Here is a 71,025-nt window from a genome sequence, read left to right on the forward strand (position 1 = left end):
CTAAACAAGAGGGCGTTTAATCCATGAGATTTTTAAACCAAGATAACATGTAATACAGGAGGTGATTTCCATCAGTCTAAATTCCCTTGTTGCTTTCCAACAGCTGTTTTCCCTCAATCCTTGACCCCATAGATTGCTGATCAATCAAATTCTATTTGATTGGATTTCTTAAGTTACATAGAACCATTTCAATGATCATGAGCCTTGTTGACCAAAAATGGATTCCATTCGAGTCTCATTGAGTTGACACAACTAAGATGTCTTTTTGGATGGGTGGCTCACGCCAATTCACATTTTAATAAGTGGCTTTCCAAGAATCCTACTCATATTGTTGTAAGAGACGCATAAAATTTTGTTGGCTTCTAATTGTACGAGCTAAAACAAAAATATGACAAATGACAAATCCATCTAAGTTAAAAGTGGAATCTACATGCATCCGAAATGAACATTACACACTCCAATCATTTACACATTGCTACTAATGGCATGCAGAAAACACAACACACGTTTCCTAACTTCCATCTAACACCTCCATTTAGTCACTTTACTATAGGGAAAGGCAATCAATGATCCCACTCAATCATCTTCAAATACTGCCCATCGCTATCTGAACCACTAATACTAGAAACAACAATTTTTACTATCCTTTTTCACAATTCACAATGACTGACATGACAAATTACACGTAAATTACATGTGGCCTACACTAACATCACTTTTATTAATACCAATCACAACATGCCACTTCATTGTTATGAAAAAAAGTTGTCAGAATCGTTATAACCATAGACTGCTGCAAATCTAACTTTATCACTTTATGCCACTGTTCCATTGCCATTATCAGCAGAGCAACCACTTATACCGCACCATATCCATTGCTATCTCACAAAATGAGCAGAGTTCTAGCAAAAGCAATTGGTACAATGTCTGAGACTTAAAAAAAAATTCATTAGTACCGCACAGTTGAAATAATACGAGGTAAATACCTCACAGAGCCATTTAACTCGGAGGCATAATGAATACAATTTGGCCACAATGCTAAAAACATGGAACTGTCACCATCTATTGTCCTACAATAAGCTGATAAGATTTACATACCCAGAACTCAGCACAGTGTACAACAAGACTCTTGAAACAGTGAGGAGTTCTAGAATCATGGATATTCTATAGTAAATACAGACTGCTATTCTCAATAAGCCATAAAGCCCAGGTGAAAAGAAGATGGGCAAAACTATATTGGATCATATTTTATACTCCAACATACAATCATGAATCAAACAGCTAATAGGAGGGTGAACGAACCGTCATGTTTTACTTTTGAACTTCCTTTGAGCTTTCAAATCCACCACAATCACAGTTATGTTGTCCTTACTTCCTTTTTGAATAGCACGGTTTGAGAGGAATTCTGCTGCTGCTTGAGCTGCAGGATCAATTCCCTCGCCTCTTTCAGTGGGAAGAGTAACACCATTCTTTTTGTGCCACAAAAGTATTCTTTTCCGAGCCAAGTCACATACCTCTTCATTTGTCATGACATCCCATAAACCATCACTAGCTAAAATAAGGCATTCATCTTCTTTTGACCGCGGAATAAACATCACCTCTGGTTCTGGAATTATCCACGGTTTCAAATATCTATCACCTGCAACCCACAACCAAGTCAGACAAACTACTTGTATTTTAATTGCTGAAGTTCTTTTTGATATGTAATTGCTAAAGTACTTAACTAAAAAGAATAAATTATCATCTCTGGAGTCTAAGTAGCATGAAAATCTCACAAGAGGAAAAATCATATTGTGTTATACTGCACATAATCTATCATTTTTTGGATGAAGGCTCCAACGGTAAAGTGAAAATGATAGGAATTACAAACTCTAAGGAAGAAGAAGCTAGTTTGAAATGATCTGCATAAGACCGTTACAATAAACAATTAAAGAAGTAAATTATTATGAGGTTTGATTTCAGAAAGGCATCAATGTCCTTCACAAATATCAATATTCTATTGTTCGAGTGTTCACAGGTCAACTTTAGGAGTTGAACCTGAGACCCCTGCCCTCATTGGAATATAAATTAATTATATAATATTGACAGAACCAGAATAAAATTATTTCAAATACCACAGAAAAAGACATCCGCTAATTTAGTTTCTAGTTTCTATGTGATTTCCAAATTTAAGGATATTAACACAGAAGACATGGTTTGTACAAATTAAAACTATATACTTGAGGAACGATGGTAGGCTTTTAAAAGTTTAAAAGAATAGTGTCTATCCACAATGTCTATCCAAAATAGAGTTCATCAGGATATAACAGATATTCCAAACTTTCTAAGGCACCTCCATGAGCACAAGAATCAGAAACTCTCATTGACAACTCAAAAGTTGCTTTCATAACACGGTGAAATAATTAAAGTGAACCAGTTATAAAAACTGCTTAAATATGATCTGCTAATTTCAGTTTCCCTTCATTTCCCTGTTTACAAATTAATTTAGGTTGAAATCAGACTAATCCAATCAGTATCCTGATTCAGCGGCATAGTGAAGCTTACATCTCAAGGTTAGCCCAAAAAATTTAGAGGAAGAATCTCCAGAGGTCATAACACCTCAGCACACAACTGCACTTAATTTTAATGCTGTAAACTACGTGAGCCACAAATTGGCACATACAAAATGCAATACATTCATAAACATAACTCCAGGTTGGCATGCAAAGACCATACAAATTATTTAAAATGTAACTAGTGATTAGCATCACGATGGGGCAACCAGCCTATAACAAAGCTTTTGACAAAAGAAACCCCTGGTGCGGGGGCAACCTCAAGGAAACTCAAAGATCAAAACATGCAATGAGATTGGATAAAGTCATGGTGAAGAAGCACACACCAATAGACCTTGACATTGCAAGAACTCCAAAAACACGATGCCCATTCCACTGTATGACCTTGCCTCCGGCTGCCTCAATTCTAGCATATTCATCTTCTCGATTTGGCTGAAACAATATCAACAAAAAAATTTATTAAATGATTATCAGTTTCCTAAAATCAATTATTACTATAGAAAGATGCAAAACTACTATTAGAGGTCTGTTACTTTATGATCAACTGACAATGCCATAGGTTCTTTTCCACGACACAGAACTGCTCTTGAATCTCCACAGTTTGCAACAATGATATGTGAGGAACAAATAATGGCAACCACAGCTGTAGAACCAACAGTTTCCGGTGCGACAGGCTCAAGACCAGTTTTTCCTCCAACTTCATCATCGACCTTAAGAAAACAATTGGTGAATGCTTTTTTCCACTGCTCTTGGCAATTGTCCTTGATACTTCCATCAGTTAGGCCTTTCTTAACAAATTCTATCTCCTCAGCCAAAGCCATATGGATACGATCACAACAATAGTTTGCAACCTGAACAAATTAGTACCTCATGGGAGTAAATTACTTGTCACGAAGACCGTTATGCATCATTTGACAGTAAGGAAAAGAAAAGGAGAGAGCTTATGTAAAGGAGGGAAACAAAATAAATAGTACCTGAGACCCTCCATGGCCATCATAGACTCCAAAGAAATGAACAGTCTGGTCAGGTAAACATCTAGTCATGCCATCAAATACACGGTCACCGATTAGCATTTGGATAGGAATCTTCAGAAAATGAGGCACAGTAGCAAAAGCATCTTCCATCTCAGGTCTTCTTCCACACATAGATGTAAATCCCCAAAGAGGCACAAACTCTATCTCAAAAACACTGCGGCCAGATGATGTTCCACTGGCCCCTCTTTCCAGACGCAGAGGTAACTGATGAACGACTGCAGATGGCTTTGGGTCAGAACCATCACCAGCTTCTTCATCAGGGCTCACAGGCACAGCAACAGGATCACTCACAATCTCTGTCTTAGTCTCATCATTTCGTTCTTCTGAATTGGGGGCCTTAGCAACAACATCAACATCACCACATATGTTCTTCTCAATGTCTATGGAAGTCGGTGTTCTTATATCAAGAGCAAAGATATCCTCTCCCTCTCCACATAAACTACTGGTCTCACTCGCCACTGAAAAAGAACAAGAGCTATCAAGAATCTGATCACCCTCCAACTCCAATGATAAGGTATCATCTTCCTCACTTCCACGGGCTATCACACCGTTATCATCAGCAGCGGCAGCCCAATTGGTTTCATTTTGAGATACGTTATCCAACACCTTAACTTCATTCACCAAATCACCACAAGTACAGTCCACCACCACATCACCAGCAGCAACAGAATCAGATAATAGACCAGCCGTGTCTGCCATTAGCTTAAGTGTACTACTGATATCTATGTGGGTAGCTATGGTCGGGTTATCACACACTGAGACTGAGTTACCTACTCTAAATGGCACCGTGACCGCCGGAGACATCTCCTCCATCAAAATCAAAACCCTTATCTAGGCAGCAGCAGTAGTACAAAAAGTTACCCCCCAAACCTTCACAGCCTGTCATTTTACAACTACTAATCCATTACCTTCTTTTCTTCTGATGAATAAGAATGATAATGGAATGTGAATGGCGAGTCTCAACACACCATTAATTCCCCCCATTGCCTAAAATTCAGGTTATGACTTATGATGCAAACTTTACCTTGCTTTGCTTTGCTTTGAGGGTCGAGCTAAAAAGGTTGTGATAGGGAAATGGGTAGTAAAAGTCAGATCTGGTCAACACATAACCAACAAGGGATCCCCAACTTCCGTATATAGAAATATAAACCTAAAATGGATAGCATAGACCTGTTTCAGTTGGGGCCTTATCAACTTCATCTCTGGACTCTTCTTTATCTACTTCCATCATCAACTACAATGAGAGAGAAACACCCAGAAACAAAAGAAAACAACTTTAATTGGACACACACACATACAAAGCCAAATAAATAAATAAAAACTGTGATAACGAAATTGCATTAAATTAATTAAATTTGAAACCAACCCCTTATCCCCCTAACACAAGAAAGATAGAGAAAAAAGGGTGTCATGAAAAAGAAACACAAAGTCCCAAGAATCACAGGAAAACCCTAGAAAAGATGGCACCTTTTTTCACTTATTACTTAGACTTCCCTGGATCTGAGGCAACCCACCTCAGCCTCTAGTAAAAGACCCAGCTCTCTCTCTCTCTCTATGGACTAATTAATCAATCATGACAAAGAAGGTGAAAGAAGAAGAAGAAGAAGAAGAAGAAGAAAGTCAGTAGTGAGTAGTGACTACCTAATTTGTCAACAGTAGAGTCTTCTCTTCTATCTCTTTCTTTCTTTTAGTTTCTTTATTTCTCTCTTACATAGACTTTTTGACATATGAAAACCATTGAAAAGAATAAAAGAATGAAGAAACAATAAAGATACATGGAAAAGGTTTGCTTACCATTAAAAAATAACATCTCAAAATGAAGTCTTTCTTTTTAATAGTAAATTTGTATTGATGTGGGTGTGGTTGTGGGTGTGGGCGTTGAAGTTCAACTTCAACTTCAAACTCAAACATGAAACTTGGAAGAGCAAGTAAGAAAGGGAGTGGAGAGAAGATAGATAAATAAATAAACACTATATTTATTACTTAAAAAGAAAATAAATAAATAAATAAAAAGAAAAAGGTAAGAGGAGAGAGAGAGTATGTGGGGGTGTGATGAGTTATGAGAAGGACAGATGTCAAATCTATAAGAGCATATTAAAGCATCTCCACCCATCTCATCTCATCTCATGCCCTTGCCCCTTCCTTTTCATTTTCCAATCCTAATAACTCCATCCAAAAATTACTTTTCTTACGTACACAACAGTGCACACTCTGCATTGCATTGCATTGCATTGCTTTTGGGTTTTGTTTCAATACATCATACTATTGAATTTCATAACTTTGAATTATTAGAAGGATAGTTGTTTTCCAAATGGAAAATTTTAGAGACGTAATCTTTTCCACACCCAAATCTACAATATTTAGCTTGTGAATGATACACTTAAATCTATTTTTCCGCAATTATCAATGGTTATCATATATGTATGTGATAATCGTGAATCATAGATTAACATGCGAGTATGTTATGAATTTGAAACAAACAAAATATAGTTGTGTTTGCACAAGGACTCTAATTATTTGCATATAATGCAAATCTTTGTAGCTTAAATGACATTTCTTCTCTATTTTCAATAGAGAAATCCATCATCCAAATTATGTCTCCCCCATTGTTATAAATATTAAATTATAAAAAAATAAAATTAAAAAAAAAAGTGTTTTTATTTCCAAAGAAAATTAAATCCAACTTATCACATAGTTTAATTTAATTGAAAAACCTTAGGTAGTTTAATTTAATTGAAAAACCTTAGGTGTTGTATGTAAGGAACTTTAACTAATTTTAGCTTAAATAAAATAGATGTGTAGATAAAATAAAAAAATAAAAAAAGTGGGATATATCCTACACATGTGAATTTTATTTATTTATTTATTGCAAATTTAAAGTGGGCCACCAATAAGACTCTAGATTTGCTAGGTTGATATATCACACTTTAATGAATTTAATTGATCACGTGCTTCTTGTATGTGGCAAAATTGTCCAATAAATTGGACTCAATCTAGAAGAGCGTTAGCTTCTTTATTTTGTTTTAATTTGTCTGTAAATGTCAACTTAATGAATTCAATTCCTCTATGAAGATGCATGACTACAATTGCACGTGCAAAGAAGAAAAATTTAGACTTTTGCAACCATTGGCTTGCTGTATGAACTTATTATGCATCCTTCATTACCATCCATCCTTAATTAAGAGGGAAAAAAAAGATAATGCGTGCATGTGCATGCGCATGTGTATTTAAACTGAATTTGGGTTATTAATTAAAACAGATTTGTTTATTGCTTTTCATTATCATCAATTTATTATATGGATAGTAATAGTAGTAGTCTCGTGACTTAATGGTATTTCTCTTTTCTAGAGTTTGGACCTTGGAGTTCCAACCTTGCAAGGGGAAAATTGTTTTATCGTTTGACAGAGATGAAAAAAGAAACAAACAAGCTAGAAAATGTTGTTTTTTTTTTTGTTTTTTTTTTTTTACTGAATTTCTTTTCTTTTTTACCAAGGTCCTCTTGTCATATATATATATATATATATATATTTGCTGACTACAAGGAAATGTTACCAAGAAAATGTTCCAACTAGGCATCCTCGTTCAATCTTCTCAAAAAAAAATAAAAAAGGACATCCTCGTTGAAGATGTATTCTCGATTCCAGCCAAAAGAGGATATAAATTTTAAATCCAAGCATTACAGTAAGATCCTCGTGACCAGGGACGGATCTACCTTGGGGCAGAAGGGGGCAATTGCCCCCCCCCCCCCCCCCCCCCCCCCCCCCACATTTAAAAAAAAAAAAAAAAAAACTAGTATAAAAAAATTAAGATTTGCCCTTATATATATATATATATATATATAGATATTGATCTACAAGAAAATAAATAAATAAATAAAATTCATGCCTCTTTAACTACAAAAACAAAATAAAAAAATAAATATGGACTAAACAAAAATCGCACACAAAATAAGCAACACTCATTTTGTATGTTATACTTTGTTGATGTGTTTTATAATATGAAATGTTTAAGAAATACTTATTTTGTATGTAGTATTTTGTTGAATATGAAATAGATGCTAATTTTTATTTTCATAATTTTTTTTTTCTGGTTTTAAGCTTTGCCCCCCTCAGGTATGAATTCTGGTTCCGTCCCTGCTCGTGACTCGTATACTCATTCTTGGAGTAGCTAGTAGATAGCCCACGGGTGACTTTGTTAGCATTTCTTCCTACAAAACCAAAGACCACAACTACAATCTCTCTTCCCTTAATAATTAATATCGAATGCATTTGATATATTCATCATTCCTCTCACAATGTGTTAATCCTATAACCATCACATAAAACTCACAAGCTATGCGAGAAATCAGAAAAGATAAACATATCTAATACATGGGATACCTCTTATTTTTGCATTGCATATTAACTTCATGTACAAACCATGGATGCCAGTGCAAAAGATTAGGAGAGAGAGAGAGAGCATGGCAATATAAAGATTCAAGACTCAAAATCCTCTGTATGTATTGTAAACTTTAAAAAGACATTCCACAGCTAGAATAATCTAAATTCAGAAAGTAATTAAATGACACATTCTAACACCTCACGAGTCTTATACCTTGCGGCAATATATTTAAATAGCTAGTTTGTCACTTGTGCCCATCAAGGGTTACAAACAGTTGCAGTGAATAATTTCTTAATTTAACACGTCTATTGAGTCTCTCCTGGTAACTTGGCATTAATTAAAATTTGACCAGAAACTGCCACTAGAGAAGGCAAGTATAACTCTGCCAACCTGGGCAGCCAGGATACAAGTTCCAGAACTCTCTGCTCTAAATTCTTAATTCTAATACACAAATTCTTTCAGCTAATTAAAGCCTCATTTTCCCTCCACTGGGCTCTTTAAGAAGTTCTTCAAATACTGCTGTACACTTAAATGGTGGTTATATGTAAAAATTGCCATGGCAGCCAAGCTACAACATATGCAAACATCCAGGTGGCAAGCAAACTTCCCACTTTGTCACCCCATGATTTTATTTTATGGTAACATGGGATCACCTGATGATGCAAGCATCTGCACCTCTGTGTCCTCGGCTGTCTGTTTAGTAGTATAATCTGTCCTAGAATTACCTGCAAATACTGGCTATCAATTTTCCATTCATTTAAATTACACAAAACTTGCTGGTTGTTATGAATATATCCTTTACTTGACGGAGGAGATTATAAAAGAAGATTCCTTACTAAATAGAGAATCAATAGATGGCCGTTTTGGTGACATACTTCTTTTGAAATCTGTAAAGGTTAAAAAGAGTTCAAAACATCATATTTCTTCCCTAATAAGGAGAAGCACAAAAATTGGAAAATTTCAGAAAGTATCCCAACAGTTTACCGTTACCACAAAGACATTTGGAGATAGCACAGACACATATCATTGCATGATATCTATGGCATTAAATAAATAGGTGCTCTGTGTTCCAAATATGCTTAATAATCATTTCAAAATCTCATCCTGTGATATGAGTATGACATTAACTATATTTCAAACTATAAATTCCACTCCTTGTATTAACATGAAAATTGGGGCACAGAGTGGATATTTGAACTCTGAACCAGAAGTACTTGCAAAAGGGCTTTTTTGGTCAGATTCCACTAATTATCACACTGTTTTCCCTGGATTCACCCAATGAGATCATGGGAATAGTTGCCTTGTTTTCCAGAAAAATTCCACTTGAACATAAGCATTTTATGGGAAGCATGAAACCTCCATTCTACCTTAAGTGGATTTCACCCATGCAAGTGCACTACCTAGGAACCCCTCCCAAAGGCATTATTTTGGCCATGATTGGGTTCAACCACTGTTGGGTTGGTTCCATGTCATAGTTGCACTCATTGATGTGACCTACTAAAAAATATAAATGCTACTAAACCCTAATGCCCAACAAAAGATTGTAGCCCCAATTCTCATACTAATGAGTCTTGTCCTATCATTCAGTTGTGAGACACAATTCATTAGATTTTGTTCCCCACACAGACAAAAAGGAGGACCAGCAATTCACTGGACCCACTTAACAGCCCAACTTAACCAACCCATTGAGGGAAGAACTGTTGGATAAACTATTCCTGTCTGAAAAGCATCTGTACACTCTACTCTCAATAATCTGTCCTCCCAAAACTGAACCTTTACACTGACATCTTTGTTCAGCACTGAAAAGAATCAGGGTTTGGACAGGTCATTCACGTTCAAAAACAACATTAATATGGACAATAAAATTGACCATAATGCCAGCACTGGTATAACACGAAATATGTACTTCATTTTATGCACATGGTGAATTATAGTTTTGAATTCCGTTCAGTTCCACCCAGAACAGCCGGAATTTTCCATTCCAATTAATTAACCAGTACAAATCACTCCTCTATTCCATCTCGTTCTAAATTTCGGCCCTTTCAGCTCCATTCCACCCATTTCGGTCCATTCCACTAAATTCCACCCGGTATGGTGATTATGGTGATTTTGATTAGTATATAAACGAATCAGTATTCTTTTCCTAAACTAATTTTTTTTATTACTTCACTCACATATGACATTTTATTATTATTTTCCTTTGACAATGTGTTTTTCTTGTTTACTTTACTCACATATGACATTGTTTTTTCTTCATTAATATATATTTTTTCTTTACTTATATATGACATGTATTCTTATATTATGTAATGATGATATTAAAAATGTACATTATTTGATTTTGAATTAATAATTTGATATGGTATAATATCATGGGATGCAAACTTAAGGTATATAAATTATTTAATATATATAACTTTAGCGGTAACCCCTGAAATGTTTGGCTGAAATAGACCAATACTGAAATATTTTTTTCCAATGGACAAACCATAACAGGTCTGAAATGGAATTCAGAACATTCTAAATACACAAATAAGTAGAAAAGAAAGAAAACTAAAGGAGGATGCATAAACAACTACGCTTGCAGATGCCTACTAAGAGAGGAATTCATGCATGTTGACTAATACAAGAAAAGTAAATGCTGCAATTATTCAGAGAAAGCCTGAAATCAAAAGTAAAAAATGCATACCAAAAGTTTGGTTAAGTCCTTTCACAGCGTCAAAATTCTTGTATGTATAGCCAACGAAGCTTAGATCTTTTGGGGTTAATAGCATCTGCATGACATAAGGAGTAAAACCATCAAACTTCATACTAATTCTAAGAATAAAACAGGCTTAAAATTCATATAATTAGCAGAATGGTGTCTGGAGAAACTGGCAAGTTCTTTTAATTACAATGCACCCTATAGCCAAAAGACAGGAATGCCTAAGATGTTGAATAACATTTTAGTCATATTATATGGCATCAATTAAAATTTTGGTAAAATTACAACCCTCTTTGATGTTTCACAAAATGACACTTCTTCCCAAACCTTAATCAAAATGATAACCAACCATAAACTTGAGGTTTGACCTAACTATGTGAAAAGAGCATTTGCATTTTTTGGACTACCTACCCCTTGGTTAAAAGAAATCTTCCTACTTTACGAGAAATTATACAGTCCTCATGGTGAACCACGTCACTTGTCCACCATTCCACTAAAAGACTCCCACTTGTTTAAAATTTTTGAATCTGTAATTAGTTTCTGTTTTAAAAAAAAATTCTGACTCAACAATTTTAAACAAGTGAGAGTCTTTTAGCAGAATGGTGGACCACGTCACTTGTCCACCATGAAGACCTTATAATTTCTCCTACTTTACCCTTTCTACATGGGTAGAATGACCATTTTCCCATGAGTAACAATTTTTAACCAAAAAGGCCCACAAACTATAAAATTCCTGAGATTACCCCAGGAATAAACACATTAATCTTGCAAGAAAGAAAGGGAGGATGTAATTTAGTCCATAGTTTGGAGGTGAGTGTCATTTCATGAAATCTTAAGAAAGGTGAAAGCAAGGAGGCAAATAATCAAAGCACCACACAGCATAATTGCAACAAACCTTCCGTGAGGGGCCTGAGCCAGTTCTTGCTTGGGCTGGAGGATCCAACTAAAAGCAAATTCAAAGTATCCAATTTGTTAGACAAGGAATCTATAAAGGGTCATAATAGACATATGAGTAATGAAGAAAGCATCTAGATACAACATACAATGAAATAGGGAAAACCTAAACATGTCAATGTTTAGTGGACCTTCAATTTGCACAATTACTAAAATGCATTTCCAGAGAGTTAACCTGTAACGTCCACCAGCATTCTCTTACTCTATTTTATGTGAAACCGCTGATCAATATTTTGAAGATAGGAAAATAGTAAGATATAAGATGTATGACCTAAATTTGTGCCAAATTAGAAGTTCCATGGGTAAGAAAATGGTGAGAGATCCCAAAAGTATAGACAATAATCAAGAAAAATCAAGAGAGTACGAAAGAAAAACCTTTCCATTCATTCCACTGTGAAAGAAATAATAGAAGCTCCATAATGCACACAAAGAGTAACTAATCTATGAATATCACCCTAGTTCATTGTATGAAAATAGCATGATAATTTCAAGAAAAGTGTAAGCTTGGTCATAATTTTGCAATTGATGCAAATTTGAGCTTTCACCCATTTATGAACACTGCTGCTTGTTGTGGTGACCGCAACACCATAATATCAACTAATTTATCAACCATTTATATTAATTAGAATTTCCCTTAAATGTTAACAAATAATAGTTAAGTGATTAAATTCATCATTTCCTATCAGATTAAGCTTTTGGGATTAGTGGTAGTTTATCATAATATTAGAGTAGGTAGTTCTAAGTTCACACCTTGTCTCCACTTTACCTCCCATTTAAAATAGATAAAAATTTTACATGTTGGACCTCATTTATTGAGGGAGAGTCTAGCCCACACGTGAGGAGTGTTAGACTAACGATTAAGTGCTTAAATTCACCTTCTCCTACTAGCTTCAGTTTTTTGGGAAAAGTTTTTTATCAACAACTCTTAAATCATAGTAAGAGAGAGTGACAGCCAGTAACTAAAGATAATCTGATGCTTTTGGTGGTGGAAATAGATTAAGTGGTATTAGTGGTAGCAAAGGAATGACAGCAGAAGCAACAATAATGGTATGGTGAAAAATTAGTAGCAGTAATAATAGTTGTGGTAGATGACTTATACTTCATCAAACTTCATAAAGTTCTGTGTATCTAGCTCCCCGTTGACTTCTGGCTTGAATGCTGCCTCCATTTCATAGAGTTTATCCCACACGACATCCTTGAACCAAGGATGAGCCTGATAAAACAGTTTTCAGAAGGCAGACAAGAAAGCTAATGGACTCTTTGTAACATTTTGGTGGACAAAAAAACCTTACTTTAATTTGGCGTGCCCCTCCAGTGCCGAGCCTTTGCTCAACATCACACAGCAACCTGCAAATAAGATCCTTGGCCTCTAGTGTCAACTTTGCATCTTCTGGGAATCTTAAGTGATTTCTCCAGTGAACAATCTAGCAGCAATTGACAATATAATATCAGTGAAGAACTATACGCCCATCCATTTAAATATACATGATTGAAAGACCTTACATATTAAAGTCAAACATGAGGAGATAGTTCGGAAAACTGGCAACAGCAGCAGAAGAAGAATAGCAGGGATATGGTAAAGATGTCAAAAGAAGAGGCTAAATAAAGATGGCGTCACATTTTTCCTTATGGCAGGTGAGCTGAGCTAACTAGTAAGGCAGCTGAGCCAAAATTTGATCTATGAAAGTTAACTATATTCTCTTGAGACAGATAGACATGAATAACATAACAATATATTTTGTGCAACATGTTATATCCTAAGACATTTCAAAACTGTGCCTACCCTACAAGAAGGAACTTTATAGTGTTGTTTAGTGTGGACTATTTGGACTGAACGGAATTTGCGGTCTTTTGAGGATGAGGGGAAAACTGTGGTTCAGTTATTAGAGTATTGCCAACGGACCCTCTTTGATTGGTCTCAATGTTGGGGTTATTCGGATTGTTCTACCCTTTTGGATTTTCTTTCAACCATTAGAATAGATTAGGGGCTGCTCCTGTCTTATTGTTCCTTTTTTTCTCTTTTCCTTTGTTCACTACCATGAACTCTTTGTGTTTCTCTTGCTACTCTTTTATTAATAATATTCTCTTCTTACTTATCAAAAAAAAGTAACTAAAAAGAAATTTCATTTGACATTAAACTCAATGAAGACTTATGAAAAGATCTCCATTTATTCCAACCCATGCCATGACTAAATATAGTAAAGGTTAAAGTGTCATAAATTAGTTCAAACTAATGACATGAAGAAGTTTCATGCCTACAGAAATTAAACTTCCATGTGAAGAGTTTTGAGCATGTTACCTTTCTGCAAGTGGTTATTGGATCGTCTGAATAAAAGGGAGGGTAACCAACAAGCATTTCATACATTATTGCTCCCAATGACCACCTGTTTCAAGTCCAAATAAATAAATACATGCAGTATCTCAGAAAAGGGCAAAAAAACGTAACATAATTCCCCTGTTTGTTTGTTTCAATAACATTCTGCTCATTCAATTAAAAAAAAGGGCAACATAATACTTGTAGAGTATATGTTAAGTCCAGTCCATGAGAGGATAAGGTTGGGGTTTCCTTGTGGTTTAGGAATCCCAATGATGAGAAAACTAATTCCATTAGGAGTATTAGTCCGACATTAATAAGAAAAAATTGCGGGGGTGCGATAGTCTCTATAAATAGTGGTGGTATATCTTTGTTGAGTACGTGTGTGAGACAGTGGGAGCTAGAAGACAAAGTGTTGTCTAGTGAGAGAGTTAAAGACTAAGCTCTGTCTAGTGTGCTATTGTGAAGACACTTGTGGGTTTTATTGGGGATTTGGATTAATTTATATTTGTGAGGTTTGTGAGAGTTTTAATGTAGTTATAATTCCTATTATTGTTGACATTAGCCGTGGATGTAGGCATAGAGTTTGTCAAACCACATTAAATCTTTTGTTGTGGGGCTTATTATTATTTTTATTTTGTTTTTTTTTTGTGTTTTTTTTTTTTTTACTACACTAAAGATAATACTTAATCCATGGCTAGATAAAACTTTGAAATGTAGAAGTTTGTGATAATTTGAGGGAGATAAGAGAAGACATGAGGGTCTTACATGGTTTGACCACACAGTCTACATTCATGGACCAGAGCCAAAGGCTACATTTTTCTCATTTACTTTTCTTGACTATATATTACAATGGAATCCATATTTATAATGAATGCTACACAATGTTCTTGAGCAATCAATCCATTGATTTATTAACCAATGCCATGATTTTCTATGACAATCAAGTTTTGATTTGGTCTTCAAGGAAATAGAAGGTAAATTGTAGTTTCCTAAAGGAAAAACTAGCAAGATGTCACAAAATTACATATCCATCTTGTAGGGGGAAAATTAAGATATCAGCAACCATAATAGTATTTTGCCATAACATATTGCACACGCAAACACAAAGATTTCTAGATGCTATCATTTTGTTAAAATTAAAAGGACTATATATGGGTAACAATGTTGCTTTATACAAGAAGAGCTAGGGCTTTTCTTGGTCCTATACTTTTTTTTTTTTTTTGATGAGTAACAAAACTTTATTACAAAAAAGACTTTGAGGTATACCCTGTATACAAAGAGAGAAAAAAAAAAAACAAAAAACAAAACAAAAACAGCATCAGCCTCTCAAATTACAGCACTCGAGCAAATCTAACAAGGACTTTTCTTGGACCTATACTGAAAAACTAATACAATCTATTCAATGCTCCCTCTTCCCCCCCCCCCCCCCCCCCCCCCTTCTCTTCAACAGATACATAAAATTGTATAAGAATCAGCAACCCAAAGAATTGTCTGCCTATTATATAAAATCATATATAGGAAGTAGATATAGAAGTACAACAATAAGAACAAGCCTTTGTCTCAAAATTTGCAATCAATTATGGATCCTCACTAGACTAGTCAGGATTGGCCATATGATTCTTTTCCTCCATTATATTATATTTGAATCCATACTTTTTATTACTTTTACTTATGTTTTTTTAGGTCTTCATCCACCTTTTATCAGTCCCTCATCTTTTCATCAATAGGGGCCATCTCTATCTTTAAGCAAATCCTTATTTTGAATCCTATCTTTTTCTTGTATTTCCACTTATCCATTTTAACATTATCATTTCAGCTATACCCATTTTATGAACATGTTGCTTCTTAATAGTCCAACTATAGCAATACAGTAGCTCAAATAAGATAATAGAAGTAGAACCTTTATTTTATTATTGTATATAAGAAGTAGCAATTGAAGTAGAAACTCTCTTATTTAATACTCCCTCCATCCCAATTTGTTTGTCCTATTTCAAAAATCCAATTTTTTTAGAGAACATCATTTATTGTCTTGTCTGCGGTATAAAATGTATAAATTTTCAAAACTACTCTTAAATAAATTTATCAAAAGTGGTTTTAAAAATAAAGTAGGAGCATGATAGAAACATTAGTAAATTAATGATTTTTAATTTTAGAAACAAGACTATTTTGGGATATCCTAAAATGGAATAAAGGACAAACAAATTGGGATAGAGGGAGTAAGTGTAATGTTTAAACATTAGCTATACGGTCAGAATTCATCACTGATTGTAAAGACAACTAAGATTTCTCCAAAACTGTCAGCCTCAACAAAAGGATGCTAATGACATTTTGAAGTTCAAGGTCACAACTTGCACATCAAGGACAAGAAAAACAGATAACTCATGGAGTCTGAAGAGAACAGAAATAAAGACTAAAAACTAAAATTAGATTTTTTTTAATTTAATTAAATTTAAAAATAAAATAAAAAACAAAAACAAAAACAAAACAAAACAAAACAAAACATTGGGAATTAGTACCACCAATGGAAAATTCTTCTCTTATCAAAAAAATAAATAAATAAACAACAAGGGAAACTGTGCAAGAATGATAAGATAGATAACATTAAGAATAGACTAACCAATCGCATTCCATTCCATATCCCTTCTTCAGCAATACTTCAGGAGCTATATAGTCCGGTGTTCCCACAGTTGAAAATGCCTTTCAAAACAAAGCATCAATTGTGAATAAAGAAGTTTTTATAATCTTAGCAACAACAGTAATGTACAAACCAAGTGAACTAGTAATTAAATGACCATGATATAGATACGTCACTGTTTGTTACAGTTTCAAAGTTATAATGATTGTAATGGTTATCCATGGTGATGTTATTTTGTTAATCCACTTCCAACACTAAAAACACTGACTTCAAAATTTTAAGAACATCAGGATGGCTGAGTGGGTAGGTTTGGATAGGTGTGGTGTGACTTATCAGAAAAATATGTCTGCAAGTGTGCCATTAGACCCAAAGAGACACACTCAAGTAGCAAATCAGACATGCACTGGAACGCCTAGCAGTGGACCATTGCCTCCATAACATATCACAGTCCAGTCAAAAGAGGAAGAAATAACAGAGCGTTTTCATCCAACAATTATCCACAAAGGCAAGCCCTTTTTAACTAATACTGTTTTAGCCCTCATACTTGTTGTACATATATAAACTGAAATTTACTTTAAAGATACATACCACAAAAGTGTCACTGAACTACTGAAGATGACTTACCAACTTCCTCCTGTTCATCTGCCAGTGTTGAAGCTGTTCACGGGGGCTCTTCCAAGTACTCCCATTAACCGCATCAGGAAAACATCCATCAATATCCATTGGTTCTGTCAAATTTTCATCATCCATGGTTCTATTTTCATGCAGTGCAGGTAAAGTAGTACAATCAAGAGGCTTACAAAGGCCAAAATCTGAGAGCTTCATGTGACCGTTTTTGTCCAGAAGAAGGTTGTCAGGCTTAATATCTCTGGAAAGACAGTGATGGTAAACTTATGAGAAATGTTAAAAGCATATTAAAAACATCAACCTAAATTACCACACTTCCGGCATCTAATACATTGATTTGATGACATCATCAACAGTAAGATACTCACCTGTGAATGTAATTGTGCTTGTGAATAGATTCTATGGCCAGGACGCTCTGAGCAATATAAAATCTAGCCACATTTTCTGTTAAGGTGTCTGCCCTCATCAGCAGAGTCATCATGTCCCCGCCAGGCAGATATTCCATAATCAAATACAAATACTCAGCATCCTGAAATGAGTAATAAAGTTTCACAATGCAATGGCTGGCTACTTCTGCCAGCAAGTTCCTCTCAGCTCTAACATGCTCCACCTATGACCAAAAGAAAAGGAGAGTGAATATTTAACAAATTTGACAAAAGGTACAAAAATATTAAATATATACATATCTTACATTTCTTAAATTGACAAATAACATAAACAGAACCGCTTCCCACATGCTAGTTCAAGTCTACACTCACAATAAACTACTGAAAATGGCTGAACTCTCTCATTTTAAAGAAAAATCACAAATGAACTAAGCAACAGCCAAAGCAATTCAAAATAGAGATGACATGTTATAGTGAGAATAAAACACATGAAGATGCATCTCATAATATTGAAAGTACCAACCATTAGTACAAATCTGTAAATAATATCTAAAAAGTGCATAGTGTGGGTCTCCAATATACAGGAACTTATATACTAGTATACTACATGGAAACAAAAGGTGATGACTAAAAGAAATCCCTTAAGTTAAGCATCAGCTGTAGGTTCTGTAGCAAATGTAATTTTGTATGTTCTCACCTGTCCTCTCTTAACCATTTCAGATTTCTTCAACTTTTTCATGGCATAAATATTGCCAGATTTCTTCTCCTGACACAATCGGACCTGTAGATTGAGAAAGTATTAGCAAAACATATGCTAAATAGCTGTTCATAACAAGTTTACATAAGGAAAAAAGAAGGTAGTTTCACAATGGCAGTTGCCCAAATGGTTAATTATATCAATTGTAAGATATTATGTATGATCCTGACCTCACCAAAGGCCCCCCTCCCAATGATGGTTAAAAGCTCAAAATCATCAACACATATCTTGTGCCTTTTAAGTCGCATAAATTCTGTCTCTTTTCGCTCTAAATCCTTGATCAGGTTGATCTGTTCTTCCTCGGGCACATCTGAGGTAGCTAATTTCCTCTCTAACACCCATCGTCTGCAATGGAAACAAAAACAAATACGGGTTATTACTTATAAAACTGAAACTTTGTTTCCCAATTTTTATTCTTTTTACTTTGCTAGGTTATCTCCAACCAATTTCAGTTGAGACCAATTCCTATGAATGCACAACTTCAATCATAAGCCACATACATTGCAGCAATCAAGAGAATTGAACCTTAGCTGTCTGGTCTTTATTTATTTATTTATTTTTAAATTCCCTTTTTGGATTGGTAAGTTACACAGTCACCCAGAGGGTTTTGAATCCACGGCTTCAACCTCCATCCATTCTTGTGGGAGAAGAAAGTGTCATTTGAGCTACAGCTCATTGGCATTATTATTATTGTTTTTTTTGGTAAATTTTAAATCTTTATAAGCTCACATTTTCTTAATCCATTGTCTCAGCCAATCAATGCATCCACACACATTTATTTAAGCCCAATCATTACGAGTAAATATTTCCCCAATTTATGGAGAGAGTAATGTTTGGGAAAGTGAAGCAGATTCTGAGATAATGGACAGTAACAAATTTCAGATTCAGTCTTGAGTGGCCTTTCTGATTCGGGAGTGACACTTTTTGGGAAAGTGTTTTAATTTTTGGTTTAAGATAAATCCATGACTTCATTAATGAATGATGTTCTCCATCTATTCTATTTCTAGTTGACATATAGTAATTAGACTCATTAACCGTATTAGACTAGACAAAAGACAACAGAAAGAACAAAGTCCAAAATTAAGCCAGCTGGTTTAGATTTAAGAGCTCCCTCTTAGAAATTGATATTCCAAATAATCATACACTTTAGAGTTTGATTCAAAACAAGACAAGAGGGGATGCACTCGCTCACTGCAGCAGCAAACACCCTCTTTGAGTCTCAGTTGTGTGAGTGAATCTGCTTGTTTCCAAAATCTAAAGCCCCAAGCATTGGATTCTTTACTCATCCTACATTTTCAGAGCCAGCAGACAAAGAAATTGAAAACAAAATTTTGAGAAACAAGATCTAAAGCCTAGCAATCTCAGTTTCACTTAAGCTAGTAGTAAAAATGCAATCAAAACTGCAAGACTTAAAGTTCAAAGGAATGCCTAATTCACTTTTCCTACTACATTTTCACCCTACGTACAGTCTTAATCAAAAAGGAAAAGGCCATAGCATAGACAATAGCTAAAATATTCACATATAAATTATAAGTTTACCTCTCTTTGCGCTCTTGAATGTTCTTCATCTGAGCTCTGTAGTGATTTTCTATGAACTGCTTGGCTGCCGCCACTTTCTCCATAGTCAAACTCGACCCTAACACCTCTTCTTCCTCCCCCCGATCCTCCATTCTCTCTCTCTCTATCTCTCTACAACTACCACTTTCTTTCAGTTTCTCACTCTAAAACCCTCTCTTCCACTATCTGTATCTGTGTTGTGTTGTGTTTAGAAGAAGAAGAAGAAGAAGAAGGCAGCTGCTGCTGCTGCTTATTAAGCTCTTTTTTCTTTTCTTTTTTATATTTATTTATTTAATTTTAATGTTTATTGCAACAAAACAACGAGGCGATGAGTAAAACTAATAAAAAACCCGATTGATTGTTTTGTTAGGGGGGTCGTCTTTATCCCCTGTGACCACGCCGTATACATAAACACACCTCATCATAACTTTATCGAATGCCACGTCGATTATTTGCCTTTTATTTCTGACGTGGCAGTATTCGCCGGCGGGAGTTTCTAGTTAGGTGAAAGTAGGGGATCGTGACTCCTTTTTTATTTTGTATTTTTAATTAAATTAATCAGTAAGTTTCGCTATGGTTGTCCGAGAGAGAGAGAGAAATATGTAGTTGACGCGCTGGATAGTGTGCGTGTGTAGCAATCAACGTTGCGGGGGGGAGTCAGTGTCAGTGTCAGATATTTAAATGACATTTTAACCACAATTGAAAAAAGTGGGAATACCCACGAGGTGGGTTCCACTATTTTTTTTGGGTGTAGTTGGGGGGGCGTGGTGTCCACTATCCTTGAACGGATTGTTGGGCTTGGGGGTATATTAAATTCTCTTGTCAGTGATTGGGTTGTCTCTCCCTCTCTCGACTCCAGTGTCTTTGAGGATATTATTATTAGTCTCTTTGCTCGCTCTCTCTCTCTCTCTCTCTCTCTCTCTCCTCTCTCTCTCTCTCTCTCTCTCTCACTCACACTTGCATTTACTATAGTGTGAAATTTATGCGGCATTTTATTAGGACTCTTTTGGGTGAGTTTGGTTCAGCTTTTTGAAAAAGTGCATAATGAAAAAGTGGAGTTTTGTAAAAGTGCATAATGAAAAAAGTGGAGTTTCAAAAAGCTGAGTGTTTGGTAAAAGCTGTTAAAAAGTGCATAATGTAAAAGCTGAGTGTTTGGTAAAAACTGTTAAAAGTGGCTTTTTGAGGGATAAATGACCAAAAAGGACAATGTATATATAAAGGATATTTCAAACTTTTGTTTTTTTTTTTTTTTTTTTGTGGATGTGAATTTATTTCATACTTATTATATAAATCATCTATTTAAATTGTAAATAATTTCCATCAACATGAAGCACAAAATAAAAATGTAAAAAGATGATAAAATATACACCAATAATCTAAGTTTAAATTGTACTACATAAAAATGTAAAAACATATAAAATACATATCAATAATCTAAGTTGTCTTTCTGTTTCAGCTCAGCTCCTTCGCTTAACGACCACTTTTGGTCCTTTTATAATGCAATTTTGATTTTTTTTTTTTTTTTTATAGGGAGTTGAGCCAATTTTAACTTAAAAAGTTCTTATTTTTACTAGTTTTTGTTATATTCTAATGTAGGTTAAAATTCTCCTTGACGCTCATTTAACAAATGCCATCTCTCTCTTTTTTTTTTAATAATTTAATAGTTTGTGAAAGGGTGAGTTGAATTCTAAATATCTCTATTAAAAATATCATGTGTCAATTAAGTTAAAAGACTATTAGTAGTTTGAAAAAATAAGTATAATAATTGACAACTGACAACGTTTAAAAGTAAATAAAATTTTCAAATAAAACAATGGAATTACAACAAGGATTACGATGGTGACTAAACAATGACGAATCCTTACAATAAGATGGGTATCCTAGTACTACTACCAAAAAGAAAATCTCAGTTTTAGTCTATAGATCAACTGAGAGTTAGCTAGTATGATTATATCAAAAACCAATAAACAACAAGAAGAATGAGCAATGAAATGACAGGTTCTTAACATATGAATCTACATACTTCATTAAGTAGAACTGAGGCATATTCATAGAGCATGTGGAGTCATATTTCGTGGAAATTCCCTTAAAACAGACAGTGGACCGACCAACTAATTATCCACTCAAGTTAACTAAAGAGGCATGTTTGGGCAATAGTATGATCTGCAAATGAATCGGATAGGTCCAATGGCTTTTTGGCATAATATATATTTATGTGGATGAAGGTATTAGACACTACTTTTAAGGGTGACTATAGTGACCGATCAATTGAAAATAAAGAATCCTCAAATCAATAGACACGTCATAATGAAGAAATCCATAAGTTGCCCAAGTTCCAAATTTCTAAATCAAGATTATATATGGTCTTTGATTTAGGGTCTAGTCCTCTATTGACCAACCCCTCGGGTTCACATCATCTTAATGTTTCCCATGACCCATTAATATTGTTTAACATAATGAAGTTTATGCATATTTTGGGGAATCAATTCAAAATCCAAGAAAAATCAAATAATATGAATTTGATATATATTTTTGGTCATGAGTGTCACAAGGGAACAAATTGATGTGTACTCTCTCTTCTTTTTGGCCTTTTAAAGTACAAAATTAAACTGTATAAAAATATAGAGAAAAGTACATATAACCATACTATTTTTACTTTTAAAAATTTGTATATATCAGATAATAATTGAATATTTGATTTTCCCTAACCCATTCCATAACATTATCCATTAACAAGACTCTAATTTCAAAAGGATTTATCAATAGGTGCATAATTTTGGGGATATCAAATTTTTTTTGGGGACTAAATAGAGTTGTATTTTTGTGTGTAAAATGTGGACATTAGTTATTATTTGTTAAAAAGGTATACAGGTATTTAAGAATAAACACATCACACAACTATTTTTATCTAGTTTGACATCACACAACGAGGCAAACTCTAGTTTGACATCACACAACTATTTTTATCTATCTAGTCAGTGGTACTGTGCATGGTGGGTGGGTTGGTCTTGGTCAGTTGGTCCTAGAACTTCTCAAAGGTGATGCATCACATTACACTCTTCTTCTTCTTGCAGTTGCAGATGCAGTACTACTGTACTGCTGTTGCTTTCTTCTTCTACCATTTTTCAATTTAAAAATGTCAGTTTAGCACGAGGTTTCCTAGCTGTCAGGTTGGTGCTGTAGTCTGTCTTTGAGATGAGATCTGTTGTTATATACATCTCAACTGCAGATCTAGGACAAAACATGCATAAAATCTTTGAAATTTTCAATTATTTCATAAAGTTTCAATTTAATCCATTTAATTATTAATTAGTCTTTTTGGACCAGTACCAAAGTAGCTTTAAAAGCAGAAAAATGTGTTGTTTTTAGGTTCACATTATAATTAATTGTTTGTTCCAAGTAGCCTCTACCTCTACCACATCCCACATGGTAAATTCAGCAAAGCATATGATGTGAGTAGGAAGAAATAATGCCACACTCATATCATATATATTAACCTGAGCCGACTAGTTTGTTGTTGTAGTAATTGTTTAGAAGCATTGGGGTCTGATCTGAAATTCAGAATCTCTCTTTATTTGAAACTTTCTACAAAACGTACAGCTAATTGTATTTGTGGGTGACTTTTCATTTGTTAAAATGTCAAAATTCATGTATTGATGCGCCAACTAAAAGTAACTTTTTCTTTAATTGGCGATTAAAAATTTCTTCATTTGTACAAAGGAAGCCAAGCAAGGGATGAAGTCTGTCTTTGACTTTAATGGACCTATTCCTTCAAAACTTCACATGCCAAATTAATGGTTTGATAAAGCAGCTCCATCAACAAGTTGGACTTAACATCCAATTTTTATTTTTGAAGTGAACGGTAGAAATTTTATTCAACAAACTATAAAAAGGTTACAATAAATCACTTAAAAATGTGATCCTCCCCACATTTTAGAAAAATCCAAACCCATTACAACAATTAATAAGTTTCAAACAAAACTAGTGTTGGTAGCATGTGTAAGACACACACTTGGTTTATTGGAAGAATTTTTTCTATTAGGTAATACTATAATCGTGGATTTTAGTTAACTTAACTAGTAAAATTTTTTATCATCAAATAAGATATTTGAGTTTTGATCCCTCCAACACCAAAAACCAATTGGTATATTAGTCTAATGATAAGATAAATCCAAACCCATTACAACAATTAATAAGTTTCAAACAAAACTAGTGTTGGTAGCATGTGTAAGGCACACACTTGGTTTATTGGAAGAATTTTTTCTATTAGGTAATACTATAATCGTGAGTTTTAGTTAGCTTAACTGGTAAAATCTTTTATCATCAAATAAGATATTTGAGTTTCAATCCCTTCAACACCAAAAACCAATTGGTATATTGGTCTAATGATAAGATAAAGAGCTCTTATCAAGAGTGAATGTCATAGGTTAAAACTCTCTCTAAAAAAAAAGTAATACTATAATATGTTGTATGATATTTGACGAGTAGCATATAAATGGTCATCCATTACTTGCAAACCATCTATTACAATGACGAGTAAGGGTATGGACGAGCGTATGTGCATTAACTCCATGCAGCAATAAATGACTAAGCAATAAATAGCGCAAAACCGTTACCATCGTCCAATAATGCGGAATTAAGGATTGGTTACGAACAGAAAATGTTCCATCCGCCAATAATTTGCAATCATTGAGCATTGATTACCCAGCTACAACATAATGGTATACTGAATATTAATTCAGCCTAAGGCTATATAAAGCCAAAAAAAAACAAGTAAAAGAGGAACAACTGCTATACAAATTACAATTTTTCCATAAAGAATAAGCTAACTTAAGCATCGAAGGGTCCTTAGCTGGCCCCAAACTGGTGCCCTTATCTATTGAGTGTTTTCTGTGACACAGGTTTTACAGGTTGTCCATCAATTGACGAGGGGCATATTGACGAGGCAAACTCCTACTTCATCAATATTTAACATGAAAAGAAATTTATATATATAATAATAGGTGAAGTTAAGAGAAATTCAAATTAGAATTCCAAATTAGAGTTCCAATTTTGCGCCATGTGTCCTAAATTATTTATTCTTAAAGAATTTTATATCTTAATTTTAGAATCAAATGTAGGACTACATCTTAAATATTCATTCAAGTGAGTTATTAAATACAAAAACCAAAGAGTATAGAAAAAATGAATCATAAAAAAAAAAAGAAAAAAAAAAGTGATTCACAATAATTTAAAAAATGGACAATTTACATTTTATACCTAATAATATCTTTACAAAATTTTATAAAGAGTTAACAAAATATAAAAATGACTATAGATAGTATTTAAATTATATATATAAGAATTATATAATACATCTTATTGTATATCTTTAAATGTATCTATGCATATGTATAGGTTTACAAGTTAGTTAATCTAATAGCAAAGACTTGCTATTAAAAGAGGAACTCATTTCCACATTAATATTCCAATAATGGTATAACAACCTCCATAAAATCACATATGACAATTTTGAAGGAAAGTACTGGTAAAAGTTTTGGTGTCTTAATGATTTTTTAACCATACAAATTTTCTTTTATTGATGTTTGTACTTCATAAAGAAAACTAAAACCCAATCATATAAATAAATAAAAATATACAAAATGCATGTTTGAAATTCTATCATCCATCATGATTGATTGACTAATTTGAGAGTCAATCATTACTTGAAGGAAACAACATGTGTGAGAAATCATTTGAGAGTCAATCCACGGCATTAATCTACAACATTGCAACTGTGAAAATGTGTGGGAGGGAAACAAAATCAAAGAGAAATTGTATTACATTAGTTGAAATAATAATTGAAATAAATTAGTACCACAAAAAGAAAGAATGTGGCAATAAAACTATAATAATAGCATCCTATCATTTGTATTGTGTTCAACTCCTCCATCATGTATTTTGTTAAAGCTTACGTTTGATGCTTCGTAAACTTTTTATTTCTTAGTTTCTTTTAATGCAAATTAACTTTCACCAACAAAAAAAAAAATGGTAAATTTGTTTGCCATTGCTATCCATCACTAAAATAAGCATCTATCATCATTTAGCCTTTTTTTTTTTTTAGAATATTGATTACATTAACTTGAGTCCTAGAAATTACAATTAAAAAAAAAAAAACATAAAAGCCTAATTCAAATAAGTAATAGTCTATTCTTTTACCTTCCATGGAGAAAACAAAGATAACATATCAATAATTACACAATAATCTAATAGAAAACTGCATAATTATCAAGCATAAGATAAAGAAAAATTTGTACGGGTCTATATATATATATTAAGACATGAAACCCACCTTTAAATGTAAAACATTTATCCCTAGGAGTAAATCATAGATACATGGCTCCACCTATCATTTCTCAAATTTACTTTTCTTTTTCATTATTTTAGACTCTCTTTTAACTTTATTATTCTTGTAAGGACATAATTTGGATCCTAAGCCCAAAAGGTAAAAGGATCTAAGTCCAAAGAGCCCAATACAATAAATTTATAAAGAGTAGGTTCGAAAACTAAGTTCTAATGAGTTAGGTAACAATTATAATAGATCCAGATCACAATAAAGTAAAGATAGATTGGTTTTATCTAAAGAAAATCATCATCGACACAATCCGAGAAGATCAGTTCTTGTATATATTTCTTGAATTTGGTTACAAGTACAGTTCTTGTTGCTACAGTGTTTTTCTCTCAATTTCCCGATCCCTTTTGCTTAGGGTCTTCTTTCTATTTTATATTATATCCCTCCTTTCAAAATCTCTACCCTCCACGTGTAGATTAGATTGTTGGTGTTGATCCTTGTTAGGGATGGCAATGGGGCGGGACGGGGCCGGAGGATGGGATCTTCGTCCCCGCCCCGCATAGTTGTTGCCCTTCCCCGTCCCTGCCCCGCCCCGGGGTGCAGGGCATACTACCTTGCCCCATCCCCGCCCCTTAGGGCCCCGCGGGGACCTACTCCGCCCCACCTCTAATACAATTTTATATATATAAATAAATTTTTTGCTACAATAGTATAAATCACAACAAAGCAAAATGTTTTAAAATCCAAGCATTTAAATAAACCAAGTACTTAAATAGTCTAATACATAAAAACATAATTCAAAATTTCTTATAACAAAATAAACATTGTCTTTGCATGAACAAAATCATCAAGGATAAGTGACCAGCCTTTTTTTTCCTTTCAACTGTGCTCCTTTAATAACTACAAACAAAAATACTAATTTTAGATAGAAAAAAAGAACCAAAATTCAAACCGAAAAAAACAGATTTAAGAAAGACTAAAACAAAATGAATGAGATGAACCTAAAAAGTAAAAAGCAACGTCTTGGACTTGGAGACTTGGAGTGGAGTTTGGCTTAAAATTGAAAAATGTGTATAGGCTATAGAGAAGCGAGAAGGGTCAGTGGCAATAGCAGTAGGTTTAGAATAAAAAATATTTTATCTAATGTCTTGTGTTTCACTTTAAATATTAGTGATTTAAGGTTTGCTAAATTTAAAATTATAGTCCTTCTTAGTGCGGGGCGGAGATAAAAATACTAAACCCATCACCGCCCTGTCTCGGGGTGCGGGGACAAAATTTTTCCCCATCCCCGCCCCACCACCTTTGCGGGGTGGGGAAAACCCGTGCGGGGTGGGTGGGGCGGAGCGGGTCAAAGCGAGGTGGGGCAAAATTGTCATCCCTAATCCTTGTTCCATCAACATCTTGCTGGAGTCTTCAAGGAGTAGTTATAAGGCTGAAAATTACTGTTCATGTATCACTTCTTCATTAATGCAGTCAGAGAGTTAGTTACAGAGTATTTAATGTGATGTTAGTAGTTTTCTCTTAAATATTTCATAGCTCCCATACTTCCATGACGTGCATCCTTATCAATAGAAACTCCCAAAATGTTGCTCTAGATGGCAGACCGCACTTTTTGACTTCTACCTTGTTTAGCCGAGGAAGCATCCCTCCTCGGACCACCTTCTCTGACCATCATGGCCAGATCCATTCCTTTATTTATTAACACTGACCTCTATAACAACGTTTATCCGTCCTTGGATTACAAGGCGTCCTCGGACCAGACCCTCAGCCCAATATATACTACTGAGCCCATCAACCCTACAATTCTAATTTCAAGATTTTCAATTCTCACTTTATCTCTCATCAATTCATTCTTACATTTTTATCTTATTAATAGAAAGAAATTGTAAGACTTTATATATTTAGTTTTATTTTTTGGTGACATAGATGTATTAAATTTTTCTTCCTTCTTTTTTTATAAAGATTTTGAATAATTAATTTTTCTTTGTAATATTGACATATTAAAATGATCTTTTTATTAAATTTTATATAATTTAAAATTTTTAATAGCTATCGTAACACACACAGACACACACACACACAAAAAAACAAAAAAAAAAAAAGTGCGAACCAAACCGGTAGAAGCCATTAGGCCATTAACGATCAAACGACGTCGTTTAAAAGTTAAAACGGAAGGGGTTTCAGGCCAAGCTAGAGAGAGAGGGCGAAGCTGAGAGAGAGAGAGAGAGAGAGAGAGAGAGAGACATGGCGGATCCGTACAGTAGATACGGTGCAGGCATGGCAGATAGAGATAGAGATAGAGATAGAGATAGAGGTAATCCATCCATCCATCCATCCAAACTGCTGCTGCTTCTGCCTTTTAATTAAATTTCCAAATTTAGTCTTACTCTTACTCCGATGAACTTGTACATTTCTATCTCTATTTCATATCATATGACAAACTGTAGAGTAAATGTCATATGATAATTAATATCTTTTTTTATCTTTATCATATGATTATTTGTTCACGTTTATATTACAAAATTATATGTAAGACTGTAGAGGACATGATTGTCCTCAATCAAATAACAACTCTAATACATGTGATGTGATTTGGCCAACCCTAATTACTCTCTTCGCAATCTGTAACCAACTTTCCCAAATTTTGGGAGTAAGGCTTCGATGTTGTTGTTGTTATTTATAGACAAATTGGACTGTTGTTCTTAATATGAATTTGATTTAATTGAGACGAATGGTAGTAGTTATACCATTGATCTTAACACACATTATCTTAACATAACAGCCAGTGTTTCAAGGCCTTCCTTTCCGGGCTATCTCTCATCCGAACCCCCATCATTGGCATTGGCCTCCACTGACATGCATCCTTCTTCTTCTGATTTCCTCAACAAAGATGTAAGCAAATTTTTGAAAGACTTTTAATAATAATAATAATAATGTGTGTAACAAACATATGTGTTGTGTTGTGTTGTGTGATTTTGGTTGCAGATAAATTCCTTGCAACCTGGGGCATATGGCTTTGATGCTATTGCCGCTACTGCAGCAGCAGCCGCCGGACCTAGCATTAAGGGATTCCCATCTCCTCTAAACGATCCTACCCAAAGACAGGACCTTACATCCGGCATTACCCAAACCATTCGTGATGTGAGTAATGAACGACCTACCTCTTTGAGAAATCTTGATGGTGTCGCAGTTCCAGGTCGGGAATCCAACGTTCTCTTTGTTGATAAACTTCCAAATGACTGTACCCGAAGAGAAGTAGGCCGTATCCTTTTCCTTTGCAATGTATTTTCATGTTATCATGCCATATGTGTTTGTGTGTGATATCTTGTGTTGCTCAGTGCTATTTTTACTTTTTAACAGGGGAATTTGGTTGAGCTTTCATTCTTTCATATTACATGGATTTATAGTTTTTAAAAATCATACTTCTCATTCCCCATTTGGTGGGAACTGTTTCTAGATCAAAGTTTAAGGAAATTTACTGTAATGTTCTTGAAGATCATTAGTTATCTGCTGTCATTTGGAACCTTGACATAAAATCAAAGATCTTTTCCGTCCATTTATTGGCTATAAAGATATCAAAGTTGTTCACAAGGAACCCAGGCGTGTAAGTCTACAAATAAACCTTCTTCCTTTTTCTTTTCTTTTCTTTTTTTTTTTTTTTTTTTTTTTTTTTTTTTTTTTTTTTTTTTTTTTGGGGGGAGGGCAGAATCTGTTTGAAAATAGGAATACCTTTGATCATGTGTATAAAAATAATTTCAACTTTGAGAGAGGGAGCCAAAATAGATTGGAAGAGATCCACTTAGAGAATCCAATAATTATTAAGTCCCTGTAGATATTTTGTGAAAAAAAGAAAAAAAAAAGGATATTTTGTAAAAGCTTCATTTTATTTGCTTTGAAACTGCCAGGAGAGAGGGAGGGAGTTTGCAGCAGCAGTTTGTGTTCTAGATTTGTAGTTCCTGCCCAAAATAGATTGGTAGAAATCCACTTAGAGAATCTAATAATTATAAATTTACTCGGCAATATTTTTAAGAATTTGAATTCATTTGCTTTGAAACTGCCAACACACACACATATTGATTAGTAAATTACACACACACTTGGTGGGTCTTGAACCACCAACCCATTTTAGTTAGAGCTCATTGGCAGATAAATCATAAATCACGTAAAATTCTACAAGTCATGTGTGACTTGTTTTTAAATTTTTGAGAAGTTCTGCTCATGTAAACTTAGAAAAGAAATGAAGATTTTAGCTATATACAGTCATTTTGATTTGTTTCAGTTTTGCTAATTAGTCTATCAGGCCTCTGTCATATTATCAAATCTTACGACTGTTAGGTTTCATCTTATGAGAAGATCTGCTTTATGGTTCAATTTTCATTGTATATATATCCAAGCAATCAGGCTGTACACATCAACTTGTCATTATTATTTCTTCAGGGAGCATAGGTTTTGTTGTTGACATGTTTTGAAAATGAACTGTTTGCATGATATACTCTTGATTTTTTTCTCACATGTTTAACTAGTAGTTTGATAAACGAGTAAACTGCAGAGCGGAGATAAGGCTATGGTTTTGTGCTTTGTGGAGTTTGTCGACTCTAATTGTGCTCTGACTGCCATGGAAGCTCTTCAAGGTAAATTATATATAAATAATTTATGATTATTTGACATCTATCTGCTAATGCTTTTGGGGATAATCTTTTACCCTTTTGTTCCTTTAGGAGATATGGAACAAGGAATAGAACATTTCTATGGTATATAAACCTGTGATTTTACCAAGGGCGCCTGTATGCTAATATATGAATTTGCTCAGAACATACAATTTAAGTTGGATTAAATTACAAAACATAAATTTCAGGTTATAAATCAATATTTATACACTACCATTTTCCAACTGAATTGGGGTTCAGGCTCATCGAGCTCAAACCCCTAGTGGAACCTTGATCTCAATCTGCATCCACGGGAAGAAGTAGAAGTTCCCGCTGAGATATATATTACTTTAGCTAATGTGATTAATTTTAGGGTATATTACAATTTTATCTCCATGTGGTATACCCCAATAACAATTTATATGATCATCTCCCTAGCTTCTGAAAATTGACACTAAATCTCTCTATGGTCTATTAAAATTGAACTTGTTACTTTTTTCTATCAACATTAACGCTAAACTTTCATGTGAAGTTCACATGACTTGGGTGGCTAATGACAAAAGGGGCATGTCATCAACTCTTATTTATACTACTAAGAGACATAATCACTTAATCGGACAACTCCCTCACTCTCTAAACACACACACACACACACATTTAAGTTTGACAAGAACACCAATAGATTAATTTATTTATTCAACAATTTTAATGTATTAATATACATAATAACAATTTTTAAATTAAAAATAAAAATTATATTTGAAGAAACTCTTAGTAAATCCAGCATATATGGTTATCAGATGGGTTTTTCTTTATCTTTTTTTTTTTTTTTTTTTTTTAATTTTTTTTGATAATTCTATGGTTGGGGGAGGGGGGACTTGAACTCTGATTCTCCGTTGGAAACACCATGAGGTGTCAACCAATTGAGCTACAAAGCTCTTGGCAATATACATAATATACATTGAATTTACTAAATTTTAGAATATGAAAATTGGGTTAAACCAGTTACCTATATGGAGTCTGGATGGAACTATCTGTAGTAGAAATTTAAAGTCATTTCCCACATTTTCAATAGGGAAAAAGGAAAAGAAGGAAAATACTTTTCTTACTAACAAATGCTATCCAAACTTGCCACCTGATATATCTCCATCCTCGTCAATCTTCACCAAAAAGGGAGTGGAAAAGCCAAATCAGCTCATATGACAACATTGTGGGAAGAGAGAGAGAGAGAGAGATGTACATATAAAACAGGCTAGCAAGCAATGACCATAGCACACTGTTCTTGCCCACTTTTCCGCTTTGGTTGGCCAGTACTGCTGGTTGAAATTGGGCTATTTCCAATCAAAACTGATTCCAAACCCTCCCACCCTGCCAAGCCCAAACTCAATCCAACACCGAAAGACCTGATCCCAGCTTCCCCTAAGTTGACATCATTACTCTTCAGCCTTCATGATGACCCTACTCTATCCACTGCTTCTTCTTTTTTCTTTTTTTCTTTCTTTCTTTTATTTCCTATTCTATTTTCATTTGCCTTCGTGATTCTTCTCTTTCTTTGATTTTCTTTTATTCATAGTAAATTCTCTGCAAGTTTATTTTTTCCTTCCCCTTGTAAAATTTTGCAAGTAGAATATCTTAGGGGTTTCTTTTGGCAAATCACAAAACTGGTTTCAATTCTGATATAATCTGAACCAAAAATAAAACCATTTTAAGAGTGAATTGATTTTATTTTATATCTCGTTTTCTAGACTTAGGCTAAAACCAATTTTGGTGGGTTATGTATGTGAAAATGCCAAATTTTAAAACTAGTTTTAGGTTGGAATATGCATGTGCATTTAAAATAATAATAATAAATAACCAAATCTTAATATTGCTTTTGGGAAGATACCTGGTCCACTCTTGAACAAGTTTTTTGAACTGCAAATTTTAACAAACTGAAAACAAATAAAACCTATTATATTGTTCCTAGCTGATGAGGTTCTATGACATTGGCAAACACCCCTGAAGAAAGGTAAGTGTGTAATGATGGTCTAAATATAGAATAAAGTGTCTTCATCATATTGGCATATTAGGTTATGCATATCTGCTGCTGATTGGGTGGGAAAATCAACAGTTTCATATTAATGCAAAGTATACAAGGATAGCGTCTGAGGTAAATTGTAGTTAGGGTATCCCACAAAGAGGTGAATTTTAATTCTCTTATTTTTAAATGTTTTCATTGTAGTCTTGCGTAATGAAATTGTGAGCTCTAGTTAGCTCAACTGATAAACTCTCTTATCATCGATTAAGAGATCTGGGGTTCATACTCTGCTTACACAAAAAACCAATTGGTGTCTTGGCTTGATGATAAAGAACAATCATCATGGAGCGGATGCCATAGATTGATGTGCTGAAGTATCTATATAAAGAAGAAAAAAAAAAGTCTTGTGTGATGAAATTGATATCTGAAAATCAATTTAAAGTCAGTTGTTAATGCATCATTGAATCACTATGTGGAATGTGAGATTTCTTCAGGTTACAAGTTTGATGACAAGAAACCTGACGCCCCTGTGTTGACGATCCAATTTGCACATTTTCCATTCAAGCTACCTGATCATGATGAGCAACAAAATGGGGTCCCACGCTGACTACAAGGGCTTCAACTTCCATGCTGAATTGTGTAGATGGGTTATTAGCGCAATATGTACAGCATTTTGTTGGACTAGAAACAGTTTTAGCAAAAAGGCATCATTGTCATGTGGGTGCATGTGTGGTGGTTAGAGTTTTCATGACCATTTGTAATGATACTCCAAGTCATATGCGATTGCTATGCCAGATATTTGACCCATTTTAAAATGAAAAATTTTGGGTACTCAATTATGCATTTTCTAAGGAATTCTTTTGGACGTGAACTTGTGCAATATTATAATGGTATGCAATGTTTGTTACCAAGTCCTTTTTCATTCAAAGATTGGCTTGCCAGTGCATTTGGGTTTTGGACTTTAGTAGGTACCTACATGGAATATTGAATTGTGCTTGTTTATCTACTACGTCAACAGAATGGAGAATGGAGAATGGATGGTGCTTTTTGACTGGTGTGAACGGAGAGGGTTGATCTGAAATATGCTGATCCTGTTTCCTAATATGTTGCTGGCTTTGAGCCCATTTCACTTCAGTATGACTTTCCAAATCACGACTGAGCCCTTTGTAAAAAAGTCCAGCATATTTGCATATACCTCAGTGCATTCACATCAGGTGACTATTAGCTTCAGAATGACCTACTATGAAGTTCTTTGATGACTGCACATATGAAGTCACTCGTGTTAATAGTTCCAGGAAAAAAATAGAAGAGTGATTGATTCATATTTGAACACCATTGGGGTTAATGACTTATTAATGTCACTTTGTTGCGGGCCTTGTATCAGGCAATAAGGTTTTGTTTGGTTGAAGGAGTGGAAAAGTGGAAGGATGAAAAATTTGTGGGAGGATAGAAATGTTTTGGTTTTTCCTCATGTGTGTTTGGTTGGACGGGTGGAAAAGTGGGAGAGTGGAAAACTCTTTTATTTGGTTGGAGAGAAAAGTGGGAGGATGAAAAATGTAGTTTATATAAATTGATTATTATGTGAAGAGATGGTAAAGTGAAGGGTAGGTGAGTGCAATAAAGGTGAGGATATTTGTGTAATTTATTACCCATATCATTTTTTCTCCTTAATTTTCTTCCCAAATTGGGGTGACAAAATTATGTGGGCCCAGAAAGATTATTTTTCACACCATTTTCTTTATCTCTTAAACCAAATAAGAGATACAAGAAACCAGAGTTAAGACAATTACCAAATTCCAAAACCACTTGGACTAATAATATATATATATATATATATATAAATTTGTAGGGCAACCTCCCTGTTAGGTAAACTAAGCTTTGAAAAGAGAACAGAACACGTCTCAGTATCCTTAGTTTGGAATTGGGTGGAAAGATTAACTGGAGGGGGATCACAACCCTTCCGTCCACTTACTGCTTACTGGCATTCATTCCCTATTGATCTGTCACTGAATTTGAAGTTAGTTATTCTAAGCCCATATATTAATTTAGAGCTTTCTCTAGTTAATTGGTTAACAAGAATCATATTCATTAGTCATTCTTCTCCTACTTATTAAGATGCTTACTTTCATATACAAGATAAGTACAAGATTTGAATCTAGTTCACCATGAAATTACCATCTCATATTGAGATGTCAAAGTTGAAAGGGTAATTTTTTAAAAAAGGGTAAATTCCACAAACCTACCCTGAGGTTTGAGGAAATACCAATCAAGTCCATAACATTTAGAAATTGATCATCTCAGTCCAAAATCCAAACGGCTTGTTAATGCCGTTAAATTTCTGGGTAATTTTTTAGTTTCTTTCTCTCTCTTTCAGAACTCTCCTCTTTCTCATGTCTCTTCTCTTTCTTTTCTTCCTTACTTCGATCCTCTCTCTAATTTCTGTTGTCTTTTTCTTCACTTCTCTCTCTCTCTCTTCCTCTGACCCTCTCGTCTCTCTCTGATTTATAATTTCTCTATCTTCCTCTGACCTTTCAGTCCATAACCTCTAATTCTCACTTCGTCTGTTCGGTGGCATCGTGGTGGTAGGTTCACTGATTTCACCTCTCTATTTGTCTTTGTGGTGGCCCCGTGGTTGTGGGTTTTGTAGTGGGTCAGTTTTGATTTGGATCGGTGACAGAGGATATGGGTTTTTTGTGGGTGTGTTGGAGTTTTGTAGGTTTTGGTTTGGATTGTTGGATTGGGTCTGTTGTGGGGTGGTCGGTGGCAGATTATCAGAAAGCCACAGAGGAGATGTGATGAAGATTTTGTGGGTTTGAAACGTTTGTAAATTTGTTGATGCATGTGGTCTGTGGTTGCTGGTTTTGGGTTTGTGGATGAGTTTTGCTGATGGGTTTGTGGGTTGATGGTTTTTGTGGGTTTTGTTGACGCCATTATTTTGCTGGATTTGTGGTTTTTGCTGATTCCATTGTTTTGCTGGGTTTGTGGGTTTTGATTATGGTTGATGGTCACTGGGTTTTTTAGATTTGTTGGGTCGATGGTAAGGCTTTTTTTTTTTCCTCTTTCTTCTGTTTGTTTTCCTGAGAAAGTCATTGTTCTTCAATTTTTTCTTCTTCTCAGAATCTGAGAAAGGAAAGAGAGAGACTTTTAGGGAGAGGGATGAAAGAGAGGAGAGATATAACGAACGTTACAAACCGTTTGAGGATAAGGACCGAGATGGTCAGTTTTTAAATGTTATGGACTTGATTGGTATTTCCTCAAACCTCAGGGTAGGTTTGTGAAATTTACCCTTTAAAAAAAAAAAAAACTTTTTTAACCTTTTACTTTTTATCCAATTAACTTTACATTTCATATGAGATGATAATTGCATGGTACAATAACCTTAACTATTACAACTGATTTCAATTCATATTACTCATCTCTGTTTTATGCATATTTATTAGCCAAACTTGGAATCTTATCATTATGCGCGATGGACTAAGAAGCATGGACACGGACACCAACACGGATATGGTTAAGAATTAGGACACGACATTGTGTGAATACAAAAATTAATTACTTAATTGATTCTATCTTTAGGTCTATTTTATTTTATAGAATGTGGAGATATGACATTTAATTACTAAATTAATATATCTTTAGGTATATAAAAATCTTATATTCTCAAGAATAGTAAATTTCCAAGCTTCAAGATTGTCCGATAACTTTCCTCTAGAAAAAAGAAAAAGAAAAAAAAGATTGTCCGATAACATATTTCCAAGAATCTAGATGCGGGGACTAACATGGAGGCCCCCAAACCAAACGCTCCTCGGAGGTTTTGGAATATTGGTGCTTGGATTGATGGAACTAACCAATAGCATATTCTTTGAAATTAAAACCAATGGTGTTGCCGTACCGATTTATATAAACCAATTGATAAAGGACAAAGCTCAAAGCAATCATGTCAAACATCTAAGGAACTAAGGAATTTCCTCCTCTAAGGACCTAATTCTATTGGCCCAATGTAATTGCTGCAGACCTGTAATAGTGAAGCTTGATAGTCAAGAACCCACAATCCCAAATTTCCAAGCCAGTTCTCTATCTATGACGGCTCCAAAGATTCATTTCCAATTCCACATATTAATCCAAAAAACTACATCATTTTTGTCTTCTAAAAGTGAAACTTTTTCCAGCTTCAGACATCAATTCTACCAATGAAATCTACCAACTGATTAAACTATTGTGTCCAGATCATGGAAGTACTCAAAATCAAACAAAAAATAAGGCAAAAGCACTCCACATCATTTGGAAAAAAATTTCCACTTCCAACCTAAGCTCAATTTCACGCAATAATCATCATATCAGTTGTTAATAAATTCAAACCAAACAGTGTGCAGTGCTGGAACTAAAAATCACTGAACAATCAGTGTAGCAGGGGTCAGAATCACTTTGCCTTAAAACTGTCCAATGAACAATTGATGCGACAAACAAGAAGCAGATTCAGTTTCATATACAACAACATTGACAACTAAGCTGAAGTCCCAACATTTTTGGGATCAGTAATAGATCCTCAACAACTGATAAGGTTTCAGAGACATTAGAGGAAAGACTCTTCTACTTGAGAATATAATTGTCGTCCTCTGCAAGTATCTTGCTAGCCATGAGGAGACAAGCCGATTATGGGGAACCATAATCGGGTAAAACTAGAAGCATATTCTAAAATCAAGATGCATTTAAATTTTTTTTTAAAACAAAAAATGCATTGCCATCGAACTTAGGAGAATGCTAGTAAACTTACTTCATTAAGATTCATAATTCATAGCAAACAAAAGAATTAAAAAAGTTACTTGATTGTATTCATCTGATATTTTGGTAATTGAAGTATGGAACCTAGGTTACAGCATGTTTCAGTGATGTTTTGTTTTTTTAGGTACAACTTAAGGTTGTCTACGAAGACTAAAGCCATCCATTTGTGGTAGGGGAAACTATATATATTTCTTTCACAGACCCCCTTCAACAAATAATGATGAATAACTTGTATAAAACATACTATGAGAGAGTCAATAACAATTAACAAGCAAAAGAACAAAAAAAAGAAAAAAGAAAAAAGAAAAAAGAATTCCACTACACAAACCGAGTGCCTCCAATTCCATGATGCAAAATATTATGAGCAATGGCATCCCTAGCCTTGGTTGACGCATTCGATCTCACAGCCTGTTCTGGAACCATCTCATCATCAACAAGCTCAAACCGAAACTCCGGATCCATTTCCTCATTCCTCAACTCACAAATATTATGCAAAACACAACAAGCCCCAAGCACCACAGGCAAGTCTTGTAGTTTCACCTCAGTCCTCTTTTGCAAACAACACCACCTCCCTTTCAATCTAGCAAATGCATCCTTAGCCACCCTTTGAATCTCCCCAATCTTCTCATTAAACGCATTCTGAGGCCAAGTCAGATTAGGATGTGTATAAGGCACCAAAACCCAATCCAACAAAGGGTACCCAGAATTCCCAACAATCCAAACACCCTTTAAAAGCCCCCCATTTGCTCTATGATAAAGCGCACTTTTCTCAAGCACCTGATCATCAGGCATCGATCCAGGCCATCCAATGCACACGTCACTAAATACCCCTTTGGGGTCCACAACACCTTGAACCGTAATCGAATACGAGGTTTTTTGGTTCCTCTCAGTATGTCTCCTATTAAAGTAAGCAGCAACACTTACCTTAGGCGCTATAATAGGTATGTGTGTCGTGTACATCGACCCGACAACGTTTGGAATCCCCGAAATCGACTCGAACTCCTCTTTAATTTTTCTCACCGCATTCTCATCGGGCCATTGCAAATACTTAGGCATTAACACCGTTCGAATAGCGGAACAAACCTCGAGAACCAGTTTATGACAAGTCGAGATGCCTAGGCCGAAACGTTTGGACACGAGCCGAAGTGGGTCCCCGGTGGCTAGCCTCCATAAACAAACGGCGACCCTTTGTTTCACCGGAATCGCATTGCGGAGAGTGGTGTCTTCCTTGGCTATCACCGAATTGAGCTCCTCGCAAATCGAATCGAACGTGGCTCGACCCATTCGAAACGCTTTCTTGAACTCTTCTTCTGGGAAATCCGGACTGTTACACTCGTCCCACCACGCGTTCGACCTGTCTTTGACCCACAACCTTCGATGGGTACTTTCGCTCCGGAGGTTCGAGACGGCCTTTTCGTCGCCGGAGGCGGCAACAGCGGCGGCGGCGGAGGCAACAGCGCCAGTTACAGCGAAAGAAAGGCGGGATTTTTTACGTGAGGTTTGGTCGACTTCGGTGCAATAGTCTTGGATGTTGGAGTAGTAGTAGTCGACCATTTGTTTGGTTTTCTTCCTGTGGTTTGAATCGATGAAGAGCCTCTCTTCATTGGCGTCTCTGTCCAGTTCTTCTTGCTCCTGTTTTTCCTCTTCTTCTAATAAAATATAGGAAGTAAGAATACCCTTCAAATCCTTAGTCGTCGTCTTCTTCTTCCTAGTATTGTTATTCTTCGTCTTCTTCTTATTGTTGTTGTTCATGTTGAGTTCTTTGTCACTGTCTCCATCTTCAGCTTCAGCTCCCTCATCTTCGAGCTTTCTCTGCCGCTTCTTGGAGTTGTTGTCTTTCATTTCTTGCCGATGTGAGACAAGTGTTAAAGAGTTTTCTGGGTTTATTATAACAAAAGGGAAGGGAAGGGAAGGGGTTGAGAATTGAGACACGCAGAGATAGAGAGAGAGAGAGAGAGAGAGGGGAAAGGTCTTAGTCTTGGCTTTCAAGAGTGTGAACGAAACAATTATGTGTCAACGCAAAGATTGAAAAAGCTGATGGCTTAGTTTTGTATCTAATATCAGACTACAATAATGACCAGGGCATGTTTATGTTGTGGTACACTCCATCCTTGCTACTCTGGACTTCATCTTTACACCTCCACTTACCATACCAAGGACTAATCCTCATCGTTCAAAAAAGCATTTTGACAAAAAGGATAATAAAATGAGAAAATCTATGACCATAACTTTTTGTGCCACAATTCTAATAAGGAATACCGTAAATGGTGGAGCAAATATAGTGGATTTATGTAAAAGTAATAAGCAGTCCATTACAATTTGTCACGTATGATAATTATGGAAAATTGTATGATAAAAGTTGTGATATTAGAATAACTTTAAGAGCAACGGTTAATTTCATTCAATTAAAGTGTTGCTTCATTTATTAAATATGAAAAATCGTAGTTTCAAAAATCCATGAGTTTAACTTATTTATATAAAACACGTTTGTTAAGTTGCATTGTTAATTAAAAAAAATGCCTTGATAATTGAAGTTTTGTTCTTTAATTAAGAGAAGTATGCTAAAAATGTTATATACCTCTTTCTATTGTCATATGTGTACAAAAAGAGGTGAACTCTCTTTAATTTGCTCTCCATTTGCATGTTAAATTAATAGCATCGTGAAGTTTTAGGATGAAATCTAAATTTCTCAATCTAGATTACATATAATATTATGTTATATACAAAGGGGATCAAAACTAGCTAGTTAGGATTAGTGATGAAGGGACTAGGCCAACTTGTCTTAGTACAATGACAAAAATTGTTAATGTGATGCGTGATGTTAATCACTGTCTCAGCTAATTGGACTTTTCATCACCTTATGATGAATTGAGTACCTTAAAAACTCAATTAAGTGCTTGAAGGAATCTTCCCTGGCCATACATTTTCCTCAAAAGAAGAGCTTACTAAACATTGTCATCTTTCTTTCATGTTAGCATTTATCGCATCTCATCAGGTTTCAATCACATTAAATGAACTCAAATTTGCCTAAGGATGGGAGTTTGCATTGTTGATCTAGATATGACATTTCTAATAATGGTTACTCTAAGAATTTGAGTCTAGAAAATAGTATAGTGTTGGTTTAATCATCAGATTATCTTTAGCCAACTCTCACCTCAAGTTAACCTTAGATTTTCCTTACAGAAAGGGTAATATTTCAACAAAAGTTAATATTGTTCGATCAATCAAGAGAATCTTCTTATTGCTCCATTCTTTCCTTTTAATCAACTACCTACAACATAAAATTAATTATTAGGAGGAAATTATAATTTCAAATGAAATGGGCCTTGTAAAGGGGGTAAATTTACATGAATGGATGACCCCTACCAAATTGAAAATAATAAAAACACCATAATAAAAAAAGGAATAATGTCGGTGAGGAGAACCAATGAAGTGAAGAAGTGGGTAGTTGTTATGATAGATAGCAAAGCATGGAATAAAAGGGCGAAGGAAGAATGAGGTGTGAACGCGGTTGTGGGGATGTGTGGAGAAAAGAGAATAGAAAATAGTAAAGGAAGGGGATGTGGTGACGGTTGGTAAATGGTAATGGGACGGTGACATTGGTTGGGATGACGCGGTTTTGTATTTTTATGTTATGTGTCCTTCCAAGAAGTTTCCTTCCAGACTCAGTGCTCTGCTCTTCTCTTATCTAGGGAAGAATATCATCTAACATCTACTAATATCTAATATCTATATCAATCCTCCTCTCTAATTAATTCCTTCCCAATATTACAGTACAAGTTTTGCTTGCAGAATCTGCACCAATTTTCGAAACTAAAAAAGTGTGCCAAATTGGACCCACTTTTTGGTGGGCCAATATATTGGATACAAAGTATCTGATATTCCCGGTGGGCCTTCCCTTCCCTTCATGCTGACATGGATGGTTCTACTGGAATTTGTGTCCAACCATAAGATTTAAAAAAAAAAAAAAAAAACTCATTTCACATTAAGGACAAAGACAATCCAATTTTGGGAAAGCTATCTTCGTTGAAAAGAGAGAGCTTTCATCAATTTTCTGTAGCTAAATGCAGTGTGAACGCTAAAATTATTATTATTATTATTTTTTTAATTCTTTTTGTTTTGTTCTCCTCCCCCCTCTCTTGTTTCCTTTCCTATTTGACTTAATTCATTACTCTACACTAGATTATAAAGCCATAGGTAAAAATTAGGGAAGTCTCAAGGAGAATACTTTTATTGAATAAACAACTAGTACAATATTGTTTCTTCTTTTCTTTTTCTTTTTTTCAAAAACATATTGCCATATTCCAAGATGTGAAAAGTTGTGCAAGAAAATAGCAATGTGAAAACTTTGTTATTGCTGTAAAATAATACATGATCTCAAGTAACCCATAAAATATGCTGTCCTATATATTGATATAGATTTTTTTTTTTTTTGGATGAAATATATTGAAATAGAGTTATTTTTATATCTATTAGTGTGTAGATACTCTTCCCTCCCTCCCAAGTCCCAACCCTTTAAAAAAAAAAAAACCACAAATCACACAATTTAATTGAAGCTTAAAAACCACTACACACCCTTGGTGCAATGGTCACTTTACAAATATAAGTGTTTCTGCGGTGTGAGGGGAAGGGGCAAAGACTGGGGTTCAAGTCTTCAAGAGGGAGTTTCACACACATATACACTTAGATTAAGTTAGAGTAGAATTTCTATATTGTAAAATAATAATAATAATAAACTGGAGTTTTAGGAAATAATGAAAAAATAAGAGCCATGAGTTTCTTCAATAGTTTACCTAAAATTCAAAATAAGGACATTGAAGGCTAGACTTTCATAGTCATATATATGTTTTCTCTTAAGAGGAAATTGCAAGTTTGACCATTGTAAATAGGGTTTAATGAGTAAGAATTATTCTTTTGAAGAAGATGGAGAGGATAGGAGGGTGTAAGTCCTATAAAGCATGATTAACCCAAAAAAAAAAAAAAAAAATCTAACAAGCATTTAAATTTTGCTGAAATTTATGAAATATTTAGAAAGGAATCGAGATTTAGCTTTATTGATGAGATGAGATTTTCAGATTTGTCCAATAACTTTATAAACCTCTTAATCAAGCAGATAAAATAATCATAGTCTACCACAAAATCAGGAGCTTAAAAAGTCATCATAACCAAAGATATGAATAATAAAATCTAATTCAGATTGTTTGATTTATTGATTGGAGATCAATGATCAACCGTTTGTCTTTTGTTAATAATCTAATTCTGATCACATGATGATACAAGATAGAAAAAGGCAAAACAAATTCATTATGTATTGTAACCCTTCTGTCATTGACGTCGGAGCTGGCTTGATTTGATTTTTATTTTTATATTTTTGGAAAAAATTACACGTTATTTCCTCATAGTTTTGGTCCAGCTCCACCCGTAGACCCATGATTAAAAATAAGACAAGTTTAGATCATTTTATCTTCATTAGTCTGAACTCTTAAGTAGATAAAGTATAATGTTTGTTAACTTTTCCCATGTTTTTAACCATAAATTGGTAAATCACTCTCAAAATTTGAACTTGTTTGATCAGTCTGATCTCGAAGCTTTTTAAACCTTAAATTGGAACATCACTCTCAAAATTGAAACTGTTTGATCAGTCTGATCTCGAAATTATGAACGCCACTAATGAAAATAAAAACAATATAAATATGTTGTTGGGGTCGACAAGACACTCGCTGGTACTAAAATCAATAGAGGTGAAATTTAGACTATATTCTTAAAGAAGTGATGGCTGGACTTTATTTTATATCTTATATTGATGTTAATGTGATTCTTATACAGGGTGTGTGGTGATTGGTCCTAAAACAAATAAGACTCTTCGGTAGATCACTCACATTAGTGCTTGTATAATAGAAAAAAAAAAAAAAAAAAAATCACATTTTACCCAACCAAACCCAAAAATCATTCACATAATAAGTCTATGCAAAGTTATGTAAAAATGGTCATGCTAACGAGTGCTCTTAGGACACTCATTAATAATTCATTTTAAGAAAGTTTTGACATCATTTTTATGAAAAATAAAAAAAGCTGTCAAAACATTAATTTTTTTTTTTCTTTTCCCATAAAAACTTTCTTTAATTGGATTCTTAACCAATACCCTAAGGACACTCGTTAGCATTTCCCAAGTAAAAATACATTGTTGCTACAATAATTTTGTAAGTTTACATTGTCACTATTCATTTTGCATTTTGTTTTTCATTTTTTCTTTACATATCTCAAAAATAAATGAAGACAGTAGATGGTAGTTGCTGTGTGTGAAAAAAAAGAAACAACTAAAAAAAATCAAGAAAAATTGATATATAAATGAAATATAGTGTAAAATAGATAATTTGATATGAAGATTTTGGAAAAGTGATTGTGTAGAATAGAAAAAATAGGTTTTTATGCTAAAATAGTCAAAGATATTTGCACAAATTGATGCGATTGCTCTTATAGAATATAATCAGAATTCAAAATGGGAAAATCTTGGATATATATATATATATATATTTATTTATATATAAACATATATTTTCTAGAACAATCTCAAAAGTCAACTTGGGTGGGAGCTTCCTCCACTTAGTCCTTTTTTTCCCTTCTTTTTTAGGATCAATACGAATTATTTTTCATTCAAATAACTGGAATATCATAAGTAACAAAAACTAAAATGTCTCGTAGAATATATTCTATCTAGACTTATAACGGAAAAGAAAGCATAGTCCTCTTGACCAAGACATAAGTTACAAAATTGTTTTGCCTCCTAATATGAGAAGAATGAATGAATCCGTAAAGACCTTGCAATAGAAACGATGTTTTTAATAATATGACCAATGGAAGAGAGACCCTCCGCTTAGTCTCAATTGTGTGTATATTTGATATCAACTTATTTAACTTTTTGTCAATAGTTTTTTTTCTTTCTTTTTTTGGTCAATTGCTTTTTGTTGAAACTTGAAAGTATTTGTATTTTGATAAAGTGAGAAAAAATAAAGTTTTAAAAAACTTATTAAATAAGCCGGAGGCAAAAAAAACATTGCATCTAAGCCCAAAGTGAGGAGTGAGGTCGAGCGCCACACATGCCACGTCACTACTATGTCAATAAGAACAATGGATGATGATAGATGATTAAAAGTATATTTACTTTTTCTTTTCATTTTTGCAAACTTGGGTTGATTTAAATCAAAGAAATTCTATACAAGAAGCAGTATATAAGGATTATAAGTCGACATTTGGCTTTTTGTATTTAATAATATATATATTTTTGGTAAGGAGATCCGCCGAAAGGTTGATAACAATGTAAGTCCGTAAGTTAGGTGGGCCTACCTCGATCCTGGAGGTAACAAAATTCAACAATATACGCTGCCCTTTTGACCCCTAGGTACAAACTCCGTGGCCGAAATTAACCAATTGGAAAAGGTCAAAAAAAGAGAAAGCTAACACACACACACACAGCATCAACCACGTTCATTGATTGTGTCTTAAAATCGTCCAAGTCTTCTTCACAGTTCACATAAAAAAATTAAAGCTGACACAACAAACAAGGACTTCCAAATTGCGAATTGAAAGAGACTTATTTGTGATTTTAAGCTGAGAATGGAGAGATTTAACTTTTGTGTAATAAGTCATAAATCCTAGCCTGCAATGTCCATGTCCTACTCGGAAGGAAGAAATTCTTTACGTGATACAAAAGCAAAAAATTAAAATCCCCGCAGAGCTGGAAAAAGTTGGATTTGTACTTTAATATAAGTCCAAATCATCTAGATTTGGTTTTAAGTATACATAAATTTCAATTTTTGAGAAACTAATAAGGCCAATACACCCCCCAAGAGACTGGCGGGAATATATATATATATATTGTTGAATCTAAACTAACCAACTTTTCATTACAAAAGTTTTTAATGCTTGATTCCGGTTCTTCTTTCTGGCATCATATCAGTGTGAACTAGAACGAAAAAGCAAACGTGTAACTCGGGGTTTTCCTCAGATTTTGCTGTTTGGCCTCAAAAATTGCCACATTTTTCTTTTCCCACACATTCAAAAACCGTTTTATTCATGGACAGAATGACAACGTGACAGACAGACAGTCAACATAATACATCTGCTTTTCGAGGAAGGTGCTCTTCTGCTTCAGGGGTGGATGCGTTGTAACTAAATAAGTAATGCCACAATGCCTCCAACACGTCTATAGACTAGTGGATTCTTATGGTCAAAGATGAACACTAAAATGTATGCATTCTTGAAGCTCTAAGATCAAGTCTCCGCTAGACATTTGCAATTTCAAAAAATTAGGGTTGGTATACTATATAATATTTAGAAGTCGAAGAGTAGTATTTATTGTTATTATGCTCCTATTGAGCTAAGTCTTATGATATAGCATTTTGGTCCATTAAGGGTCCGTATGGGATTTGCTTATTTTTCTAAAACAAATTTTTTTTTTTTTTTTTTGGGAAAGTCCTGTAAATAAAGGTAAAAATTAGCTGAAATAGTACAACGAAACCCATAAATAGTACCAAAAAGTACAGTGAGACCCATGAATAGTAGAAAAAATAAGTTGAATAGTAAAATAAGTTGGCAAAAATAATCTTTACCAAACAGATACTAAGTTTATTTCGATCTACTCGGTCCTATTTTGCCCATTCCAATCCACTTAGCTCCAACAAAAATTAGAGATTTGTTTCCTAAAAAAGTATTAAAAATGATAAGGATTCACAAGATTATCTTAAAATTCAAGTTTAATGATATAGCCATTATACTTATATTTGGAAAGAAAAAAAAATGTTACAATTTTAAACTTATATAATATTTAAAATTTAATGTAACATGTTACATATGTTCTAGAATATATTCAAATTCATCAACCAATTAAGACATTAAAAAAAAAAAAAAAAAAAAATCCTTTGAACAACATTTTCTATGTTATATAAAACAATATTATAATTACATAATTTAAATATTTTTATTAAGTTACATATTTAAAATATATATATATATATATATTTTTTTTTGAATGTAAAATATATTATATGTTCCATTACATAAAACTTATAAGAAATATATATATATATATATATATATATTTTAACCAACAAATTTTATATCTTATAAAGTAACTATATTACATTTTATCACGCATCGTGGGTTTATAACTAGTTGAACATAATTGCTTGGTCCAGGCCCTCTAAAATTATGATCACAGTTAATTTATCTTGGAAAAAAAAAGAATTGAAGATATAATTTTTTCCCAGATTGCATGAAGTTGACACCAATTAAACCACTGCTACATTAACACGTTCAGGATAAATATGTACATTTTTGATCCACATCAACTAAAAAAAGTGAGCAAAACCAAAGAAGACGAGAGAGGAAACGCAAGATTGCTGCTTTTTTTTGCCAGGCATCATTTTGCATTTTGCATTTTGCACCTCAAGCTAGGAGTTTTTCCTGCATGATTCTTAGCAACGATGTAGCGGTCAAACTACATAGCAAAGTCAAATCAAATTGGCACATATGACCCAACTCGTCAATTCCATTCAATCTTCAATTTTTGCGAGCCTGACTTGTTAGCAAAGATTAGTCAAGTAAGAGGTCTCCCAGCCCATTCCCGTTCACGTCGCTTTTGCTTGGCTTGCATACGGTTGAACTTCTCTTTCCCCTTCTCCAGAAGAGGGTCGTGCACGACATAGTCATTTGGGTCATCATTGCGGGACATGTGATCCTGCATAAAACAGCCAACCTAAAAGTTAAGCAAGATAATAACTAAAGGGATTAGTTAGCCAACGAAGATTCAAAGAACATAAATCAAATTGTGCCAAACATCTACTTATCAACAAAAAAACAGTGCAAAACATCTTTGAAATTGGAGACTAAAATAGTCATCACTTTCAAATTTGATAAAGTGATCCAATTTCAATCATAACTACCATTTGCAGGTTTATATAGTTTCTGAAATGAATACACAATGTGAAATATGAAGCTTACCTTGCCAGACTCTGGAGCAAACTCTAACTTAATTGATTTCCAGTCAGATAAATCCTCACGATTGCCACCTCCAGATTCACTACTCGAGGCCAAGGGTTTTCCAGAGAAGGCTGCCTTAAAGTTCTCTAGTTTTGCTAGAACCTAAAAGTAACAAAACAAGAAGTCAATCTAAAAAGTATATTAATTAATTTATATAACTACATACATAGGAAAAGTAGGCACGTAAAGATTGACACAAATTAAAATTCAATGACACCTATAAATGGAGAGAACACTTCCAAGTTCCATATAAATTGAGATTTTTCTGACCCACCCCTCCATCTTTCCCCAGTAACCTTTTTTCCAAACTGCTATATTAGGTTGTTAAAAACTATGGTAAACAGCAAACACAGTCCATACGATTCCCAAGAGGACGAGGGAAGAAATTTGGAACCTAAAAATTATTTATGTTATGGAGCATTCTACAAGCCTCAGATTTCTTTTCCTTCCTCAATGACCTCAGAAATCCAACAGAGTGCCAAAATATGATAAGTTTAATTCCATTTTCTACTTTCCAAAGACTTGGGAGTGAAAACATAAGGGTAATTCAAATTTGAAACAATAACCAATTTCATAAATTGATGGCAAGTCTTCCCTAGAGGACATGCCCCAGAAATAAAACAATATGATCTCTATGCAAATGAGAAACACAATGGGTATAAGTCTAGATGTCAATGACATCTTAGTGAGCTCCCAATCATTCCATGGTTTTCCTTGAAATATCCAGCCTCATTCTCTAAAGAATTCCTCACATGTACTTATCAAAAAGAATTCCTCACATGCAAACTTAACCCAAAAAAAAACCATTAATCACACACGTGATGCCAAGATTAACCAATACCGTCAGTGTCTGATTTCTGGTTTTGTCTCTATTATTAATCATTTGCAGGTTAGTATTTGCTATCACTTACATATTTTGATGGTCCAAAAGACGGATCACTTCTTGTTCAGCCCTTTCTCAATAGGCAAGAACATAGGAAACAAGCTAAGATAAGAAAGATGAAACAAATAAGAACCATAACTCGTAACTTACATCTTCTTCACGTCCTTGAAGTCTGCGCTTTTTTTGTTTTTGTAACTGTCTTCCTCGTTCACCTTCACCCAACAGCTGTAAGTCTACATCTGCATTAGCCATTCGTTCAGCTCTGGCTTCTGATCCGAGTCCCCTTTTCTTCAGAGACAACTTTTCTACCCTCGGTTGCTCATCATCAATGCTTTCAGCTTTAGACCTGGTGAGAAGAGTACAACAACATTATTTTTCATATTAACAAGTTCTCAAAGCTTCTTTCTTGACTGCCAATGAGCCTTGGCTCAATTAGAACTTCCTCCTCTCACAAGTTTCGGTGAGGGTAATATTGTGGGTTCAAATCCAATGGGTGTGTGTATAACTTACCATTTAAAATAAATACATAACTAACTCTTATCTTGACCACAGAGTCATAGAAAATCTAGGATAAGGACCAAGAGGAGAAATTTTTTGTCTTCCAATGATTCATTTGACAAGTGTATTAATGCAGTTTTCTTTTGTTAATCGAGATTAGGAAGACAATAGTCAGCCTTGCAGATTACCTGCATGCATAGAATGCAAGCAAGCATCATATATAAATGTTCAATGTTGTACTTGCAGCATAGTATCCACAAGCCCCTATGTCAGCACCATGTGCCATGCAAAGAAAAGAAGATATAAAGGAGTGAACAAATGGGATAGGCCTTGTCTAGGGATTATAATGATGAAAGAGACTAAGAGAGTGAATCTTGTTGAAAAGAATTGGAGCAGCTTACTCCTACGCATGTTGTGTTATGCAAAGAAAAGAAGACATAAAGGTGTGAACAAACGGTATGAACAACAACAACAAATGGTATAAGCCTTGTCTAATAATTATAATGCTGAAAGACGTGTGAGTTTTGTTGCTGAAAAAAAGGGAGTTGATGCCTACTCCAACAATCCACCTTGGCAATGGAACCTCGATGATCAATCAGAGGGCAAACTATCTTCAACCTCTATCACAAGTTAAAGAATAATTACTGCACTATATTACATATTCTCACTCCCACAGACTTTTTCATTACTCAGTGTATGTTTGGCATGATTAATGTTGCCAATTTATTTTACTATTTAGCTTATTTTTGCTACTATTCATGAGTCCCACTGTACCTTACTATTCATAGATCTCATGGTACTATGTTATCTAACTTTTACCTTTATCTACAATATTTTCAGCAAAATAAGCAAATCCCAAACAGACCCTCAGTCCCCCATTACTAGTTAAAAATTAATTACGTTACTCTTTATAATTTTTTGATAAGTAAAATAATTTTATTCAAAAGGGAAGCGAGTTCAAATATAGTGTGCATTGAACCTCCCAAATTCCAAATTCCCACCAGTGGATTATGTGTCCTCAACACACGTCACACAATTCCACATCAATATGACCTCATTTATTATCCATCAATGAGTTTGGCAACATATTGATCAAATGAAAAGTTACCAAGTGGTGTAATATTGTCAAAGAGTTATACCAAGTTTATATTGCAACTACCACCCCAACGCACACATTTACATATATATACACACACACACAAATATTTTACCTTGACATAGATATTTCTTGGTTCTTTGGGCTAGAATTCCCTGCATATGCCAATTAAAAAATAAAAAATTAAACTTGCATCAATAATTTTTTTTTTTTTTTTTATATGTAAGAAAAATTATATTAACAAAAAAGAACTACATCATACAATAAGAATGAAACAGCCAAAAAAACATATGTACAAAAAAAAGAAACAAAATCAAAAAGAATTATTTACAATACAACAGGAAACAGAATCTAAAAACAACAGAATGGAATCCCTAGAAGTGAATCCCCAAGCACGAGACTAGGCAAACAAAGTCCCTACAAACAGTACTGGTCCCCTGTCTGCTCCAAATCCTCAAATGTCCAACTATTATGCTCCCTCCATACGATAATTAAAGCATTTAAAATGAACAAAATAATTTCAAAAAGAAAGAAGGATGTAAACAACAAAAGCAATAGATTTCAAAGCTATTTAATTTAACTAAGAAGATAACAATACACTATTTTCATGGTTTTGATGCTGACAAATAAACCCCCTTTTACTAAGAATAGGTTGCTACTCAATATTAGTTGTTAGAAACTCCCATAATCAATTTTTTAACTGTGTATTTTATTTTTGTAAATGGCTTTAACCTGCAATATGCAAAGTTAGTGAAGAGATAACAGACCATGAATTAAGATATTCTCTTCTTCTTTTATTATTGTTTTTTCCAATTTCCTTGATCATTTAAACTTTAGACTGCAATCTCGTGTTGGACCTTTTCTACATCTACTATGTACTTGGGGCTCTCCTTTATCCTTTTCAACAAATTTATCACTTATCAAGAACAAAAATGAGGAGCAAATTAAAAAAAAAAAAAACATTTGTCAACATAGATCTTCAATTTATAAATGTCAGTGGCAGGAGCCTAAAAAAACACTTCAGACAATAAATTACTGGCAGTAATCAGTAATAATTTTATCTACTAGTATAAAAGAGCATGCCACCATGCCATGCCAATGTATTTTACTGAGTTTGCATGTCTGTGTTATTTTGCAACAACAGCAGTATTCCAATCTTGTTTCATTATCAAAAAAATAAAAAATTATCAAAAACAGATAGTACTTTTGAAAATAGAGAGACATTTGGTTTTAATAACAATGCAACAAGTAACTTAGCCATTTTCCTATTTTTGTTTTATACATATATTGCTAGGCATTAAGTTAGCTTTCTGGTGGAAGGTTTTCCCTGCTATTATCTCAGTTTCACCATTGCACAGACATTCTTTAATATCTTTTTAAAAGGGTATGTGGATTGATGCCTATGATAATGGCACCACAAATTCAAGGATTACTGTCCTATAAACTTCTATGTTGAAAAAAGAAAGAAAGAAAGGCTTCTATATTAAACATCCACAGGTTTGAGAATTTACTAACTGAATTATGCTAAGATGATTAGGGTACCATCGTGCAATTTTCGCTTGGCGGGGTTATCGTCCAACTCCTTTCGTCTTCTGAGTATTTGCTGACGCATTCGTGCGTCAAAGTTGGCCTCATCATCATCACTATAATCAAGAAGATTATAAAATCCAGCTTTTGAATCTTTCTGTGACTCTTCTTTCTTTGAGCTTAGAGCTTCTCTTACAGATAACTGCATATCCCTTGTTTTTTTTACATCAGATGAGTCCTGCATTTGAAAAGTGCTTTAGAGATATGCTATGTTGATCGTCAATTGCTTGTTGTATGGTAAAAACATGTCATGCATATAACTAATGCTGGCAAGTGGTTGCAGCTGATGTTTTTGCTGTTTTTTGAGGAATTCCATAAGTACTGTAAGTTTGAAAGATCTCTTAATGCTCCTTTTATAGTGTTAATCCCTAAAAAGACTAATCCTATCAATATAAGGGACTTTAGACCTATTAGCTTGATTGGAAGTGTCTATAAAATTTTAGCAAAGGTGTTGGTCAATAGATTGAAAAGGATCTTGGATAAACCTATCCCTACACCTCAAAATGCATTTGTTGGTGAGAGGTAGATTTTGGATTCAGTGTTGATTGCTAATGAGTGTGTTGATAGCAAGATAAAAAGTCACATCCCTAGTATAATTTGTAAGCTGGATATATAAAAAAGCTTATGATCACGTTAATTGGGAGTTTTCTGCATTTATTGGAGAGGATGGGGTTTGGAGAAAAATGGAGAGGATGGATTCGTATTTGAATTACCACAGTACAATTTTCTTTTTTAGTTAATGGTTCTCCTTGTGGTTTTTTTTTTTCCGGCACTTCTAGGGGATTGCCTCAAGGCAATCCATTATCTCCTTTGCCATTTACTTTAGTCATGGAGGTTCTCAGTAGAATGCTGAGGAGGAAGGGCTTATTATAGGCTTTGAGGTAGGGAATGCTGAAGGTGGTGGATTATTCATTTCCCATTTACTTGGGTGTCACCCTGTGTACTTGGGTATCTCTTTTTTTATATCAATAAATCTTTATTACTTATCCCAAAATATATATATATATATATATATTCCCATTTACTTTTTGCGGATGATACTATACTCTTTTGTGATGCTAAAACTGAACAGATTCTATATATTCAAATGCTACTGACTTGTTTTGAGGCAGTGACTAGGTTAAGAGTTAATTTGGGGAAAATTGAGATTGTGCCGGTATGTGAGGTGGAGAATGTGAATCAATTGGCTGATATTTTATATTGCAGGGTTGATTCTTTACACATGACTTACCTTGGTATGCCATTGGGGGCTTCATTCAAATCAATGGCAATTTGGAATCCTATTTTGGGGTGTCTAGCAGGTTGGAAGAGATTATAATTATCAAAAGGAGTTAGATTAACACTTTTGAAGAGCACTCTTTTGAGCTTGTGCACTTGTTATCTATCTTTGTTCACCATTCCTACTTGTGTGGCGAATAGAATAGAGAGGATACAGAGGAATTTTCTACGAGGTGGTTTAGGAGAGGAGTTCAAACATTGTTTGGTTGGATGGGATAAGGTGTGCTCTCCCTTGGCTGGTGGAGTGTTGGGGATTCAGAAACTTACTACTTTCAATCAATCTTTGTAAGGTAAGTGGTTATGCCGGTTTCAGTTGGAGGGGGATCGATTATGGAGACATGATTATTGTGAAGTATGGGGAGAAGTGGGGTGGGTGGTATTCAAAACCTGTTTGAGGTTCTCATGGTTGTGGGTTATGGAAAAGTATCAGAATGCAGTGAGACTGATTTTTACAGTACATTCAGTTTGTGGTGGGCTCTATCACTCTGGTGGTCGAACCTGAATCTTGCACAACTGTTGGTGTAGGGATCAATGAGATTTCCAATGCTATTTGAAACTGCATTGGATAAGGGTGCTTCTTTGGAATCTTTGTTGGAGATATAGCATGTGGTGGTGGGGGGGGGGGGGGGGGGGGGGTGTGGGCAGAGGAGTTGGGGTGTGGGATTCATGAGAAATTTTAATGATTGGGAGATTGATAGGGTGGCTCATTCCTCCGTTTACTAGAATCTTATATTCCCACTAGGGAAGGGGAAGATCGGATGAGAAGGAAACTAAGGAGCAATGGGGAATTTATGTGAGATCTTTTTATGAGACCTTATGGGGTTCATCTTCTATGTCTTTTCCTTGGAAAGCCTTATGGAGGGTTAAGGCTCCTTGTAGAGTTTCCTTTTTTTGTGTGGACAGCGGCTTTGGGGAAAATTCTTACTTGTGATAATCTTGTGAAGAGGGGTTACACAATGGTGAGTTGGTGTTGCATTTGTCGATGCAATGGGGAGACTATGGACCACCTTTTGACACATTGCAATGTGGCTTATGTTGTTATGTTTTTTGGATGTTTGGGATTTAGTGGGTATTACCGGAGAAGGTTCATGATTTATTATGTGGATGGCAGATTGGGGACTCTAATCGTTTGTCAGCTATTTGAAAGCTAGTACCCTTATGTGTGCTATGGTTATTTGGTAGGAAAAAAATCAACACACTATTGAACATGTGGAGTGCACAGCAACTCAATTACTAGCATCTTTCATTAGTTCTCTTTATGAGAGGTCTTTTGCTTTGGGTCTCACAGATAGTACTTTGGTTCAAAATTTCATAAAGTCAACTCATATTTAAATATTTAGGCTACTTCATGTTTTATTTTATTTTTATGAAGTAGTCTCTTCTCAATAAAATTATTCTTACCTATCAAAAACAAAAAAAAGTATATAAAGCAAAAGTAGAGATACAGGATTCAATATATCCATATAAAATAAGCCAAAGCAGGCATCAATGCAATCAATTTGAATGGATACATGATGGCTTTAGAGAGAGAGAGAGAGAGAGAGAGAGAGAGATGAGATGAAAATTTCAAGGCCCCACTTGGTACAGCATCTTAAACACATGTTTTCAGTTTTTAAACAACATTACACGCATTTCTACACACTTTTTCACCCACACGTATTTCAAAAAACTACGAACAACATTACTCAAACTCCTCTACCAAATAGGCCCCAAATAACTGGAACTAATTAATGAGAACTCCAGAGCAAGTTAGTCAGATTGAACCAAGCTTGCATTAAGGTAAGCTCAGATTGAATCCAGCCCCCATCAAATGGCCATGTGTTGCACCACATTTTATATGATCATATCATCATAATATGGCATAAGTATAGCCGAACCCAATTTAACTGAGATTATGACTTAGTTGAGTTGAATAAAACAACATATAGGAATTAAAACAGATGGTAGATTGTTACCAATTCACTACTTGGAACATCTTCCTTTAAAAGACGAGGATCATCCAATACATCATGACTGCTTTTGATCTTTCGCTTTACTGCTGCCAATTCTTTCTCCTCTTCTTCAGCTTCTTCTCCAAATGAAAGCAAGTTGAGCTTTCTGCGTTACATAAATATAAAGCATGCATAGCTTAGGCAATAAACATAATAACCAATTCACAACATACATGTTGGTATTACTGTTACATCCACGGAAAATACTATTACACGAGGTAGGAGAAAGAACTCACTTCACAGCTTTCTTCTTGGTATCTTTCTTGTCAGAATCAGCTGCGGATTCAACCAAAGGCTTTGACAATGCTCTTGGAACAATGTCATCAAAAGGGTTCCATAACACCTAAAACAATGAATTTAGGGAAAACACCAGCTGATCACTTCCTTCCCAAATAATAATTTTATCAAAGAAGTCAAGGGGGCAACATTTTTCACAATTGTGGACATGGCCTGTTGTGATTGGTGTATAATAAAAGAAGTGTTCGAAAGTGGCGTTACTCCAATCACAACTTGCGACCTTAGCATGATGTGAAAAATGTTGTAAAAGCCCCTAGCATTGCTCTTGAATGTGAAAGTGATGTTAAAGCAATGGCAAGTAGTGAAACTAGTTGGTGTCTCTAGAATTATTCCATTAACAGTATGTATGTATGTTTGTTTGATTCTACTGACCTCAACGGATAAAATCTTGGGTGGATCCAAGGGCCTGTCATCCTTATCAGTTTCAATTTCAGATAATCTAGTCAGATTATATATCGAATCCCCGGTGACCTGAAACAAACAAGTTCAATTCAAATTTTGCTAAAATATAAAATTCAAAAAAGAGAAGAGAAGAGAAGAGAAAAATACCTTGCCAAAAATAGTATTCTTCTTGTCAAGCCAATCACAGCGGTCCAAGGAGATAAAGAACTGACTGCCATTAGAATTAGGCGAGCCAGCATTGGCACACGCAACCAATCCTCTGTGCTTGAATCTCAACCGCGAATGAAACTCATCACCAAAAGGACCGCCGTATATACTTTCACCACCTGAGAAATTAAACCAAATCATCTCTAAAAAATCTTGATTGTGAATAAGAAACCCTAAAATTTGAAAAAATATATAGAGTAGAGAGAGAGAGTACCGGTGCCGGTGCCAGTGGGATCGCCGGCCTGGACGAGAAAGGCCTTGATGATGCGGTGGAAGATGGTGTGGTTGTAGTAGCCTTCGAGGCAGAGCTGGACGAAGTTACGAACAGCTTTTGGAGCCTCTTTAGGCCAGAGCTCTATGTCGAGAGGGCCGTGGGTGGTATTCAACACCACCTTCCCCTTCGTCGGTGGCTCTAACACGTAAATCGTCGACATTTATTTATTTCTTTCTTTCCCACTTCGCTCGCTTTTTATTCAACTGAATTCTTTCTTTGCCCACTGCACTGCACTTCTCACAACAAATACACTTTCAATTTCAACAATGGATGACCTTTTTTATCGTTCATTTTTTGTTTTTTGATATATATTTTTGGCCGTCTTGCTTCTTCTTTATTTTTGGTTCCTAAATTACAAATTACACACTTTAATTTTGCCTAAAGTTCAATTAAGTCATTTAATTGGATACACTAACTTTCAATTTTGCTCGTTTCAATTCTCTCGTTAACTTCAATTAGAATTGAGACGTTAATAACTTTCAAACAAATATTAAAATTTCAAGTTTTTGTAATCTAAAATTATGTATAAAAAATAAGTTTATTGGTCAAATAGTAAATAATATTCGATTTGAGTGAAATTTGATATGCATGTTAAGAATATAAAGAACATAAAATTCAACAGTTAAATTTTCAAAATTCACACCCAAAAAAGAGATAAATGAGAAATTTGGCGAGTTTCTGGAAATTTTTTGCAAAATAATATCATTTTGCTAACAATTTTACTAGTTAGCAATGTTTCCAAACTATTTAGGAAATTAGCATCTTGAGTTTGTTTAGACTTGAGTTCACTGTAGCAACTCAAATTTTATGTGTTGGCAACATTGAGGTGGAAAGATTATCCACATGGAACTCGAGTCTTTAAGACTTGAGTTCCATAAGGACAACAAACCCAGCAATGAAGGATACGGAGAGGAAGAGTAAAGAAAAACTCTGCAACATGTACGCTTCTTCTTCACTCCTTGATTGAGAAATAAACATCTTCAGACATTTAAGCTCAACGGAGAGGAAGATCAACGGAGAGGCATCAAAACCCAGCAACACATGCTTTGTCTCAACGTTCGTGGTGCCAACAGGTTGTGAAGTTTGTTCATTTTGTTAGAGAATGTCAATTTTTGATTTAGTTCTATTGAGAAAATTTGGGGCTTTTGTGACAACAAACCCAGAAAAACAATAAAACCAATCCCAAGCCGAGATCGAAACTACCATGGGGTTGTCTTTGATTTATGTATGGAGAATGGGTTTTTTTTTTTTTTTTTTTTGGGTGGGGGGGGGGGGGGGGTGGTTGGGTTTCTAAGAAATAGGTTCGGTTGTTCTTCTTCTTCTTTGTTCAGATTCTTCTTCTTTGGTTAGATCTTGATCTTTCTTCTTCTTCTTCACTCCTTCTTCTTCACCCTGTACGCTTCTTCACTCCATTGTTATAGTTCTATGGAAACTCGAGTTCCACGTGGATAATTTTATCCACCTCGACTTGGAACTCAAGTGTTTAAGGCTTGATTTTTACTTTGAACTCGAGTTTGTTAGACTTGAGATGCTAGTTTCTTAAATAGTTTCGGAAACCTACTAACTAACAAAATTGTTCCTAAAATGGTGTTAAATGGAAAAAAAAAAAAAAAATCTAGAGTTTCTCTCCAAACTAGTTTGGAGAGAAACTTTGTTATGTAAAAACCCTATGATGGAGGAGCATAACAGACTAGGCCTGTTATTTGGTCTATAAAAGGACCTTTCTTATGAATGTAAAAAAACTTCATCACTGAATCCTTTGCTTGTCTACTAATCTTGTGGAGAGGCTACTCTGATTGTTTCTAGCTAAGCCTATTCCTTCTTTGCCATAAACCCCAAGCAATACACAAACACACACACACACACACACACACACACACATATATATATATATATATGTATGTATATATTAATAAAATTTGCATTTTATACTTAGATTCAATTTTCTACTATATAATATTTGTTTTTGTTTTCTCACTCTAAGCAAAAATTTCTCTTTTTATGATCTTTGTTAAATGGTTGTCAAATTGATTTATGAACAAGTTATGGGTAAAATAAAGAGTTCCATAAATTGTTTTTTACTTTTCTCTATTCCATTCATGTGCTAAATAATAAAGATGAACGCAAACTCTTTATTGAAATGATTTTATAGAACATGACTTATGTCCAGTGTATCAGTTGTTTAACTAGATTTTATAAGTTTTCGACTTAAATTGATAAAATCAAGATCTATGACCTAATTTCTTTTGTTTTTGGTAGTGGATAATAGAGAGGAGTAGGGGCAACCAACCAATTAGGCTCCTCTAACAAAACCCAAGGATGAAATAAAGGACATTGGATGGGTACCCATGTCTTACAAAAAAGGACCCAAAAACAACTTTGGCATCACCTTTGGCTTTGAATAGAACATAGGAGTAAGTTAAGGTGAACAACAATTGAGACAGCCAAGAAATTAAGCAACATTCGCTTCAACCCAAGTAGGGAAACTGGAGACATGTGAGGCAGTCCAAACATATATTTTGGAATATTGCAAAGCCGAAGAAGGTGCAAAAATTGTTACATCAACATCATCAAAGTTTATTTTTAAAAACCTTAAGATGAAGTTTGGAATGGAGGGGATCTCATCTAAGTGTGTTTTAGGAAGTTGCATGCGAGGAGTAAGAGAGGCTGATCTCAGTTGCAAAGAGTGTGAGCATTCATTTATCTGATTTGTCAATATCTATACGCATAGAAATTAAGGTGGAGGAGTATCCTTATCTAGGTAGGGGCATTATGGCGGTAAAAGGAGAGAAACATTTAAGGGCCATTTTGAGTTCATCCATTATCCATACAATAGTTGCATATGGGCATTGCCAAAAAAACATGAATGACAACAGATAGGTCTTCACTTAGCAACCCTGGGAGGACAGATGAAGGTGGGCTCATTCGAGACCAGAACTACAACTGGTTTATAGGTTTCATCCGTAATATTGGGATAGCTATCGGTGTGGATGTTGAGTTGTGGGCTCTCAAAGATGGGTTAACTATTTGTAGAGAGTTAAATCTATCAGCTGTTGAGATTGAGATTGATGCTAAAGTTGTCCTTGGGTGGGTTTCAGATACCTATAACTGTAACTTACACCATGCAGCTCTTATTTTGGATTGCAAGACTCTTATCAGCCAGATTCCTCAGGTGAGGATGAACCACTGTTTCCGTGAAGCAAGTAAGTGTGTGGATGCCCTTGCAAGGAGAGGATCGGAGTTGGATCAAGATTTTATTGTTTTTGATAGTCCAACTATGGACATTGTTATGTTGCTTTATTATGATAAGTTGGGTGTGTACTATGAGAGGCTTTGCCCTTAAACTTCTACTGATGTTGCTTAGTTCTTAATTCTATCTATTTTCTACCCAAAAAAAAAAAAAAAAAAAAAACATGAATGACAATTTCCATACTTTTGTGGCAGCATGGGTGGATTGATGTCTTGGATTTGCATTCAACTTTAAACATAAAATTTAACCTTTCTTTGAATGGGGCTAATGCTCAAACTTGGGTCAAAGTTTAATAATTTGGAATTTGGTTTGGAACTCTTAAAATTGTATATCATATCTATATCTATATAATATCTAAAAGTCAAAGCGTAATATTTATTATTGTTATGCTCCACATCAACGTAGCAATTTGGTAAACATAGGTCTATTCCGTTCATTTTGGTCCAATTCAGTTTACTTTGGTCAATTCGGTCTACTTCAGTCCATTTTGATTCAATTCGTTCCATTTAGTCCATTTCGGTCCAAATCAATTCCCTTTGTTCCATTCGGTCCACTTTGGTCTATTTTGGTCCAATTTGTTCCATTCTGTATATTTCGGTCCAATTTGTTCCATATGGTCATTTTGGACAAATTGGGGCTTCAATTGATTCATTTTGTAGGTTTTCTTTTCAATTTTAGGCTCAAAATTTGATTTTTTTTCCTTAATTTTTGGGTTGAAAATTATGAAATGTTATTCTATTTGAGCCAAACTATTTAGTTTTGGGCTTAAAAAAATGCATTAGAAATTAGAGACATGGGCCCTAAAAAAGATAAAAATTATAAATATTAAAAAATTACCAGAAAGTATGAAACTTAAAATTGGAAAATTCTTTTAAATAACACATGCACTATTTAATCTACAAATTTTATATTATATTCTTATAAAATAATTATATTACATTTTCTCATGCATCATGTGAGTTTGCAAGTAGTATAATATATTAAATTGGAAGCTTAATAAAAAATTCAAACTAGATTTTAATTGCACTCCGATTTTGCTTCCAAGTGTCACTTCAATCATAGTTTAATTTATATTTACATGAAAACTCATGTATCTAAATTTAGAAAGTATAAAGAGACTCAATTTGATTTTTTTTTATGCTACTAAATAATATTATAAATGTGTATAATCTATTACTTTGATATATGAATAATCTATTACTTATTTGGTAAAAATGTCTATTGTGCCGGTGCATATATAAGAGTTATAAGCAAGTAATGTCTAGTTTTCTCGATAATATGCGACAACCTTCTTCTCAAATCTATATATTACTAAAAGCTAAAGCGTAGTGTTTAATACTGCTACTCTCACGTTGCGCCATATCAGTTGTCACGTCATTTTTTTTTTAAAATATAATTTGTCCAACAATTTTAAAATGTTTTTTTTACAATTTTCAGCCCTATAAATGCAGCCCACTACTTATTTATTTACTTCCACTATCACCCTATAATAAATTTGTATAATTAATCCAACTCACCTCTTATTTATTTAGTTCCACTATCAAGCCCAACCCAAAACCTTTTCAGTTCAGTTTTAGGGTTTTGTATGAGCCTTTTCAGCTCAAAAAAAAAAAAAAAAAAAAACCCTAAAGCTTGAAGCCTTTCAAGCTTTAGGGATTTTATTTTTTTTCCCTATAATTGTTTTAACATTTATTTTTTTAAATATTTATACTTTTCCAACTTTTCTCTCTCCCTTACCATTTCATCTTCCCACTACTTCTACAATCTTTCTGCATCCCTTACATTTTCATCTCCCCACTACCCTCAAAATTAATATCATTCTTCATCTTTTCCTTCATCTTCCTTTATTTTTGTCTCTTCTTATTCATACCCTGTTACTATAAATTTGTCACCATCTCTTTTATTTTATGCATAATTTTCCCTCACAAAAAAAAAATGGCTCTCTCTCTCTCTCTCTTTAAATTTTTTGGTGGATTTTTTTTTTTTCTTGCATCTCTACTTTAGGTTGATAATTTGTTATATTCTTTAAAACTCTATTTTGGGTTAATGCGATTTAGTTTTGTTTTTTAAATTGTTGTTGTTGTTGTTTTTTATTTTTATTTTTATTTTATTATTATTCTCTTTGATTGTTAAATGTTATCCTATTGCATTCTAAAGAATTAAATATAACATATAAAAATATAATATTATTCTATTACATAGCATGATTTCGATAATTTGGTATTTATTCTGTTACATATCATGATTTTTTATAGTGCTCAATTTAGATGTTAAACTATGAGACTTTACTAATTTTTGTTTATTTTCTAATCCTTTGTGGTGGACAAAGTACTTTTAATAGTTGTATTAGAAGTACTCTATAATGCTATTCATTTAAAGAAAAGGAAAGATTAGCCAAACGAAAATAATCGGATAAGTGACAAATTTTTAACTTTTGCAATTTTATTTTTATTATTATTATTTTATAACAATGCATGTATATAAATTTAATTCTTAGATTTTGCTAATAATTGTTTATTTGATAATATGTTTTGGGTGGCCGAAATTATAATTTCTACAAAGAAAATAACCTTAATAGATTATCAAAAACAAAATTTTATCCTAATATTGGTTCAATTAATCATTGATAAGTTTTATTAATTTTTTTTAGTTTACATTTTTTTGGTGTTTTGGATTGTTCCTATATTACATTTATGATTGTTCCTATAATAAATAAAAATATAATTACGAAATACATTACTCATTATTAGATTAGTTTAAATTGTAAAAAAAAAATTTAATAAAACCACCATAAAAATAATTATCACGCACAACGCGCGAGTTCGCGACTAGTAATAATAATATTAATACAAATTTTCTTATAACTTATTAAAGATGTCAAGTTTTGATGGGTGCAAGTGCAACATCAATTTTGTAGACTCATCACTGATGCCGCCTTTATTACACATCAATTTCAATATACCATTTCAACGATTGTGAAACAAATTTAAAAAAAAAAAATTGTGTTAATAGACTCATTGATAAAATAAATCAATAGATTGACTAAAAATAAGTAGAATTAAAAGGCTAAGAATCTTGTAACTTAGTGGCATAGCGCGCTCTCCATTATTAGAAGATCTAATCCACAATTGTTATCATTGTTGTAACTATAAATTAAAAATAGAAAAAAAAGGAGAAAAAATAAAGGAGAATTTAGAGGATTGGTAGTGTGAAATGCAGGCTACTGATAGTGTGCAAATTTTTATTTTTGTGCAAAAACTGAAAACCGTTGGTTATTAACAGTAAATCACACTATTAACTCACTAACCACTCCTCCTTTAGACTGCTCATCCCAATATTTATTCTACTAGTAATTATCTAAAGACACGTATATGAGGTAGCGAATATTCTAGGATTAGTACTTAGCAAAGTGCTATACAATATTTTCATAATAAATTTTTAGTGGTAAGTTATTATTGGTTATAATTTAAGTTTACCATTGAAATTACTTTTTTATTTACCAATAATAACATGTTATTTAAAATTTATTGTGAAATTGTTGTAAATATAACATTTCTCAAATAATATTTTAGGAGTAGCCAAAGTGCTTAAACTAACTCCTAATTATTTGTGGACTAAATTGGAAAATACTCCTTTCGACTAAAATTACATACAAATAAGCCCCAAATTGAACTCTATCTTGCTTCAATTATGAATTAGTAAAAATTGGATCGAAAGAAAGGTAAATACTTACTTTAACAAGAAATGCTTGGAATATTACACTACAAAATAGCTAAAAAATTAACATGGGTCTGTTTGGATATCGCTTATTTTGCTGAAAACTGAAAACTTATTACTGAAAACACTATAGGAAAATAATTTTTAATGAATGATGAATAGTATCGTGGGTCGTGAACAGTGATGCTTATCTGCGTTTTTGCTAAGTTTTTGGCTGGGTCATGAATAGTACCGTAAGACCCAGTCAAAAATGCAAACACACAAATAGTAACATTCATTTGCACGCAAACGCATGCATAGTCGTTAATTGTCAAAGCACTAAAGTAAGTTTATACATTCTCTATTACTGATTTTTGGGTCTTAGTGTCTTGAGAAATAGTATCCTCAAAGTTAGGACGCTACTTTCTTATAAATACAAATATATATATATATATATATATATATTATAATTTTTTAAAAATAAAATCCATTTTACTTGTGATACCATCACAAATACTCATTTTAATTTAAAACTTAATAATGGAAAAATTCATAGTGCCCCTAATTAATTTTTTTTTAAAGACAAAATCATTGATTTTGCCTCTTTAGTTCTTCATAATCAAATGATTCAAATCTAGTTTTGACACAAGATTTTTGAATTTTTTTTATACAAGATAGAAATTATACTCTATCCTAATCTAAGTGTATATGTGTTAAGCTCCTTTCAAGTAACTTGAACTCCAGCTTTTGCCTTCGACACCCCATAAACATTTATACCTATAGAGTAACCATCACACCTAAGGTGCGTGGTGGTTAAATTTTTTATCTTGACCGGGCAAAAAGATAGCATGCTACCATGTGTATTAAAAAAAAAAAAAAAAAAAAAAAAAAAAAAAAAAAAAAAAAGGAAAGGCAGGCAAATGCATGTAGAAAAGTAGAACCAACAAATACAAATCTTTTGTACAACTTTTTATGTTCTACCTTATATTCCACAAATCACAACTTGCCATGTATTTATTTAACTTTTCTTATAAAAAAAAAAAATCAAATTTATGGCAAATTGTGATTGGTAAAACATGAAGTGAAACACAAAAAGTGATACAGATAATTTATATCGAGAACGAACAATGCGTGTCTCATTTTCTCTCTCTCTCTCTCCTCCAAAAGTTAAAGTTAAAGTTAAATCCCTAACATATGGTCATAAATTAATTAAGGAATTGACTAGTCGGTTTTTAATTAAAGATTGGCCAGTTGTTCATTTGGTCAAATTGGCTAAATCAAGCGAATGGCTGAGAGTTACATGTAAAGAATTAGTTAGTAACTTCTGTTTTCCTATTGGTCTCACCTACACCACCATCATTCACAAAGTCAGAAAAACAACAACAGCAATAGCGACAAGGAACTAAGCCTAAGCCTCAAACCAGATGCTGCATCTTTCTCTCTTTCTTTCTTTCTTCTTCTTCTTCTAATTCTTCTTAGATAGCAGCACTGGTTTTGAGGCTGTGGCTATTGGTGATGTTGGTTCTAATCATTCATTGTTGTATCAACACTTCTATAACATCAACAACAACATCGTCATCATAACAATATTATTAATATCTCCAAAAGTTTTGTACTTGTGCAAAAATTAATAATTATGGTTCCAAACTATTCTGCCAACGATAGTCATAGTACTCCACCCATCAAGTCCACCGCGGTGGCCATTGATAAGGATAAGAACAGCCCTTATGCTGTCAGATGGGCTATTGATCATCTTATGGTTATTAGCAACCCCTTTATCACCCTAATCCATGTTAGGCCCAAAACCAACCACATCAATAATCGTAGGTACCCTCTCTCTTTATTTCATTATTACTTGGCATATATATTGCCATGCAGATCATATTATCGCACGTATATGTCTATATGTACGTTTCATTTTGATTTTGGTTTTTGTTTTTTGAGAGTTTATGCAGAGGGCGCCAATGATGCTAATCACTCAGCCGAATCTGAAAACGACAATCTCTTCATCCCATACCGCGGTTATTGTGCTCGTAAAGGGGTACGTACGTACGTAGTTGCATTTATTTGATTATCCAAGTCACAAACAAGCCAGGCTAATTTATGTGAAATTATTCGGTGCACCTCTCTCATGTAAGAATAATTTCTCAACAATTTAGCCATATACAGTAGTAGTATGTTTGTGAAAGGTGTCATTAGTTGGGGGTGATCAAAAAGGTTGCATTATGCAAATTAAAGATGGTCCATTTCGAAACTATCTATGTATATATATGAGTATAAATTAGGAGGCCGGTCCATGTAATTAAACTGACGTCAGATATAAAATTCTGAACTTCAGGTTCAATTGAAAGAGGTTGTCCTTGAGGAATATGATGCTCCTAAAGCAATTTTGGATTACATCCACAAGAACTTCATCAACAGTATTGTTGTTGGTGCATCAACGAGGAGTGCTCTCGCAAGGTCTCTCTTACACAAATATTTAAATTGTTAAGAAATAGTGAATTTAATCATTTAATCGTTATTCTAAAACTAAGCTATCTGTTTGGGTTCATACAGAAAGTTCAAAGGTTATGATGTACCAGGCAGCTTAATGAAATCTGCACCAAATTTCTGTTCTGTTTATGTAATTTCAAAAGGGAAAATATTGTCAGCTAGGACAGCACTAAGGCCTATGGCAAATACTGCAACCCCACCAAAACAACCCTCATCAGGAGGACTTCCACCAACACCTGAACAAAATGGAGAGGAAACCAGGTATGTACCCAAAATGTTAGATATTAGTCCATCAATCTACGTGGATAATTGTGATCGTAGTTCTTTAAGTTCAACACCTAAGAAACTGTTCTTAAACTTTACTCTATATGAATATAACAAGTGTAACATAAGACATCAAAAACTAATAGTGGTGGTCTTGTTATTCAGTTTCCAAGTTTGCCTGTAAACATCCATTCTTTTATTTATTTTCTTACATATTGTTTCTTGGCAAAACATAGATCTGTAAGGGGATGGAGAAGTGCAGGACCAGGTTATGAGAGATTTCATTTGGAAAAGAGCAGTGATGCGTCGAGGACATCACGCGAACGAAGCAGGAATAGTCCAAAGAATCTCTCATTGGAGAATATCGAGATTGCCAACCGTGGGGCAAGGTCTTCATTTGGCCAAGATTCTGTCAGGGATGAGAGTGATCTTCCAGGGGTGCTGATGTTCGGATCAGTGGATATCTCAGGCCAAAATTTAGATTTCAGCATTGCAGCAAGTTCTCCCAAGGAACAATCCACCAAATATTCTGCGGTAAGTGCAGATTGGTATTGAATATTGAATGCTAGTAATTAAGAAGGGTCTAAAATTTTGAACACTTTGTAGTCTGTTACCACACAATAATAATTCTATATCCTATTCCTAACATTAAGAAGTGGTCTCATTATCGTCAAGTAATCTAACTATGAGCTGCTGGTTTATTACAGCGAGAGCTAGAAGCTGAGATGAAAAAATTGAAGCTTGAACTAAAGCAAACCATGGACATGTACAGCTCAGCTTGCAGAGAAGCAATCTCAGCCAAAAAGAAGGTGACTTTAATTTTTCTTACAACAAGTGGGGGAGGGGATTTGAACCAAGTTCTTCCCATGTTGGATACTGGGCAATGCTACTGAGGCAAAAGGCTCTTGGAGGATGTGACCTTATATTGTCACACAAAAAATTCAAATGACCTGCCTTATTTGCTAGCACTCTTCAATGAGCTGTCCTTCAAATTAACTTTGTTTCAAAAGAAAACACTGCATTTTCAATTTTTAGCAATATGATCCTTAAAAATTACTTTTCTTCACTTGCCACTGTATCTTAATCTTATATTGACACATTCCAATTACAAGCCAGCCAACCAAAGATAAAAAATAAAAATCCAATTTGTTAGTCCACTGTAGCATACTAGATACCATAGGTTTCCCAGGTTCATTGATAAATGATTATAGCTCAGGCAGTAATCATTACCATTTATTAGAAAGGAGAAAAAGAAATAAGCATAGTACACAAAAATCCTAGCCTATAAACAATTAAAATAATTTTGTCAATGGCTGTCAGGCTAAAGAACTTCATCAGTGGAAGGTGGAGGAGGCTCGTAAGTTTGAAGAAGCCAAGAATGCTGAAGAAGCAGCTCTTGCTATTGCAGAAATGGAGAAGGCCAAGTGCAAAGCTGCCATTGAAGCAACAGAGGCGGCACAGAGGCTAGCTGAGAAGGAATCACAGAGAAGAAAACTGGCAGAGATAAAGGCCAGGCGAGAGGCAGAAGAGAAAAATCGAGCATTGTCTGCATTGGCACAGAATGATATCCGGTATAGAAAATACACCATAGATGAGATTGAAGCAGCAACTGACAAGTTCTCTGAATCAATGAAAATTGGTGAAGGTGGATATGGACCTGTATATAAAGGCAAACTTGATCACACCCCAGTTGCCATCAAAGTTTTGAGACCTGATGCTGCTCAAGGGAGGAAGCAATTCCAACAAGAGGCATGATATTCACACTCTCTTCTTTTGAAAAAAAAAAAAAAAGATTAGGAATTTTATATGGAGCATGTTATTGCATAAATTAAGTCAATTGTTAAGGAGCATCAGAACATGCTCACAGGTAGCAATCAACAGATGTTACAGATCAGTTTTTTTTTTTTCTTTTATTGTGATTATGCAGTGTACCAGCTCAACTAATAATGTGTCATACATATTTTGCTTCAGTCCTTGTGAACTTGGGTATCTTCTACACCATATATGAAGTCTGGACATGATAAATCATTCTAAAAAGAAAGATAAATGGATGAATCTGAGTGCCATAACTAATAAAACAAGATAACTTAAAAAGTTTTAACCACTATACCTAGTACCTATTATCATTTTGATAGTTATCATGATCTCAATTCTTAATGTAGATTGTCTACAACATATGCAGGTTGAGGTCCTTAGCTGCATTAGACATCCTAACATGGTCCTCCTCCTTGGTGCCTGCCCTGAGTATGGATGCTTGATTTACGAGTACATGAATAATGGCAGCTTAGAAGACAGGCTGTTTAGAAGAGGTCACACCACTCCAATTTCCTGGAGGAGAAGATTCAAAATAGCCGCTGAGATTGCAACTGCTCTTCTATTCCTTCACCAAGCAAAGCCAGAACCCCTAGTGCACCGGGACCTAAAACCAGCCAACATCCTCTTAGACCGCAATTTTGTGAGCAAAATTAGTGATGTTGGCCTAGCACGTCTAGTCCCACCTTCTGTGGCTAATAGTGTCACACAATATCACATGACTTCAGCTGCAGGGACTTTTTGTTACATAGATCCTGAGTATCAACAAACAGGCATGTTGACAACCAAATCAGATATATACTCATTTGGGATAATGCTACTCCAAATTATCACAGCCAAGCCCCCTATGGGTCTTGCACACCATGTTCAAAAGGCCATTGAAAGAGGTACATTTGAAGAGCTGCTTGACCCCACAGTGACAGACTGGCCTGTTGATGATGCTCTAGAATTTGCTAAATTGGCACTAAAGTGTGCAGAGCTAAGGAAAAAGGACAGGCCAGATCTTGCAGCTGTTATATTGCCAGAGCTCAACCGGTTAAGAGACCTTGGAAGGAACTGTGAAATATACAGCAGTAATAGTAGTCAGCATCACAGCCATTTGCCACGTCATCCCACAACAAGTTCACATTCAAGGACAACTACAAATCAGGTTTTTGACTTTGTCATAACAGACACTAGATGCACTTTCAAATTCAAGCACAAGATCATTAACTTTGATATTTCAGCTCAAACGTAAAAAACCACAAACTTTTGTAGGAGAAGTTATTGAATCATTTAACTTATTATATTTCACCATTCCTCCTCAATGTTGGGCCACAAAATTCATTATTTTGAAATATGTTTGTTTTTTCTCACACTGTTCTAAATATAATTTACTAGGAGCCAATGTTAGACCAGTGATGGGGCATTGAACATAGATTTCAAACAAAAGAAGATGGCAGCAGGTGAAATTGAAGACCACTGGATTCAAAGAACCACTAGCCATAAAGCTGCTTGCATTGGAAGAAACAAGTGGTTTGTATATGTTAAAGGACTGATTTTGGACAAGTAAGTACTCAGGTTTGTTGTAAGAAAAAAATGGGAAAAGAAATGTACATATTCAAGCTTCTTTCAGTGCTTGGAAAATGTCACTTCTGAAAGCTGTATTTGGAAAGTTCCATTAGTTACTGTTATGTTGGCAACATCATACATAGTGATTTTGTTAATAATAATTCAATGATTTTCAAAACTTGGAAAGTGCCTTTGTTCTTTTCTTGAGATGTTTTATCCATGAAGTAAAAGTTGGTAAGCTAATAGCACGGTCACAATGATACATAGCCTTATTTAACATGGATCTGTATTCTTTCCTGACTTTGTATCCATTAAAACAAGTGCTGCTTTGATATGAGGTTTTACCTTCTGCATAATATCCTCTTCAATTTGACACACCCTAATCAGGTTTCCTTTATGGCTATATAATGCAGTTGTGTACTTGAGATGATGTTCAACACCATCATGGACTAATACTACATAAATGGTTGCTGCCTCTTCAAATAAATGATTAAAGTCACAATTCCCTGACAGTTTAAGCTTTTTGAACAAGCGAAAATTTATCAGATTAGTGGTAATTTATCAGGTTAAACAAAATGAAAATGTTATTTGCACATTATCCCAAGAAGGTATTGTCTTTAACAATGGAAACATTCAAAATGGTGGGGTGGTCAAGATTATCGTCTAAGAATCCTCAAGTCATCCAGGGTGGTGCACCACTCGATTCTTATATGGCATGTCCACTTTATGGATAATAATAAAATCAAATAAGAATTTCCTCGAACCTGCAATGGAACAGGACATACAGAAGTCCCCCTTGCAAAGAAAAGTATAAATAAAGAAGAAGCATAGTGTGCTACCGTGAAAAGAGAATTGATCCACACATTGATGGATTATGTTTGGAGAAAGGCATAAGAAAAAGAAAGAATTAGATTGTCAAAGAAGCTTTGCTTAGGATTCCCTCCCCATGAAAATGAAAGAATACAATATTAAATGCTTCAAACTCCAAGGAGATAATAAAGTAACCATGACTTGTATTTGACAGTGTCCTATACCCGTGATTACACACCGTTTTATGGGTCCCTCAATTATTCATCATACGCTCCATATCTTAATATCACTTTCAAGTTTCAAATGGTTCATAAAGTAATAAGCAATAGGACGAATTATTATCACAATAATTATACATTGGAGGTCTTCTAGGTGGGACATATTTATCGCAAAATCAGCTGAAGACTTCATGATGTTGGGCCCCAGATGGTCAATCTTTCTTGCTTTGTCCATTTACACATAAATAAATTACCAGTCACCACCGAAAGAAAAAATGTACTGTGAACCATCTCAATTCAAACAAACTAGAATTATCTGCTTATTTAAAGGCCACCAGTTCAGACTTTCCTATTCTGAACATGAACACTCTTTGTGCATTCCAAGTTTAATTCTAAGAAGTCAAGGCCAATATTAGCCTTTTTTTACATGTTTTAAGGATATTGGGTGTCCAAAATATAGCCCTTTAAGAAATATTAAATCAGATTGTCTTTTACTTGTTTCTTTTGATCTTTTAGATATGTTTTGTGTATCATACCACCTTTTTTTCTACTACCCCCCAAAAAGAGAGAGGGAAAGAGAGGAGAGAGACATAGTAAATAGAACACTTGAGAAACCAAATACAAAAAGGGTATTAGGAAATGTCCTCCTTAACAGAAATACACACCAATTCATCATTAAAGAAGAAGCCTCTAAATTTAAC

At 34.2% G+C, this 71,025-nt stretch overlaps 7 protein-coding genes across 15 annotated transcripts; 3 read left to right on the forward strand and 4 right to left on the reverse strand.

Annotated features, from left to right (window-relative positions):
• Window positions 1-619: 619 nt before the first annotated feature.
• LOC126707860 (protein phosphatase 2C 77-like) lies at window positions 620-5,547 on the reverse strand. 5 transcript variants are annotated; one of them, XM_050407629.1, is made up of 6 exons: window positions 5,381-5,547; window positions 3,527-4,820; window positions 3,086-3,403; window positions 2,879-2,984; window positions 1,303-1,639; window positions 620-902 (listed from the first exon to the last, which is right to left on the reverse strand). In XM_050407629.1, the coding sequence occupies exons 2-5, from the start codon at window positions 4,397-4,399 to the stop codon at window positions 1,305-1,307; spliced, it is 1,632 nt and encodes a 543-aa protein (XP_050263586.1). In that variant the 5' UTR covers window positions 4,400-4,820; window positions 5,381-5,547; the 3' UTR covers window positions 620-902; window positions 1,303-1,304. The 5 variants fall into 5 exon arrangements, with proteins under 5 accessions (XP_050263586.1, XP_050263577.1, XP_050263574.1 ...); XM_050407620.1 differs by having other exon boundaries at window positions 620-927; XM_050407617.1 differs by lacking the exon at window positions 620-902 and having other exon boundaries at window positions 929-1,639.
• Window positions 5,548-8,169: 2,622 nt separating this feature from the next.
• LOC126707903 (uncharacterized) lies at window positions 8,170-20,159 on the reverse strand. Of its 2 annotated transcripts, XM_050407640.1 has the most exons (13): window positions 19,886-20,158; window positions 18,517-18,691; window positions 18,287-18,370; window positions 17,572-17,813; window positions 17,201-17,444; window positions 16,559-16,638; window positions 13,924-14,008; window positions 12,917-13,048; window positions 12,724-12,837; window positions 11,566-11,613; window positions 10,656-10,740; window positions 8,803-8,853; window positions 8,170-8,691 (listed from the first exon to the last, which is right to left on the reverse strand). In XM_050407640.1, exons 1-13 carry the CDS (start codon window positions 20,014-20,016, stop codon window positions 8,600-8,602), a joined length of 1,563 nt encoding a protein of 520 aa, XP_050263597.1. In that variant the 5' UTR covers window positions 20,017-20,158; the 3' UTR covers window positions 8,170-8,599. The 2 variants fall into 2 exon arrangements, 1 of the variants encoding a protein (XP_050263597.1); XR_007649161.1 differs by lacking the exons at window positions 8,170-8,691; window positions 8,803-8,853 and adding an exon at window positions 11,714-11,845 and having other exon boundaries at window positions 19,886-20,159.
• Window positions 20,160-28,313: 8,154 nt separating this feature from the next.
• LOC126707912 (RNA-binding protein 1-like) lies at window positions 28,314-33,740 on the forward strand. 4 transcript variants are annotated; one of them, XM_050407664.1, is made up of 6 exons: window positions 28,318-28,540; window positions 29,015-29,126; window positions 29,220-29,496; window positions 29,777-29,838; window positions 30,784-30,865; window positions 33,392-33,740. In XM_050407664.1, exons 1-6 carry the CDS (start codon window positions 28,479-28,481, stop codon window positions 33,502-33,504), a joined length of 708 nt encoding a protein of 235 aa, XP_050263621.1. In that variant the 5' UTR covers window positions 28,318-28,478; the 3' UTR covers window positions 33,505-33,740. The 4 variants fall into 4 exon arrangements, with proteins under 4 accessions (XP_050263633.1, XP_050263621.1, XP_050263628.1 ...); XM_050407671.1 differs by having other exon boundaries at window positions 28,318-28,534; XM_050407656.1 differs by having other exon boundaries at window positions 28,319-28,548; window positions 29,017-29,126.
• A 3,967-nt stretch (window positions 33,741-37,707) lies between these two features.
• Window positions 37,708-39,701, reverse strand: LOC126707937 (protein ALP1-like). The gene has a single exon (XM_050407688.1). The coding sequence runs from the start codon at window positions 39,519-39,521 to the stop codon at window positions 37,998-38,000; it is 1,524 nt and encodes a 507-aa protein (XP_050263645.1). The 5' UTR covers window positions 39,522-39,701; the 3' UTR covers window positions 37,708-37,997.
• A 7,255-nt stretch (window positions 39,702-46,956) lies between these two features.
• On the reverse strand, window positions 46,957-56,512 carry LOC126707943 (peptidyl-prolyl cis-trans isomerase CYP57). The gene is made up of 10 exons (XM_050407702.1): window positions 56,171-56,512; window positions 55,897-56,075; window positions 55,720-55,818; window positions 55,287-55,393; window positions 55,015-55,156; window positions 51,737-51,959; window positions 50,310-50,349; window positions 48,751-48,946; window positions 47,679-47,819; window positions 46,957-47,415 (listed from the first exon to the last, which is right to left on the reverse strand). The coding sequence occupies exons 1-10, from the start codon at window positions 56,388-56,390 to the stop codon at window positions 47,275-47,277; spliced, it is 1,488 nt and encodes a 495-aa protein (XP_050263659.1). The 5' UTR covers window positions 56,391-56,512; the 3' UTR covers window positions 46,957-47,274.
• Window positions 56,513-59,096: 2,584 nt separating this feature from the next.
• Window positions 59,097-59,573, forward strand: LOC126716152 (uncharacterized). The gene has a single exon (XM_050417182.1). The coding sequence runs from the start codon at window positions 59,097-59,099 to the stop codon at window positions 59,571-59,573; it is 477 nt and encodes a 158-aa protein (XP_050273139.1).
• Window positions 59,574-64,675: 5,102 nt separating this feature from the next.
• LOC126707951 (U-box domain-containing protein 52) lies at window positions 64,676-69,419 on the forward strand. The gene is made up of 9 exons (XM_050407714.1): window positions 64,676-64,999; window positions 65,132-65,217; window positions 65,515-65,636; window positions 65,733-65,930; window positions 66,170-66,467; window positions 66,641-66,742; window positions 67,254-67,682; window positions 68,116-68,895; window positions 69,126-69,419. The coding sequence occupies exons 1-9, from the start codon at window positions 64,813-64,815 to the stop codon at window positions 69,144-69,146; spliced, it is 2,223 nt and encodes a 740-aa protein (XP_050263671.1). The 5' UTR covers window positions 64,676-64,812; the 3' UTR covers window positions 69,147-69,419.
• The last annotated feature ends 1,606 nt before the right edge of the window (window positions 69,420-71,025 follow it).

The sequence above is a fragment of the Quercus robur genome, chromosome 2 (assembly GCF_932294415.1).
Source record: "Quercus robur chromosome 2, dhQueRobu3.1, whole genome shotgun sequence".
Classification (NCBI taxonomy): domain Eukaryota; kingdom Viridiplantae; phylum Streptophyta; class Magnoliopsida; order Fagales; family Fagaceae; genus Quercus; species Quercus robur.

Coding starts and splice junctions, on each gene's coding strand:
- LOC126707860 (XM_050407629.1), bottom strand. CDS start 4,399: ATGGAGGAGATGTCTCCGGCGGTCACGGTGCCATTTAGAGTAGGTAAC. Junction 2,985..3,085: donor CATTGTCAGTTGATCATAAA/GTAACAGACCTC, acceptor ATATTGTTTCAG/CCAAATCGAGAAGATGAATA. Junction 1,640..2,878: donor TGCAATGTCAAGGTCTATTG/GTGTGTGCTTCT, acceptor TGTGGGTTGCAG/GTGATAGATATTTGAAACCG.
- LOC126707903 (XM_050407640.1), bottom strand. CDS start 20,016: ATGGAGGATCGGGGGGAGGAAGAAGAGGTGTTAGGGTCGAGTTTGACT. Junction 18,692..19,885: donor ATTCAAGAGCGCAAAGAGAG/GTAAACTTATAA, acceptor TTTCCATTGCAG/ACGATGGGTGTTAGAGAGGA. Junction 16,639..17,200: donor AGATGAACAGGAGGAAGTTG/GTAAGTCATCTT, acceptor TTGTTTTGAAAG/GCATTTTCAACTGTGGGAAC.
- LOC126707912 (XM_050407656.1), top strand. CDS start 28,479: ATGGCGGATCCGTACAGTAGATACGGTGCAGGCATGGCAGATAGAGAT. Junction 29,497..29,776: donor TACCCGAAGAGAAGTAGGCC/GTATCCTTTTCC, acceptor ATAAAATCAAAG/ATCTTTTCCGTCCATTTATT. Junction 29,839..30,783: donor TTCACAAGGAACCCAGGCGT/GTAAGTCTACAA, acceptor AGTAAACTGCAG/AGCGGAGATAAGGCTATGGT.
- LOC126707937 (XM_050407688.1), bottom strand. CDS start 39,521: ATGAAAGACAACAACTCCAAGAAGCGGCAGAGAAAGCTCGAAGATGAG.
- LOC126707943 (XM_050407702.1), bottom strand. CDS start 56,390: ATGTCGACGATTTACGTGTTAGAGCCACCGACGAAGGGGAAGGTGGTG. Junction 55,157..55,286: donor ACCAAGAAGAAAGCTGTGAA/GTGAGTTCTTTC, acceptor TATGTAACGCAG/AAAGCTCAACTTGCTTTCAT. Junction 47,416..47,678: donor TTGCTCCAGAGTCTGGCAAG/GTAAGCTTCATA, acceptor TGTTTTATGCAG/GATCACATGTCCCGCAATGA.
- LOC126716152 (XM_050417182.1), top strand. CDS start 59,097: ATGACAACAGATAGGTCTTCACTTAGCAACCCTGGGAGGACAGATGAA.
- LOC126707951 (XM_050407714.1), top strand. CDS start 64,813: ATGGTTCCAAACTATTCTGCCAACGATAGTCATAGTACTCCACCCATC. Junction 66,468..66,640: donor AATCCACCAAATATTCTGCG/GTAAGTGCAGAT, acceptor GGTTTATTACAG/CGAGAGCTAGAAGCTGAGAT. Junction 67,683..68,115: donor GGAAGCAATTCCAACAAGAG/GCATGATATTCA, acceptor CAACATATGCAG/GTTGAGGTCCTTAGCTGCAT.